Raw genomic sequence first — 69984 nt, forward strand, 5'->3', positions numbered from 1 at the left:
ATATTGGTTGAGAAGGGAATTTTTGGGTTGTGTATCATAGATTACATCCAAAATTTGGAAAAAAAAAAATCAGTTGATATAGTAGTTGTTATTGAGTACAACCTTTCACTTAATTTTTCATCCTGGTGGTTTGATATGCGTTGCTAGTTTTTTTCCATTTAGGCCCAATTTATTGCATGTCATTATGAAAACTGAGTGATGTTTGTCACCAGTTATCCAAATTTTTATTGATTATTATAGGTTCTCTGTCACCCGTTTGGGGTAGCTTTAGCGAATGTGTCAACTCTGTTACTGCAATGGATGCTGAAGAATTACGGACTGCTTTGAATGATGTTGCTTCTTCTAGTAGGGAAACTACTAGCCCATCTGGCTGGTCATCATCAGAGGATGAGGCAGATCCTATAGAACAAGAGGATGAAGGTTTTTCCTCATTTATTGTTGGATTTTAATTTAACCTAATTCTTTAGCATATTGAGCATTGATTTTGATTTTATTAGGTAATTGCTGTGAATGACTTCCTTTTTTATTTTCATAGTTTCATATATAAGATTAATCTTCTAAAATAACATAGGTGAAGATAACGACAGCAGAATGATGTCATTACATTTAGCTGCTCTCATGTGTTTTAGTTTGATTATAGAAGTAAATTCCATGTCCAAGGTATAAAAAAATTGGCAGTTGGCTGATATCAGTTATTTTAGGGGAGAAGTTATATATGGCTAAAATAAATTAGTTTGGTTGAGGTTCCTATATTTGTTTGTATTTTATTTGTTAGGAAGACATCTAGTGTTGAACACTCGTGAATGTTTATAGATCTACGAAGCTATTTTTCCGAAAATTCCTTTAGAAATAATTGTTTTGAAATTTCTGATCAGTTTCAAGTTTGGATTTTGCAATATAAAGTTTTAATAACATTCTTTTCTCACATTCCTTTGCAACTCTTTTTAAGCTATGTCTGAGAGCTATGTTAGATTCTGAAATAGGTAGGAGTTTGAGTTTTAAAGAACACAGAAAAGCACACTATGATGAATTTCTGACAGTAAAAGAACTCTTGCGGAATGGTTCTCTGCTCGATGATGAAGACAAGGACGAGGGCGAGGAGCAAAATGATGGAAGATCTGCTTTATCGTCATCATTTAGTGGTGGTGTGAAGCGTATAGACACTGATGGGGAGACTGCTAATTCACCTGAACAATCTTCATCACTACCGGCTAATGGAGCTTAGTAGCTGTCTGGCAAGTCATGTCGGAGATGTAAAGCTGATTATTTTCGCATCTTTGCTTACAATATATCCCCGTGTATGTTAACTAACAATGAAGTACGTGAATCCTGTTTCCAATTTTGTGATTCCCTATATTTTGCTTGGAGCCGGTGTTTTCATATCATCGCAGGGTCGTGGTAAAATCCTCCACCACGGGACACTGGGTTGCATACATCAACCAAATAAACAAGATCTTGTACCAAGATTTCTCACACAGCTTTCTCAGGCCTCAAGCTCAGATTGAAAGAGTTAAGTTTTAGTCAAGGATTAGACATGTTTTCATAAATGAATTAAATTTGAGTCGATTTAAATATTCGAGTTTAAGTTACTTCAAATCAATTCTAAAGATCCAGACCAGCCCTCCGCACTGACATGTCTATAATTTTTTCTTATGTCATGCAAATCTACCCTAACTAGTATAGAAGTGTGCTTTAAATTTATAGCAAAAACGATAGGATGAATCCTCTAAGAATGAGTCACATTTGAGATGTTTCAAAAATTTAAGTTTAAGCTGGCTCAAATAAATTTAAAGTTAAATTGTTTTTAAGTAAAGTTTGAGTTGAGTCAAATTTGAGATGATTCAAACATTTAAGTTTAAACTGGTTTAAATTAATTTAAAGTTAAATTGTTTTTAAGTCTGGGTTATACTTTGTTAATCTTGAGCTAATCTTAATATGGTTTTTGTAAATTTGAATTAATCTCCAATTTAGCCTTGTTTAGATTCAGTTTGATCCAAACCAGCCCTCTCTGAAGCTATTCGTATAATTGTTTTGTCACGCAGGTCTACTGTAAATTGTTTTTAGATTATGCTTTAAATTTATAGCAAAAACAGCAGGATGGATCCTCTAAGCATGAGACCATGAGACTTCTGTGTAAAGTAAATCATCCGGTTTGAGATTTCTGGTTGTGGGTCAAGGATAAATTGTGAACGATAAGCCCGCAATTTCACACTCAGGATAAGGCCGTAGATATAAATTAAACTACAAGCAGAGACCAAACTGATACCCAAAACACGAACAGAGTTGGAGGGAAGACTCGGAATGGCCACTGAAAACACATCAATGTCGGCACTAGCCTCCCAAATATGTGATCAAATTGCCTCGGTCTTCTGCAAACCCACCAGCCCACACCCACCACCGCTCGACCTCATGGTGGCCGAACTCACCAACATAGCCACCCAAAATGGCCGCGTCTTCCTCTATGGGGTGGGCCGTGAAGGCCTAATGCTCAAGGCCCTGTGCATGCGCTTAGCTCATCTGGGTCTCTCCGCCCACTTCGTTTTCGACATGACTACTCCCCCTATCTCCACCACCGACCTCCTTATCGCCTCTGCCGGGCCCGGAGGATTCTCCACCGTTGATGCCATATGCTCCGTCGCAAGATCCCACGGTGCTAGAGTCTTGCTGCTGACAGCTCTGCCGGAGAGTGGATCCTGTGTGAAGCATGCTAGTGTTGTGGGTTATGTGGCAGCCCAAACAATGGCAGATGATGAAAAGGAGAAATCTCGGGCGTTGATGCCGATGGGGAGTGTGTATGAAGGAGCCATGTTTGTGTTGTTCGAGATGGTGGTGTTTAAGTTGGGCGAAGCGTTGGGACAAAGCCCAGAGACCGTCCGATCTCGCCATACCAATCTGGAATGAGCCTCTTCATCATCTTGCTGTACTGATAGTTTGATGATTATCTTTTTGTGCTTGGCTTTTTTCTGCTGCTCAAAAATCCATTATTGTAATGTCTGTGTGTATGGGATTCCAAGTTTATGCAAATAAAGACTGCAAATCCAACAAGAGATAACCCGCAGTTTGCCCTTTATTTTCGACATGCTAGCCCCATATGTCTACGAATGCTCTTGAGATGAGTAGTTAACCTGTGCAGAAACTACTGTCCTAAAGTAACAGAAATTCATCAAGTTGTCCAGTTGATTGCAACACTGCGTAAAACTGCAGTCTCTACAGTTAGGACTGGTCCAAACCCAAGCAAAATTCCCCTCTCGAAAGAAGATGTGTTGGACATCATCCTATCCTGTGAGTATTGAACACTCCAGGGGTTCAGTGATGGTACTCTAGTTTTGAAAATGGGATTGATGGGCTGGGCTGATTAAACTGCCATTCCGACAGAAAAACAGTTTTGATTTATTTGAAAATTGTTTTTAAAATGTAGGGTTTGTCTAAAATAACATAAAAAAACCAATTTTTTAAAAAAAATTTATTAACCTGATTTGAAAACAAATCGCATCTAAAACATTTTCAAATTAAATTTATTTTAATATTAATATAATTCAATTAATATATTTAATAATAAAATATATAAAATTATTTTATTTATATTTTTTTAAATAATTAACCAATTCAATTGTTGGTTAAATGGTTCAATTGTTGATTGAGAATCAGACAACGCCCTTTGTTGGATTGATATCTAACCTAGTTCCAAAAACATTGGAGGGTTGGATCAAATACACAACATAAAGGCATGTCCTTACTCCTTACCCCTTCTAAGTTTTAACTAAGCAAAATTTTTCTAACTTAGGAGGCGTTTGGTTTGGGTTATATTTTATTATCAAAATAGAAATATTACTTTGAAGATAAATTACTTAAAAGATTATTGGGTATAAATAATTACTATATTTGATAAAATTTAATAAATATAAATAATTATTATGTTTGATTAAAAGTAATAAAAGATTCTAGTAAATTATTTTATTTAAATGTCTTTGAATATAATTATTTTTAAATATTTTTTATATTATTTGTCATATTAATTAAAAATAAATTTATTTTTATCTCAAAAGATTAATAAATAATAATATAATTATAATAAAATTAAGATTATCTTGGTAATCTTTAAATACTTAAAATAAATATAGTAATCAAATTATCACATATATTATCTATTACGCCAGTATTAATAATAAAATATTATTATAATATTTTAAAAATAAAAAATAAATTATGCAGATTCCCAATAAATTCAGAAACCAGACGCCCCTTAGTACTTATGTGGCAGTCGCTAGTCTCTGTATCAGAACCCGCGAAACGTTGACTTCAACATCCCGTCTAACTCTTAGCAACATTTACACAAACAGAACATGTTTACAATCTTTCAAACCTACGACAATTTAATTCTACAGGCTACATTTCTCTTTCCCTTTCTGTACTTCTTACTTACTTCAAAATCCCCGCTCTTTTCCTGCAAGGTCTTTCACCTATGTTCACCCTGATAATGTTGGCAACAATAATTCTCAACACGGTGTTAAAGCTGCTATTCGAAGACCCTCTAGCTCCGATTCAGGCTCTGGCCTTGATGGGTACCAGACTTTATCGTCTAAAACAAGTGCTGAGCTCAAGAAGAGGAATAAAGCCAAAGAAAAGTTTGGATTTATTTTAAGGATTGTAGTAATTTGTTCATTTATTCGTTTGTTGCATTCTCTTGTTTGTTGCTTTACTTATAATTGAACGGAAGTCAAGATTCTGGGGCTTTGACTGATGGCGTTTTAGTTGTTATTTTCTGGGGTTTGTTACTTTCTTCAAGGCGTTGTATCATTAGTAAAGTTGTCGTTCGATAAATCTGCATCAAAGAGGTTAGATAGGCAACTGAGTTTGATTGTTGGGTTTCTGGGGTTTGTTTTAGGTCTCATGATTTGTTCTGGAATTGTTCCTAAAGTACTGGATTTTGAGATTGATTCCATTGATGGGTTTGGGAAGATCTTTTGTGCCGTTTTAATGGGCTGCATTGCGGGTTGTCTTTATATGCCTGCAGGAAAGAGTGCCAGGTCATTTTGGCTTGGAACCGATCAGCTTCGATGCAGCTTGGCTATAATTTATTGTGGATGGTTTGCTAGAATAATTCTATATGCTAACTATTTGCTAATTGTTTCTACGGCTTTGTTTGGATTAATCCATTAGCCGAAATTCTTATCATGAAGAGGATTAATGATAGTAAAGGATTACAGGCAGTTACTAGTGTTGGAGATGCTGAGAATTTGGTTGGGAATATAGGTTTTGCGCAGGAAGATTTTAACATGCTTAGACATTGGTTCTTGTTGCTTTCGGGTATCATTCAAATTGTGGCTCTACGTCCTAACTTGCAGATGTATTTGAATGAAGCAGTTTTGTCTTGGTACCAAAGACTGCATGCTAGCAAGTTCCCAGATTTGGATTTCAGTAGGGCTAAGGTTTTCCTGCACAATCACTACTTGTGTCTTGTGGTTCTGCAGTTTTTTGCTCCAGCAATCCTGGTACTTCTCTTTCTTGGCATGTCTCAAATTGATGATAGCTCATTAGAAAATTTCAGATGGGTTTGTGATTTAATTTCTTGCTCTGCTTTTGTCAAAGAAGTAAATTTATTTATGGCTTGGTTGGTTGTCTTTGTTTGGGGTCTTTGCACTTCAGTAAGCCTTTTGTTGTATCGTCATGGCATTTTATATGTATCTTAACAAATTTGACTTTTTGTATTTGCCTACATATTTGGCCATTGTAATTTTTTTGGTAGATTTTGAGCATGAGTGTTTGTGCTTCTAAATTCTTACGGAACCTATATTTTTAATTATGCACTGCAAGGAGCAGGGCAACACAATTTATTTTTGGATATGATGGCCTTCCTACATTTAGTTTATTGTACTTTATTCTTAGATCAGAATCAACAATGAAGTTCACTTGCTTGTTAAATATTTTGTTGTAACATCATTAACTTGGTTAGGACTTAAATTGAAGTTTCATGCTTAGCATTACTGAATTATGTTTCTTCTGTCGTTTGACTTGTGTACTTTTACGTGATTTGGAGATGAAAGATCATTAAACTTTTGCAAGATATGAGGCTTTACCATTTTATCATGATATGAAGCTTCAGAAAAGTTAGTTTCCGTCTATCTTGAAAAATTATTTTATCATGATACGAAGTTTCAGAGAATTTCTCTTGATTCGCAGGATGTATACCCCTATCAGATATAGTGTAGCCATGCAGGGGCTTAGGATAAGTTCTCAGTTACATCATAAAGAGTCATTGCACTCCAGGCACTACACTTAGGGGCCTGCTAGAGTTTTGTTAGTCGATCTTGTTTGGAGTAGAAATATGTGTAAGTGAACATTAAGAATCTCCTTATTGTTTCTCTAGTGTCTGCGGGCCATACTCCCCTAGCCTATTAGTAAATTTTTTCTATATGCTATATTGTTTGAAATTTTTGCTAGAATCATTTCTAATTTCCACTCTTTGGTTTCTAAGAAAAATTAGTAACTGATCTCCACTTCGGAGATAGCTTTAGTCCATGTAACTGGAGATAAGCTGAAAGAACAGAATGAAATATCCTGATCTCCACTTGCATTCTATGTTTGTGTGGGGGTTCCATAGCTTGTTTCTTTTCCCATTTCTCTTCTTGCGTAAGATCTTTTTCAATTTCCAATTTGCCACCAGATTCTTACATTCTGTCCGATTTTCTTGGATAAGTAGTTTCATTCTAGTGGATCTAAGAACCATTTTTTAATTCAACATAAATTTGTCATTCCAAATGACATGAGTTGTGATATTTATCCTCTTTAGATTCTTGAAAGCGTCTTCAACGAGATCTTACTAAAGAGAAAAGCTTACATAAAGATGGCAGTGAGCCAGGCCGATCCTGGTGCAACCCACCTGGTCCACGTGTCAAGCCATGTCAAAGCCTGCCACTTGGTGGGTTTTTTGTGTCAGCAAAATCTCAAGGCCAGGGCCATGACCCAGGTCCTCCGGGCCAACTTGCAAGTCAATCCTAAAAATGGATTTTTTTATAATTATTTTGATCTATTATAATAGTGGGTTTTATCATATGGCCGGACTCATTTAAAAATTTGTTAACAAATTAACAACTACAATATCAGATCGGTCTGACAGCCCACTTGTTTCTATGCCAGGCCAAGATAAGTCATGCCAACATGTATGAGATCGGTCTGACTCATTTAACACCTTTAAGCTGACACTTAGCTCAGCTCTATGACCAATCCAAGCCCAACTGCCATAACCATTTATTCATGCAGTTGAGGTTGCACAACAGATGAGTACTAAACTTACGTTTCATAAGAATGTCCGTCCGTAATGGAGTTTTGCAAATAGCACCGGAAAGTAACTGCATGGTTGCTGTAGAGCGATCATGTCTGGCTGTGAAAAATTCATGAAATATCTGGTCCATTATTGGATCAGGAAACACTTTCTATTTAAATTCACAAGAAAACCAGGTAATGAAAACACTTACTCTGATATAAGTCACCCTAATTAAGTAATAATAAAATTATATGAACATATTTTGAGTATATAAAATATATATATATATATATATATATATATATATATATATATATATATATATATTATCATATGATTAAGTATTATTTATTTTTAATTTAAAATTATTTAATTATATAATAATATATATAAGGTACAAATAGAATTGCTTATTTAAGAAATTAAAATGTTAAAAGCCTGACAAAGTCAGCCCAGCTCATATTATTAATGTAAAATGTCAGGAATAGAAGAGTTGAAGAAATTTGGGGGGTGAGAGCCCAAGGCCATGACAAAATAAGCCATTTACCATAGAAATTTCATTTGATTATATGTTTGAGTATTAAATCTATTTCAAGTGAAGGATTTTCTTTTTTTTTAATTTTTTTTGGGTTTTACCCATGTTAGGGCATGAATCCATCATTTTCCAATTGAAAAGGTACTTTTTTTACTACTAGGGCATATTCGAATTTGATTGAATTTAACTCATTTAATATTTGATAATTAAATAAAAAAATGTTGAATATCATTTTTAGAGTAATATTATATATACAAGTAATAAATATAACTTTATATATAAACGATGATATTTCATCATGTGATCAAATATTATTTTATCTCTAATTTAAAATCATCAATCACATAGTGAGATATCATTATTTATATATATAAGTTTATTGTTATTTTTAATACTTATTTGAACAATAATTTGTTTAACAATCGGTCAATCAATTTGACTATCAATTAGCTTGAATCAACCCCTTCGAGGGGTTAATGTTTTTTCTGAGTCTGAAAACATTGGTTGCAGGTTTGTTACAACATGTGCTCTTAAAACCTTTTGATTAGTCAATGTTAAGGAAGTTAAAGGGTGACACTAACACAACTTTGGCTGAGAAGAAAGCCTTACGAGAGCTAAGAAGTTGACCTAATTTTAGTGGCGGAAACATCATTAAAGAGTACCACCGAAGAAAATGATAGTACAAATCTTTAGAAGCTTTTAATCAATAAAAGTATTTAACGATATTTTAATATCAAATTTTTTACTATATAATTAAATAATTATAGAATTAATCATTAAATTTAGAGTTTTATCTATTTTATATGGTTAAATTAATTTGAAAAAATATATAATTTAAGTGGAATTCCGCGTTACAAAAATGAAAATTTAAGCTTAGTTGTATTAAGTAGAATGAATTCGGTCATTGAAAGAATTGTCAAAAAAGTGTGCAGGAAAATACGGACTCTTTTTAATTGGAAGCAACAATAGTATTATGACGAGTCAAAATCAAATTCAAACTAAAGCTTGTGGTGTCTTATCCGAAGGAGTTGAGAGAAGAAAAAGAGGGAAAGAGATAAGAAAAGAAAATTGGAAGAGAGAAAAAGAAGAAGCTAAAGGGGAAAAAAAAATTAAAAGGTATTTTAATAAATTAAATGTGATTGATAGTCAAGGGTTTTTCCATAATTCCAAAAAATTTTAAAAAAATTCAATAGAATAAATGTTTAAAATAGTTTCATAATTTTATTAAATATGATAATAAATTATAGATTGACTAATAAACTTTACACATTTATGTATAAGCAACTGCCTCTTATACAGATGGTATAGTAATTTATTATAAATATAAGATATTCGATTTTGCTAAATCACTACATTTATTCGAGTGGTTTATAAATGACGAAAAACTTTTTTCTTTTTTTCCTCGTCTCTATCATGTCTCTATCATGTTTTTAAATTAAGATAATATAATATAATAAAATTATACGTTATTATATAATTAAATGATTTTAAATTAAAAATAAAATAATATTTAATTTTATAATAATATATATAAATATATAAATATAATTATATATCTAAAATAAATATATATAATATTATTTTTAAAAATATATATTTGAATAATTAAAAATCAATACCGGACAAAATAAACCGATAAAATTGAGGAGTACTGAAAGTTTGTCTTCATCAACCGCAATGTTTATTATACCATTGAGAAGACAAAGTTCTCATAACAGGATAAAAAAGGTCGTTTTCTTTCGTTGGAATATCATTCTTGTTGTTGTTTTTGTAAAATAAAACTACATAAAAAATTCTCAATCTCTCTGGAAAAATTTGGACCGATATGAAGAACAGTTACACTGAAATAAAATTAAAAATTGATATAAAAAATTAACAAAATTGATAAAATATTAAAATTTTTAAAATAAAAATATAAATCTCGATTTATTTAATATAATAATTATAGGTCTAAAGTTTATCTGTTCAAACAATATAAACCAAATTTCTGGATAACAAAAAATAATAAAAAAAATAAAACTGTCGTTAAATGCAGACTGAATCAAACATTATTTTTTGTTCTGCCATGGGTAAAGCTCTAGATTAGGGAGAAAGTCAAGAGGAAGATGGCTCGAAAATGACATTTTCTTGCTAGGACCGTTGAGTCTAAATTGGAAAATATACAAACAAATAAATATATACAGCTGTTCGTTGGCTGACCTAAAACTATACATAATATAATATAATTTAAGGTTTACAATTTTCAATACTATTCAGATTATATTCTATGTTGAATATTCTACAAAATAGAATTAGTGATAATTTTATTTAAAAGTCAAAAGAAAAGCGAAATACATGCGGTAATACACGTAGAAAATGTCCTCCAAGCGTAATTATTTGACATCATAACGCAACACTTGTCAAATGAAATTATTCAAAAACAAGACCAAAAAAGTCTTGCAACTATGTTTGACGTGGGTACAATCAAAATCAAACCTAAATATCTTTTAATTTAAATGTGATTTAAATAAAAAATAATTTAATTTAAATTTGATTTAAATTTATTAAATTAAAATTATAAATGATTTAAGTTTAATTTAAATTTAAATTGAATTTAACTAGGGTTTACAATTTAAATTTATGAGTCATTGATAAAAATTATATTATTTTATTTAATAATAAGTAAAATAATATTATTTTAATAATTATTTAACATAATTTAAATCAAATTATGAGTTAAATTTAAACTAAATAGAATCATATACCTAACTCATAAACTAGATTGAATCAAAAACTCTTTAACTAAAATTCAATTTAATTTTAAAATAATTTAAATTTCTTAACTCAAACTCAATCTGTATTTAAACCAAAATAATTTAAACTGAGTCAGCTTTTAATCTCCAGCCACTGGGTTCCAGTGCCATTATTTATCCCTTTTTTATGGAGAACAATAAATTATTTATTTAACTTTTCATTTAGGAATAATATTATATATATAAATAATATATATAATTTTATAAATAAATAATAATATATTACATAAAATTAAATATTATTTTTATAATAATACATTATTATTTATATAAAAATTATATATATTATTTATACATATAATATTATTCTCTATTCACATGGGTTAAATCTACATTTTCTCTGACTAAATTTCATAAAAATTAATATAATTGGAATAGATAAAGACAAAGTGAATTAGAAACAGTAACATATTCACAGGGAGCTGAACCATCGGTTGCCACGTGGATTGGAAATAGAAAGAAGAAACAACTAAACGAGGAAGTTTCTCGAAAAGACTTGCCGATTTTCCTCGCTACTTCCACTCAAATTTCTCTTCTCTTCTCTCTCTCATACTAAAAATATAATTAATTCTTTTTTTTTTTTAAACCGCATCGTTTTCGTCGCCTTGTCCTCTTCAGTCTTCTTTTCTTACCTTCTTCGCTTCTCCATAAATAATCCTCCCGTTACGAACTTTCTAGAATTACCCCAAACCCAGCCTATTCCATCCCAGCAAAATATCTCCCATTTTTGTTGGATTGTAGTAAATGCTATGGCTCCCCCACACGTGGTGCAAAATGGGGACACCACCACCGTCGGAGACTCTCAAAGATCTATTCCGACACCCTTTTTGACCAAAACTTATCAGTTGGTTGATGATCACTCTATTGATAATGTTATTTCTTGGAACGACGATGGATCTACCTTCGTCGTTTGGAATCCTACCGTTTTTGCTAGAGATTTGCTTCCTAAGTACTTTAAGCATAATAATTTTTCTAGTTTTGTCCGTCAACTCAACACCTACGTAAGTTATCGTTCAATTTTTGTTTTCGTTTAATTCGATAAAGCTTTCGGTTTAAGATTTATTTATCTGTTTGTTTTTTGTTTTCCAAATGATAGGGATTCAAAAAAGTCGTACCTGATCGGTGGGAGTTTACGAACGAATGCTTTCGCAGAGGCGAGAAACAGCTTTTACGTGAAATTCAGCGACGGAAGAATTCAACGGCAACGACAACAACGCCACCAGTAAAAGCAACGGCGGTTCCGGTGGTGAAACCGATGGTATCGCCGTCGAATTCGGCGGAAGAACAAGTTAATTCGTCGAACTCATTGCCAGCACGAACTGCGGACACGTGTGAAAAAGCGTATGCTGAAATAATTGAAGAAAATGAGAAATTAAAGAAGGAAAATGTACAGTTAAATAAGCAGTTGACCGAGATGAAGAATCTCTGCAATAATATATTTACTATGATGTTGAATTACGGCAGTGCTCAATCGGAAAACATTTTTCCGGCGATGGATTCTTTACCGATAAAACGGTTTTCCGGCGAGGAGGTGAGTCCGAGGTTGTTCGGTGTGCCGATCGGCGTAAAACGCGCGAGACAAGGAGAAGGTGCGGGAATGAAGGAGGATGACACGCTGTTGAAGTTACAGCTGCTCCAGGGGCTCAGGTGGTGAAATCTGAGCCCTTGGATTGTCAACGAAGTGGTGGTGATCACCTTAATCATCAAGACACGCCGTGGCTTTGGCAGAGTCACCGACCTAATCAGAGGGTCTGTAACTGATAATCAGACGGTGATCAGTGAATCACTGTATTCTGATAAAGGTGCTGTGCCTATATAGGAACAGTCACGTGTCTACCGTGTCACGTGATTTGTGGAATTTTTTTTGAAATTTTGCATTTTAAGCAAGTTAAAAATGAATACGGAATCTTAAGTTGATTCACGTGTTCTAAATTAACGAAGAGTATGAAAATCACTCCTCTTTGTTAGTTTGATCTTTCATTTGTCCTTTTTTTTTTTTTTCATAGGCTTGCAAAGTAAAATATAATGTATATATATTATTTTTATATATAATTCACCTATATAAATAATATATTATTATATAATTAAATATTATTTTATTTTTATTATAAAATTATTTAATTATAAAATAATATATTATTTATGTATTTAAATTATATATTAAAAAAATATATATTTAACTTTATTGAAAATTAAATTAGAGGAAAGTTAGGGTTGTTATCTTGAATGGAAATCAATATATGAAGGACAAGAAGCGTAGTTGGGTGAAATTTAAGGGCTTTTCAAATCTATGAATTAACTTGGACCTTTCCTTTCACACGTTCAACGTTTAAGTGGGTATTTATTTCATTTTAAATGTGTGAAAATGGGTATAAGCAACGCAGCTTCCAAATGGGATTCCATCGAGTCATGAAACTGATGATTAAATTAGGCAATTGTCATGGTAGCATTAAGCTTGGAAAATGTCAAGCTAAACTAAAGTATTTTTTTTTTTTCAAAGATTTAGTATTTCATCAATTTTATTAATTTTTATACTCTAACATTCTATGATAATTTGGCGTTATTATTAGAGAAATGTTGAAACAATAGAACACAAAGTGAACCTAGACAAAAAATACAATACAATGCAAAACAATATTAATAAAGAAAGATTTTGAAAGTGATTTGATTGTTGAAATGAAATTTCTATGGATTGTTATGTGCAAGAATAATTACATAGTGTTTTAATTTGCTATTAGTTATTGTTCATCTTTCGATCATTGAATGAGTTATAAAGATCATGAGAGGTCCCAATTGGGGATTCTCAGAAGAACCTTTATAAAATGTTTGTTTATTGCAAGTTTACATGTGTTAAGTTGCTAGTTAGTGTGTCTGGACACAAATAATAAGCTTCTCTCAACTAGCATGTCCTCGTTTTCTTCTATAATTCTATGGTAGAAATTGGACGACTATGTTTTTACTATGCAACCGTCCATTCATATGGCAAAGAGGGAAGGCCACTATTATAATTTGTTAAGATGTTGGGAGTTTGGATCTTTGTTAGTATGGATAGCACATGTGCAATAGATTGTTGGTAGCTCAACATTTAATAAGAGGTAGAGAGAGGTAGATCAACCATTTGTCATAGTGATAATTTTCCCTTTATATATGTTTTAACGACAACTCATATACTTTATTTAATGGAAGGATGTGTGGTTTTAATAAAATTAAATTTTCTTTTCATTTGAGATAGATTTGCTCTATACCCATAATTCAATGTAGGGTGATTCTTTCTCTATACCCTTTAATTCCGATGATATAGAATCGCTTTGGTTAGATTCTTTTTTAGTTAATATTAAACTTATACAGAACACAATAAATAATTAAAAGTGGTGTCATCACTCCGTATTTAATGTGATATAAATCGCTTCATCATCATGGTGAAGTTTTCCCTCTATATGTGTTTGGATGGAACTCATGCATCTTCTTATGATATTAGTTGAATATCTAAACTTCTTTTCATTTGAGACAAATTAGCTCTACTAGTTATAAATTGATTGGAAGTCGCTCATTTGTATTTTAGGTTAATATATGTCTAAGCACTAGTTGCTTAACGGAGTATCCTATGGCTAGACACTATACACCATACAATTCTCAGAAGGATAAACTTTATGGCATAACAACAACATATAATAATCTATGTAAGTTGAACTGTCGCTATAAAGTGAGGTTAGAGATGATGTATCAGAGCAAACTAGTCGCTCATCATTCCACTTTGAAGTTGCGTTGCTTGAATAAAATGTGTTAAGAGGTCAAGATTTGCGGCTGGAATCTGAACTGAATGCAGGTTGATTTTGGGTAATTTCGTCTGCTTTGCTCAGCTCAGGTTTACTTGAAAAATGGCACTCTCATGTGGCGTCTGTCTTTGTGTGGCAGCCTATAAAGAACAGGATATTCGTTTCTATCTGTTAAGAAATTGGTAAAGTTGATCTATTAAGTTAATTCAAATTAAACATAAATCAAGCCATAGTGGTCAAATCAAGGTGATTTGTAATCTTCGAACACCTATAACACAAAGAAACTCTATTCAGTGAGGACAGTAGGATCAAGAACATCTGCCCGCCCATATTAGGGTCTACCGACAACATCGGACAGGTAAAATCATGGTCCAATGAATTCAAAAGTCTTGTCTTGTTTTGAACGCTAACGGGTTTCAAACCTAAGCCCTCCTGTGACTACATCAAGCTACCCCTAAGGGTTAACCAAATGTTGATGTTGGTGCTGACTTTGAGTTTCACTGCACTATTATCAATCTTGCTAGTCCGAAGTTAGCCACTTTTGCCTCAAAGTCTTCATCAAGCAAGATGTTGCTGGCTTTGATATCCCTGTGGATGATGTGGGGGATGAAACCATGGTGAAGAAAAGCTAACCGTTGAGCAGCCAATGATCTAAGCTCCCATTTACCATGGATTCATAAACAAGGACCTTGTCCTGGCCATATGAGCAGTATCCTAGCAACGGCACAAGATTTTGGTGTTTCACTTTGCCCAGGGTTTCCATTTCAGCAATGAATTCTCGGTTACTCTATGTTTTAGCCTGGCTTAACTTCTTAACTGCAACATTTTTGTCATCAAGCAAGATGGCTTTGTATTTAAGTTCTGAAGCCGCCGTCTCCGATTATGTTTGTCTTGCAGAAGTTGTTGGTGGCTTCAAGAATGTTAACCAAGGTTAATAACAGGAGAGACTGCTCAAACGTAGCAATATTAATGCTCAAAGGTAAACTTACCAAACTCTGGAATCTGCCCAGATAGTTTGTTCCTTGAAACATCAAAGTATTCTAGCTGCATCAGATTACCAAGCTCAGGAGGAATCTCTCCTGTGAACTTATTTTCATGAAGATCCAGATTTGTTAGGTCGGAAATGTTGCCCGTAGATTGTGGCAAGGCACCATCAAAGACATTATTACTCAAGTCGTCAAGTTCGTTGTTTCAATCCTCCAAGCCATTATTGCATTTGAGAAGAGCCCATCAAGTGGACCAGAAAGACTATTCTGCTGAACATAAAGCCCCACAAGGTTCAGCATCTGTGAAACAGATGAAGCTCACCATCAAGTTTATTGTGACTTAATTCCAAGTGAGTAAGCCCTGTCAAATTGCCAAAATCAGTTGGAACTGAATGATAACGTATTGCCAGTAAAATTCAGTTTTACCAAACTACCAAATCAACCGAAGTTGGCACTCACATTGGTTGGCTATGTCGCATGATTGCGGTTAAGAGATGTTGTGATGGTTCTATATCAAATTATATGAATATTGAGAGAATCACACTTCAAAAACTAACTATTGAGATTAGAGAGTCTGAAACCATGTAAATTTTATACTAAAAGCACACAATTTCCAATGAAGGATTCAAGTCCTATACCAATTCTAATAATTTTTTATTAGAGAAAAAGAGCACATTTTTATAACTATATAAATTTTATATTAAAAGCACATAATTTCCGATGGAGGATCCGAGTCCTATATCAATTCTAACAATTTTTTAATAGAGAAATAGAGTACATTTTTATCGTGCAGAGGATCCACCACCACCACGCAATTCTCTAGCCCTTGAGGAATTAAACCAGACAGCCTATTATACGTCAGGCCAAATGCTCCATGGTGCTGAAGGAAGCTCAAATCAGGCATGTTAGGCTGACGAAAATATGAAGAGGCCTTTGATGGAATTGAGCCAGAGAGACTATTGTGAGCAAGAACTAATCACTGTAACTGAGCCAAGTCCACAGTCCCGTGTAGCAAAGAATCGGAAAGGCAGAAACGCGGAAACGGAATCACTAAAACTAACTGGGTAAGGTTAGTACACCTGAAAATTACATCTTCTATTGTTTTTGAAAGTAAATTTTCACCCAGATCGGTTTCCACAAGTGACTCCGAATTACACAATTCTCTGGTTATTGAACAAGACAAAAAATTATACTTAAAACTATGGTGCTTCAGCATGGAACAGTTTCCAATCTCAGGTGGGATTTTGCCTATGAGCCAGTCACTAGAAGGTAAAAGAGAATCCATTTCTTTCCACTTCCCAAGCCAAGGCGGCAATATCCCAGAGAGCTCATTTTCTTCAGCAGAAAATATTCAGATTGGTAGCTCTGAGAGCTCCTGGGGCAATGTCCCGGTTAATGAATTGAAAGAAAGCATCAATGTCTTCAAGTTCTTGCACTTTCCAATCTCGGCTGTTATGGAACCGTTAAGCTCAGTGTAAACTAGGTTGAGAGTAGACAAATTCTGCAATTTCCCAATAGAATTTGGGATTGGAATTTGGTATTTCAATGGGTTATATGTAAGATCAAGTTTGCTTAGAGATTTCAACTTGGATGGTTCTTCAGGTAAAGGTCCTATTATTGAGCAATAAGGTGAAAAGAAGTTTTCCAGATGTGAGAGTTCCTTATACTTTGGGTTAGGATTGTATTTAGCCGAACTTGACTTTGAGCTCAATCTGAACTTATTTGAGTTTGAGCTCAAGCTTAGTTCGAATGAGCTAAGCTCAAGTGAACTTGAGTTCAATTTTGAGTTTAAAAGTTAAATATTTTTATGTTCGAGCTTAAACTTTAAGGGTATTTGACTTGTTAAGTTTTCAAACTTCAAAAAATTCAATTTGAATTAACCAAAATGATATCATTTTGATCAATATGCATTAAAAAAAATCGTTTTACTCATTTTTAATCAGTTATAGTATCAAACTGAGCTTAAAACTTGGTTTAAACTCTAACTCTAACTTGACTACTCTTGAATATCTTTAAAGTGAACTCAGCAAGCTTAAGCTTAGCTGATTAAATGAGCTAAACTCTAGTTTAGATAAGCTCAAACGGCTCGAATTCAACCCTATATTGGGTGGCATCCCTTTAGTCAATGGGCTGGAAGCCCACTCAATCAACATGTTTCTTATATAACTTTAGGCACTGGGCTGGAAACCACCAATTTTGTTTTTATATGCTCTACAACCACCTCATTTGAACTAAATTGTTCCCTAATTTTCAAGTATTTGATGTGGATATACTTAGACTGACTTTCACTTTATTGTTCTTAGCCAAGAAACAATTGCAAAATTTTCACAATGAATCCTTATGGGAGTGGAAATATAGTCAACCATCTTTAGACCTAATGAAACTTTGTAGCCCAATTGCTTGTGACATTCCTTCAAGACACAACACAAACTTTGCCTCTATAGTTGAAGTTGCTAATAAGGTTTGTTTGACACTCTTCCAAGAAATGGATCCTCCTCCAAGGAAGAAAATGAATCTTGACATAGATTTTCTATTATCATGCATTTTTATCAAATCTAAACCAAGTGTTGAATCAATCAAAGTTTAAATCTTGATTTATCTAATCAATTTATTAGAATGATGACATCAATATAACATTACTGATATAATAAAAATTATATATATACTAAATTAACCCAACATAAAATGAATTTGTCTTCACGACAGATTTGCCATCATACAAACAAACTCAAGTTCAAGGTCTCACAACTAATATTTTCCTTGTAAAATCCAATTGAGTGAAAACACATTAAGTAAAAGTTCGAAGATTATAAAAATTTAACAATTTTTATTAACAAATGTATCCTACTAGCGAACCTTACAAGGTGGGCAATCTATGCTTCATCACATGGGAAATAGTCATTCGGCCCCTTTTTATATTATAAATAATAAGGGCTACTTATGAATGAGAACATTGTATGTAAACATAATTTTTCTATAGCACCTAGTTTAGAGTAATACTAATTTGGAATTAAATTTAGGGTATAATTATGTAACTAAATAATTTTAAATTAAATTAAATTAAAAATAAAGTGTGATGAAACGTATTATGCTAATCCTGGTAAAACATATTATAATAGTTTTTATTATGTAATTTATTATTCATAACTAAGTTATAACATGTGTCTAATCATACAATAAAACTATGTGTATCTATTTTAAGTATATAAATAAATACACTTTTGATGTGTGATCAATTGATTTAATCATTTTGAATTAGAAATAAAGTAATGTAATCTTATTCTTAGTCAATTAATCCACCAAAACCAAGTCAAACCCTAGTTTATTGTAAACAAAGCCTATTAATAATAAACTAAATAAACACATTAAGCAAAGCACAGCAGGACGTCGAAACATCCATATTCGATTCAAAACCCTAAAAACATGAACAAGAGGAAAATGCAGCCAACTTCAAGTTGAAGTCGAGCAGTTTTCTTTTATTTCTCGGGAATTAGTATCAAACTGATATCTCTACTATGTCTTCGTCTTCATCTTCTTCTGGCAGCCGTTTCTCTCTGGGCATTGAAGTAGACTGCAGCCACTGGCAGGCCGAGGCCGTTGTCTTGTGCGAACCGCCTTGTGTTAAAATAGTCCCTTGAAGTTGGTGTCTTCACAGTTTGTCTTCCTCTTTGCTTGAACAATATGAATACGTACCTGTGGATGCCCACCACCGGCTTTGGAATCTCATAACTTACCACTTCTTTTCCTGTTTACATTCATCATATAAATCAAAACCCATTTCAGTACATCGCATCACTTCAGTTAAAACAAACTGAATCAAATAAATATCAATTTCAAGTATCAAAAACTCACCAAAGGAAACATCAGTGGTACCAGGAATGTCCGTAACCATCCTAAAATGAAAGGTTTTGTTAGAAAATTACAACGAAATTAATGTAAAATGAGAAGTTAATTAAACATAATATAATATCTGATGATAAAACTTTGCGAACCTACTTTGAGTATATATTTGATGTGTATTATCAAGTGATTGAGTGATTTAAATTAACGATAGAGTAATATATATCAAATGTGTACTCAAACTGAATATACATATCATTGCTGAATATACAAACCAGTGGAGATGTTCTCTCAGGTATGGATCACTAGGGCTTGGAGCATCAGGGTCAGTCATGATCTATTCAATAAAAAAGAGGACAGAAGGAAAAGCAAAGATTTGTAAGTACAAGAATTAGCATTATATATATGCAGTCAAAGTATGGCACAATATAAAAAATTAAGATTTGAATACCAATGTGTAGGCAGCTCTCATATCTTCTCCACCAATCTCAACCCTGGGTTTAGCAGCAATGACAGCAGGAGTAAGCTCATAACCATTGGCAACTTGCTTATTGGGGTTATAAGTTACAGTCATCTTCACACTTGGGGTGAAAATGTCCACCACATCACCAACCACTCTCCCCACCGCAAGTGGCTCCGACATTCTTGACATTAAGGCAAATATAAATGAACTTTTATTAGAGAAGTGAGATGATTAAGTTTGTGTGACAATGAAGAGCTTTTATAGACACAAAATAAGAAAGAAGCACAAGTTATAGAGAAAGAGAAAAACTTGGGTTAGAAGCTGAAAGATTCGAAAATTCTTCACGTATCTATTTATGGAAATGACATGTGTGTGAGAAGTTTTAAAAGGGGGTTGCCTTTTTCCAAATATAAACGTTGAAAGAATATGGGTTTTGCTGACTCAACGCCAATTTGAGTGATAATAAAAGATTTTATATATAAGAAAATATGAGACTAATAAATATAGTTCTCATCATTAAATCAAGATTTTACTTTCGGCGTGGTTGTTTATTGGGTGTTGCTGAGTTTGTGTTTAAGAGATCCCTCTAAAATGCTTAAAGCATTAAAAAGATGCACAAATCTCCTTCTGTAATCCCACGAGTCTTCACATTACTGGCAGAATGAGAATGAAGAATTCAACTTTTTCTGCTTTTATTTATAATATCCTTCGACAAATGGAATTCAGCTTTTAAAGTGCTCCTCTCCATACACATGCTTTCTTGCATTTGAAAAGGATTTGAAAAATAAAAATCTTATCACTAAGCTTAGAAACCTGTACTTATTAATTCATAAGAGGCAAAAAGGAATCGAAATCGTGTTATCTTATTGGTGTATGGGCTGTAAATGGTATCGTCCAGCATACTTTTAAGGCTTAGATTTGTTTTATTTATGTCCATAGTTAATCGTGAGGGCATGACTGAAACTTTCTGGTAAAAACTAAGGAATTTATGTAAGATTTTGAAGAAAACCTATAAAAGGACGACATGCGCTAGCAAGCAATAAAGCCACCCATTCTATTGGCAAAGCAGTAATCAGTGCATGCATTCGTTTATTGGCTGGTAGATCGTAGAGTTGGATTGGAAGAGTCAAACTCCTGGATCGACTTATACTACCGAAATTGCCAGAAATTAATTAGTTAATATATTGATTAATACTTTGTATATAAATAAATTGTATAAATTTATTTATACAAAATAAAGTAATAATATCAAATTTAGTGACTTTGACATCAACTCTAGTAATTTTGAAATGAGAAAAAAAGGTAATCAGTCACATTACCCAATCACGAATGGCTACCTTTATAAATAAGTTTGTACCTATAGTTTTATTTATCAATATTATTGACTTTCGCAAGTAAACAAAAAACAAATTTCGATCTAGAGATTCTTAAGTGGGCAAAATAAAGATATGTTCCCAAATTTAACTGGTAATTTTTGTTTATAACGGGGAAATGTTATTTGATTTTTTTTAATAAAAAATCTTATTTTAATCAAACTAATAATTCATTATTGAATTAATCACATCAAATAAGTATCAAATAGGTAAAAAAAAAAAAAAACAAAAAGCAAATTCAAATCTAGAGATTCCTAAGTGGGCAAAATAAAGATAGGTTACCATATTTTACTATTAATTTGTATTTGAGTTTTTTTTTCTCTGATCACACTAAATAAATAAAACATCAGATTTAGTGATCCATCTCACAACAAATACCGAAAGATGTCACAGCTGTAGTGAAACTCAAACCCAAAAATTCTTCACAGGAATTATAATATTCTACCAGTTTTACGGAGAAACATTTACATGGTATAAAATGTAAGACTTTTGTTCAAAGAAGTTATCATCAGAAACGCTGCCACGCAGGGAACTTCTCTTGAAAAGACTGAGGTAATTAACGTTCAATGTATTCCATTATTCTTCATAAATCGATCCTTCGAGATCATAGTATATATTTTATACCTCCTTCATTCAACTGATCGACGTGTCCAATATTGTTCTAGAGTAGAAACTTTTACTGTTGGAAAAATAAGAAATGCACATTCTCTCTAGATCTTGAGCGAATAAGCCCGATTACAGTCATTCCTTCCACTTGGTATAGCCATATTCATGCCCAAAAAAGAGAAAGAGAAAGTACTGCCTCTCAATTCCTCCGAAAAAATAAAAAGAAGAAAAAGTTGAGTATTAAATTACCGTGCCTCTTGGAAGGTTAAAAAATGGGAATAAATTTGTATGCATGGCTGGATGACTTAGATTCTACCAGAACAAAATTCTCCGTTGAACCTTAAAATATAGGCCAAAGGACTATGTCCCACCCAACTTTTGGTTAAAAGACAAATATATATCTGTGACAATTAAAAAACTCAAACATCTATCCAAAATTTAGTCTATTGTCACACACCCAAGAATTTTTTGTTAGCATTAATTGTAAAATCATCATTTTACTAGTAACATTAAAATGATTAAAATTATATCTCATTTTTTCTTTTTAGTTTGAAAAACTAACAATTTTTCTTAGAATTAAGATTCGAAAATTTCACTTCCCCCCTAGGGTTTGAATCCCAAAATTCAGTCATTTCCTCCAGCAAACGACGACCCTCCTCTTCGGCATTTCTCTCCAAACGACGCTTTCTCTCGATGATGTTTCTCTCTCAAAGGATACAACTTTCATATGGACTACAAACATCATTTTTTATCACCATTCATCATCTCTAGGGGAAGAGAGAGACTGTGACGGAGATGGTGGTCTAGTGTAGGTTGGAAAATGGTGGTTATCGGTGGCTGAAGAGATGAAGAAAAAATCTTAAGAATTTAAAAAAATTGAGGTCTAGGATGAAAAGTCAATAGTCAAAACGGGAGGAAAAAATAAGATTAAATTATATATTTTTTAATATTATTATTAAAATAACTATTTTACCTTTATATTTAATGATAATTTTAATGAAAATTTAGAGATAAATGAGTGTTTGAGAATTTAAACTGCTATATATATGTTTTTGAAATTTTGTTAAAACTTAGGTGGGCAATGGTTCTTTAGCCTAAAATATACTAAAAGATGTCAGCCTACTTAGAGGAATCATTGGCTGCCACATAAATAATGAAAGTCGTGAGCATCTTCAACAGCCAATGGCATTAGTTGTACACAAATAATGAAGCCATGGACGACAGATTTTAAAAGCACTAAAGGAAGTTAGGGCAATGTGGCCAATTGTGTAATGGTCAATAGTAGAATTAACACTGGAAAGTTGACACGCACGTACTTGACAGTGAAAGAATAAAATGAGTCAATTACAGACAGAAATTCTTTCGATATTCTTTGATAGATATATATAACTGAATTTTTTCCCTGGCTTCTTTTTTCTTCCACCATCGGCACATATAAATTTCCATTCATTTCTGCAGTCAACACGTTTCATGATTCTTTGGAAGAAGCTCCAAGTTTTCAGCCAGTTTTAGCCAAGTGTCCTTAATACAACCTTATATTCAATTTGGCATCTTCAATCATTATTCCCATTTCACTGCTTATTTGCCAACTGATATGAACTTTGACTGTGCTGATCAGTAAGGTGAATGCATGCATTCACTGCTTATTTGTTTGGTATAAATTCCTGAATGGACTGAGCCAATTAGGCTCTTTATTCTTAGAAGATGTAAATGAGCTTGAACTTATCTCTATTAAAGCTTATTAAATTTAATTTTAGACTTAAACTCGACTCTTATAAGCTAAGTTGAACTCAGATTAGTTTAAGCTCAAGTTTAATTCGATTTAAATCCACTTTATATGAAAGACATGAGAGAAATAATATTATGTTATAAACATAAAGATCTAAAAAAAACGATAATGATAAAATCATCTTAGCTATATCATAAAAAGTTTATAACAATAGAGTCTTAGATAAATTTCTCATGAAAAAGTAATCAACGAGTATAGCATTGATTGTGAAAAGGGATAAGTTCGGTTAGTTTCAATGCCCAAGAAATAAGAAACAAATAAAAATTATACCATATGGTTTTCACTTATGAAAGTCTGTCTCTGCATAAGACCTAACTTAGCTTATGCAATTAGGATACTAGGTTTGTATCAAGGCAATCAGGAGCATTTGGATTTTGGAGTGACAAAGGTCAGGCAAATTTAGTGGGTTGTCCTGACAATAATGTTTTAATACTTTGGACCGGTAGGTCTAATCGATTCAACAAGGATTTAGTGTTTAATATAGGTTAAGTTGATGTTTAAGCTTATATTACATATTAGATCAAATCAACTTATGATTGAACCTAATGAATCATGTTGGATTATATTTATCGTCAAGACAATCCAAACAAGTTGGCATGCTGACATTAACATGATGGTCATGTTTTTTGGTTATATTTTGTATCGAGTCATGACAATTGGGAGGAATATACAACATACCACTAGAGAACAATTTTGTTTGATTATAAAATTTATAAATAATAAAATTACGTAAACATATTTTTAAAATATAATTTAGTACATAGATAATTAATCATCATGTGATTAAATAATATTGAATTAAAAAAAATTAATACTCAATTACATAATAACATATTATATGTATATCCAATTATACTCGAAAGTTTATAAACATAGCATTGTTAAAAAATAAAATTATTAAAACTAATGAAGGTCATTGGTAGGACTGTTTCTCTCCTATTGTCACTACCTTTTGCATCATCATCAATCACCTCTTTCAACTTCCCATGATTGTGTAATTAGAGCCTTTTGTTGTCATTGTGTTTCAACCTTGTGCACAACTTTCCCGCGGCATTGTCATTGCTAACCTACAACTCAATCTAGATATATACGGCATTTCTTGCCTAAATATATTATTAATGAGCTTTGTTTTGGTTAAATCTTATTGTTTCCACAACTTCCTATGACTACCGACCTTTTCAAGAGGTTTTCGATAGTCAAAAAATAATAAAGGAGAATAAATATTAAAATGAGGATAGAGAGACAAAAAATATATATATATATAAACCAAACTATAAACCATTTTTTTAAATACATATATATAATTATATTTGATAAAATTTTTTAATAAGTAATTAAATATATAATTTGTTTTTTCATATCTATTTTATCATTTTCTTTATATGTATATTATATATATATATATTATTTTTATTTTACATGTTTATAATATATTCTAGAGAATTTTAAATCAATTAATTTTAATAAATAATTTATATTTAAAAGTGAATAATTTTAATACATTCAAACTGTATTCTAAATCTGATCAAATCGTATTTTTTAAGTTTAGTTTAAAAATAATTATAAATAAATAAAAAGCATTATCTTAGTATGTTGTTGAGAGGGCTTGAATAAGTCTGATTTTAAAATGCGTCATGAGAGAAAGTGAATGTTCCTAATTGACTAATTACAAATTACAATCAATTTCTTTTCCTTTTCATCCCACATACAAACTTTACAACCCTTTTATAGATATAATCAAAACCAACCTATAAGCTAATCAAAATGCCATGATCCCATACCCAGATCCATCACCATGTACCCAGCTGAACAAAAAGCAGGAGCAAACATGGATTTGAAAACTCTACCGTGATTTGGGGCCACGTCGTCAAAAATTATGCTTGGACCACCAATTTTACAAACCATTAGAATTTATCTCTGAATTGCACTGATGCTCTCGACTGCAGTTTCTTCTGCCCCAGAACATGCTTGAACAACTTGTTCTCTCAAGTCTTGGCCCTTCCATTTTATCCTGTTCTATTGATGTTCCTTGACAGTGTCTGGGAGATTCATCTTGAGTTTCTACCCCTCTAGGTTCGAAAGATGGGCATGGTCCATCATTGCAGGTGCACAAAGTGATGGCAACAGAAGGAAAAAGGCTACAAGTGACTGGACACAAAATGCCTGAGGAAACTGAAGCTACACGATTCTTTCGAATCTCTAGGGTGCAAGCTGGTGATTGACGTTCAGCATCACAAGGGTGAAGCATGCATGGGGTGCAGAGGCTGAGGGACAGGGGTTGTTTAATTTCTTTTAAAGGGGAACCGGGCAATTTAACAAATGAGACAATTCCATGTCTACAGAGAGGGCACGGAATGGAGCCAGCCGGACCAACCATCTCTGAAGGGATGTTACTTGTAGAGCAAAGATAGAGTGCACACCTTACACAAAGTTCATGCCGACATCCTAAAAGTATAAGCAATTCTGATTAGTGAAGCATAATGTGTGCATGAAAATGATAATCAATAAATAACAATAGACTGAAATAGACCTAGAAATCTGCTAAGGGGAATTTCTTATTTCTCAATAGCTTAATATTATGATGGAATAAACTTAAAAGAGAAGAACCTTGATGATTCAACAACTATATGGTAGTTCAGGACATGCATAAGCATGTTAGCAAGCACTTGTTAGCTAAAAAAACCAAATATCTGCCAAGTACAATGTTATACGGCTGATAAACCAATAAGAGATTATGTTTTAGCATATTAAAGGATGAAGGGTTGAAAGATTAAATTTATGTAAAGAGTGGGCCTTTTAACTCCTCATTGCCATTCGGCACTTTAGAAAAACCAGAGTAAAATAATGAAATGAAAGACAATGATGGGCAAGAGACACAGGAAAATGGTCATTGTTTAGATAACATCACTAATTTATCTGAATATATGAGGCTTGCCATTAAATAATAGATATTTTGCTAAGGTAGAAATCTTTTAATGTGTTGTGCACTGAACAGACTACTGAGGAATAAAAGAAAAAGTAGACAGTCATGAAAATGACTATTAATTGGTGTTCAATGAGCTGGCACAAGGACAATGCCCATCAGATGAGAGTAGCTGTATTAAGGCTGTGAAGAAGATCCAGGAAAACAAATAGGAGTAAGAGTAGACCTTCCTATAAAGTTAAGGCAGAAAAAACTGATGACAAGATGACTGGGAAGTGCAGCTATAAGCTACCAAAACCAGTGGGTGCTGAGAATGGAAAATTGTAATATTAAGAGCCAAATTTATGGGAAATGGTGAGCTTCGATCTAAAAACAAAAGAAAAAACTCATATTATCAAAAGGTTGTATCAACAGTAAACAAGCAGCTTCATGCACAGAATCTGCTAATTCCTTTTCCTTCCCCAAAATATTACATACTAAGGGTTATCACCTAAATTCACAAACATTATTTATTTTCCACTTTGAGGTTTTGTCAGAAGTACATATCTTAGATCACTGAAAGGCTGAAACTCTAGTAGATAAGTATAGAGTTTTAGAGAACATTCCAAATATCATGTTAAATGTACACAGCACTACTATGATAAGTTGGCTATTAAAAATGCAAAAAAAAAAAAAAAAAAAGTGCAACCAAAGCATAAATTGTTCGCATATGCCCTGTCTGATTGAAGCTTCCCAATATGTGATCAAATCTAACATCTAGATCAAAATTTCTTTGGTTTTTAGCACCAGCCAACTGCTTTTTTAATGATTGGTAGAGTCACCTGGTTGTCCTAAAGTTAAATACAAGACAGGCAAATTGAAGTTTATAGTTTCTCTATATTATGCTGCTTAGAATACTTTTGTTGAGATTTCAATATAGAGTTTTCCACAAAATTATTGTTGAAGAAAAAAGCACACAGTAGTAGACACAATATGAACCAAAGGACCGGATGAAAGGATGAGGTGCTGGTTATCTAACACAAGGAATACTAGCATCAACAGCCACAAAGAAATTCGTTATGGAAGTAAATTTCCTTGTTTCAGAGATACTCAATCACAAGCTAACAAAGACTTCTTAATCAGACAATGCAGAGACCAATGTCAAACAACATTTGAAAAAATTAAAATTAAAAAAAAAGTCAGAGAATGAACCTTCAGCAGCTACAGTGCAAGCTCTCTCCAGGCAGACAGCACAGGTATCAGCATCATCTGAGGAAGTTGTTGAGGACTGCAACACACACTCTCTGCAAAGATTACTTGCAACGTGTCAAATTTGGCTTTAATCGTACAACAGGAATATGTTATTTTTTACCTACCAATCATAAGCAAAATCAACAGGCAGAACCAATATTTGAATTCTATACAGCACAAATCCCCAACCCCAAACTTTATATGAAAGAAAAGAACGCTAGCATAAAACTGAAAATTTATGACCTCATGTAACTCGTTGAAAGAGATCACTGTCACTGACACATCCTGAAAAGTTACGGGTACAAAAGATTGAATTGCTCCAACCACAATTGACTGCATATTCATTCACCAAGAAAATTATAATATCGTTTCATCTTTCACATCACATACTCTTTTCTATCTTCCTGATAATGTTTTCCCTGAGTCTTACTTTCATGATATGAATTATAGTTTCTCCTAAGTTGTGTCAAGAAATTCAGTTTTAGTCTTGCAACTTTATCTGTCTTGATAAACCTTTCTGTCCAAGTCCAAACCAGTATAACATCAGCACATATACCTCATTTACGTGACAAAGATACCATGCAGAAGCACTAATCTGATTTATCTGTTACTATAGTGGTTGAAAAATTACCTTGCTACATTAAGTACACTCAAAAGAGGCAACGATAAGTAATTGGAAGGAGGAAATCTTGGTATGACAGAGTCAGAATTGGGTGTCAACAAAGGTTCAAGCCAATGGCGCCCCCACATTTTAGCAATATCAAGAGGCAGCCACCTGAAGAAATACACAAACTTCTTTTAGCCATGTGATATACAGGACTGCAAAACCAACAAGCCAAAGAGCAAACATGGCAAGAGAAACCATTGGCAATTAATTACCCATTGCAGTTCAAAGACATACGACTAGCACCCCTGGCAAGGAGGATCTGCAGAAATGATACAACTCTCATCTCAAACGCTTAGAGTATAAAGGTCATTTATGAAAATCTTTAAAGGCTATTAGAATTCTTACTTGACAGCATTTTAAATCTCCTCCACAAGCAGAATAATGCAAAGGAGTGCTTCCAGCTCCTAGAATGAAACATAGATAATGTTATTTCAAGCATTAACTATATAGAGATAATGCACAAAAGAGTCGAAAATCAAATACAAGAGCAAACCTATTAAATCCATTGATGTTCCATAATGAAATGTCACTGCCGATACATTTGCATGAAGATCAAGCAAAAGCTGTACACAATCAAAATATCCATTCAATGCAGCCATATGCAGAGCAGTGATCCCACCATCAGCTGCCTTATTTACAAAGTTTGACAGGGCACTGCATTACAGAATTAGCCAGATAAACAACAAGAAAAACAATGCTCAATATCTTTGGCAAATAAAAAAATGATTTCTTTTCATCAAATATCATCAAACCACATGATAAAGCAAGTAGAAACATCTCCTTTGAAGAAGAAGTCTATCAGAAATATTGAGATAATGCCACCTAGAATGAGACATAAAATGGCCATAGTTTGCAACCGACATTTACATCAAACAAAGCATTTTGCAATTAGTTGTTTAGAAAATATACAAAAAGTGAATAGACTAATCCAAGCCCTCAATATATATCCATTCCCAGCCCAATCTCAGCTAGCAACATGAGAGTTAATTGAGAAAGTAAAAACACACAAGCAACATAAACAAATTCCACACCTTTGATCATATTTGTTCTTCAAACTGGAACTGTCCCCTCTATCACCTTCAGCATCAGTATTCATAGCTTCAAAAGGAGCACTAGGAAGAAAATCAGCCACAACTAATCTAATACATCTAACATGCCCATTTATAGTCGCAAAATGTAAAGCTGTCCTCCCACTGAGGTAATCTGCTCTTATGACCTAATAGAAGAAAATAGCTATGATAACTGAAAGAAAAACAATGACATAGAAGCATCAAACTGTCTCTTCATCGAAGACATATTTTAATTATTTAATTTTCTATAATTTGAGGGGGAAAAACATTATGAATTTGCTGAAAATTGAACTTACATTGCATCTGAAGAGCAGAAGAGTTTGTACGACTTCCCAGTGCCCATATCTACATGCTTGCATCAATGCAGTCTTCAAACATAAATTAGAAAAACTGAGTAACTCAAGTAAGTTTCAAAGCAGGTTCATCAGCCTGTCGCTTATAAAGAGAATAGGTTTTAAGCTATGCTTACTAAAAAAAGATCATGTTTATTTTTTAAAACCATATCAGCGAAATTTTAATCCTATGATTCCTATGTTTCACAATCCGAATCTTTTTCAGAGTCTGCTGGAACAAGAGAATCAATTGCCGTCCCAATTTATCAGACTTCCTATTCCATACCGGGTAAATAAACCTAAAAAAATTAAAATACAAATGTGTGTGTGTGTGTGTGTGTCTATATATATATATATAAAAGAAACCGAAAAAGACCCATCACCCAATTGATCAAACCAACCTTAATTCTCCAAAATCATCACTTAAAAACAAACAAACAAACAACTTAAAAGCATAAAATCCAGAAGAAAAAAAAAAGCAACAAATCTCGTACCTGACCACAATAATTCCGGGAATTAACATCAGCTCCATTTTCAAGCAACAAAGCAACAATCTTGTATAAACCCACCGAATTAAACACAAGAAGAAAAACGAACAAAAACACCCATCGCGAGAAACGAAAAGAAAAGCTATAACCAACCTCATTGTGGCCTTTAGCGGCAGCGAAATGAAGAGGCGAATTTAAGCCACCAGAAGTGGAATATTTAGCAAGACATGAGTTAAAATCCAACAGCATCTTGGCTTCAACCAAATCACCATCTCTCGCAGCCGATACTAATCTTTCTCCAGAAGCTGAACACCCAAAAGAATTCCCCATTTTTTTTTCCTTTTTGTCTGTATGACTGGGGTATGTTTTCAATATAAATGAATATTAGGTCAACTGTGGTGGAGGAAATCCATATCATATACACAAACGAAAGAGTCTGACATATAAATTAGAGAGTCAACCCAACAAAAATGCTATTGGGTTGGTGTTGTGTTTTCATGGATATGCTGTTGAGCTTTTGCTTTTGCGACAACTGGAGCAGACAGCGGGCTGGTGTTGGCCTTCTGGGTTATGGCAACCGTATTACAAATGTCACCTGTCATCTCTATTTAAGCTACTGTATGTGCGCCATTAAGGCGTTTGTTTTAGATAAAATTTTATTATTAAAATAAAAAAAATATCTTAAAAATAAATTATTTAAAAAATTATTATATATAAATAATTATTATATTTAGTTAAAGGTAATAAAATGTTACTAATAAATCATTTTACTTAAATACTTTTGAATATTTTTTTTAAAATATATTTTATATTATTTATCATATTAATTAAAAATAAATTTATTTTTATTTTAAAAAACTAATAAATTATAATATAATTATAATAAAATCAAGATTACCTTAGTAATCTTTAAATACCTAAGGTGAAGGTGATAATTAAATTATCATTTATATTATCTGTCACGTTAATATTAATAATAGAAGAGTACTATAACTTTTTATTACTGACAAATTAAATAAGAGAATAAAAGATAGATTACTAAAGTAATTTTCAAAAACTAAAACCAAATAAGAGAATAAAAGATAGATTATCAAGACAACAAGCAGAACACACACACACACACACACACGCACAAAGAAATTCTAATCATAATAAAGCATTCACATACAACTATTAAATTGAAACCACCTAATTGCAGGGTACGTAGTTCAATCAAATAAACAAGCATACACCCAATAATCAATTAATAACTCCACAAAATTAAAAATTATCAAGACTTTTTGGTGGCGAAGAAAATTAGGCAAATTCAAAAAGCTATCTTTATGGTTAAATAAAAACAAATTTGGTATGAGTCATGATGTGAGAATGAAATCAGTAAATAAAGATTAACTATCTTTATGGTTATATAAAAACAAATTATCTTCATCTGACTTAAAGAGATGAAGACAACAAATCGTTTTAGTCTCTTTGTCCAACAAAAATGGAACAAAGATGGTTGCTTAAAAAGAACAAAAAAATCAAAAGAAAAAATTAACTTTTCAAACTTTGAATAGAGAAAATTATTAATTTTTTAAACTAAAGAGGGAAATAAAATAAAATTTAGTTTTTAAATATTTTTCACTAACAAAATGATAAATATTTGAATTTTTAAAATTTTATAGATGAAAGTTCGAAAATACACCAAACTTTGGATGAGAATAAATCTTTTGGCCAACTGAAAACTTTTTACTTATGTAACAAGGAACCTTGAGACTTTGAGAGTTCATATTTTATGAAGCCTAATTTAGATTTATGTTGTTTTCAGTGTTTTGTGGAGACCATTTGGGCGTATCCAACTTTTAAAATGAATCACGAATCCAACAGCCTTGTCTTAGATGTGGACATACATTTTTTTAATTTGATCAAGTTCAAAGTTAAACCCGCCTAACCTGAACCAACTAACCGCCTTTAGGACGGACTCATGGCTACTGAATTCTGATCTAAGCCCATAGACATGTTCGGTTACCAGAGGCCGAAGGATTACAACAAAATTTTTCATTAGGAAAAGTAAGTTCTAGGAAGTTGCAATGGTCCATTGCAAAGAATTCCAGAAAAATGCTTAATACCCAAGTAGGCTTACAAAATTTATCATGATCAAGAGCTTTCTCGGTTTACTTGTTTTATTTGTTACTACTACAGTCTAGTCATTGCTCTTCTTTAGATCCCTTGTTTCACTCTGATAGTATCATACATCATGTTGATGTAGAACAAATTAATGCATTTCTATACTATTAAGTAAATATAATTAAAAGATAATCAATCGGGGAATTTAGTTCGGTGAGTCCTGGGAATAGGTTGAAGGCAAGAGACTGAATACTTTGGTGGAATTTGGCTAAGGAGACGACCTGTTCTCTTTAGTTCTTCAATTAGTAAAAACTACAATCCAAGTGAATCAATTAACCTCGAGCTTTCAGGTGCTAAAGATAGATAAAAGTGGAGCAGTAATTAAGGCCAAATCTATCATTGTTTAGAAAGTCTACCAGCTGAATACACGCACAAGAACCAAAAGGGAATAACTTGATTATATTCAATTTAATTCCACTATGTGTGTAAATAAATAAGTAAAAATCTATTTATTTGCAGTAACTTATTAGAGATGTTTCTAAGAACATTCAAACAGCATCAAAACCTCAGAAACAGTCATCCAGCTGCAATAAATGACGGCAACATCAGCATCTTGGAGCCAAAGTTCTTGCAAATTCAACCTTCGAACTCTGAAAATTTCTTCTTCGACTAGTTGGTCAAATCAGTGCAGTGATAATGACATGGCGCAAAGTAGAATCCCTGAATTCCGTTCAACAGGGTTCAAAAAGCAAACTTTACTTTGAAGTTGAAGCATTCAACTTTAGCTAGAAAATTGCAAAATGTGCACTTCCTGTATAAAAATGTTTCCTCTCAAATATAAGTTTCTTTAGAAGCCGAATTCCAATATGAAGTGCTTCTTCAACCTTGGATGGGAAATCTGTTTCCCATGCCCATCATTCATCCTTATTAATTCACAAATTCTGATCATTTAACGATGTCTTCGATGTTTCAGCCGCTGGTGTCCAATGGATCTAAGTTCCACATCACTCACTTACACATGCACCGGGCTCTTTACCAATGATTTCATCACAATCATCATCATCATCATCATCATCATCTATACAATCTGACTCAATATCTGAGCCTAAATCTGAATTCAAGTTATCCTCCCCATTTTTTTCAATCCCATAATTCTCAACATTATTCCCTTCATAAACACTTCGAACATGCTCAATCCTGCTATCATCTCTATCTCGCCTATAGCTGACCAACTCTCTATCCATCTTCATCTTCCTAGGACTCAACAAAACCAACTCGCCCAACTTCCTCCTCGCAAAATACAAATCATTCGGCTCTATCAACTCTCCTTTCCTATATGCCTCCCTAAGAAACAGTGTATGAAGTTTCCCGTGATTCCCTCTTGTTGACATATAAAATATCCCCTGATGCTGAAGCACAAACTCCTTCAACTTCTTTGGCAAGTTCATCGCCAACCTAAAATGTGCAATCCTTTCCAATGTCAACTTCTTCTCCACAGTCAACGACAGCATTTCATGAATAGTTGCCACTGCCCTCTTCTCCATTCTCTTTTGTGCCTCAAGCGATCTCAAGTCATATCCTGATACATCCTCATAGGGGGACCAATAAGGAACACGTTGCCATTTCCACACAGCAATTCTGTAATACTTGCCAATCTTAAATCCAGGAGGAAAATTCACAATAAAAGAAAACCTAATATCTTCAGCATCAATACCTTTCTCTCTATACTCTTTTTCTCTAACTTTCTCAATAGCACAAACAGCTAAACTTTTATCTCTCTCAACAAGCTCCACATATTTATTTCTATTTTCATCAGCATCGAACAATCTGAAATACTGTGGGTTCTTAAGAATTACCGAGTACTCAAAATCCTCAGGCAACCCAAATTCAGACATCGCAATCCGAATATGTTCAAGCCGTAACCGACCCGTATTTGACATCATAAGAAGCTTCCTCAAACGGGTTACAGCATCGGGTATTTGGGCATTCAAAGCCTGTTTTTCTTGTTCAATTTGGAGAATAGCTTTTCGTGTTAAACGACAAAACAAAATTCGTTGAACTGGGTGTTCATAGATTTCAAAAACGTGCGGCAACTTGAGAACAAACTTACCAGCTTCGTGTTGTTTGAAGCCAATGCGGCGAGAGAGAATGTCCAAGCGAGAGATAGGCAGCGTTTGGTTGTGCTGCGACAAGATTAAAGACTGAAATTTTAGAACTTTGCGAGTCTTCTTCTCGATTTCCATGTAATTATCGTAAGCGTGATCGCGTACTCGCTCTTGCTTTTTAGGGATTGAAGTGCATTTCTGGGACATGCGTTTTGTGAATATGAAGTTGCAGTAGCTTGTGAATGAGATTATAGTGTTCAGTGTTGTTGTTGATGTAGATTTAGGCTTCAATAGCTTGGCACTGAAAGACAAGAAGATGGGCATTTTGTGAGTCTGCAGTGGGTCGTTGGCGTTTAGGGTTTTGCAGAGATTTTGAACCGATTGATTACTGATCAAGAAGGAAAAGACGGAAGAGTGCGCTTGGTTGGTATCGAAATTGGTAGGAATGATTAAAGAATGGGTGAATTGTTAGACGTAAAATATAGGGGGTCGTAAGGATATTAAAAAGTTTTAGCCCTGTGTAGCTTGGGCCGATATTTTAACATGTGGCTCCATATTGGGCTGCTTTAGCGGCTTCAGCCCATCAGCTAAAAAAGTATTTATCCTATTTAAAATAATAAAATTTAAAAAAAAAATCAAATTCCTTCTGATAATATTTTAAATTTAAACTTCAAAATAACAAAAAATGATATAAAAATTCTTGAAACCAAACCAATTTTGTAAAATTGCATATCAATAATTATATTAATATAAAATTAAATAATATTTTATCTTTAATTTAAAATTATTCAATTATATAATTATATTTTGACTTAAGAATTATTAATGGAATTAAATAAATATATTTAATTTAATTGCAAATGAAAAAAACCGAACCGAATATTGAGGGCATGCATGCATAATATATTATTATTAAAAGACAAAGAAAAGCCAACGGTATGATCAAAGTTCAGACACCAAACAGAATTCTAACAGTTTACTGTCTTGTTCTTCTTCCCTCTACATATCAGACCAGTCATTAACCAAAACACTTTCGATTGACTCAGCAACTTACTGGTCCACCGAGTCAATACCCGAACCACTCACCCTGCACACTGAGTTAATATCTCTCCCCATCTGCGGTTCGTTCTTGACTCGAAACCCCGATCTTCCCTTTCCATTTCTATCTCTTCCTATGCTTTCAACATGTATATGATTTGTTTTTCTTTTTTTTTTTTTTTTTTTTCCCACCATTTTATATTTCTTGGATAGCAGCTCTGATCTTCTGAATTGTGCGGGAGACTAGATTGTTAACAGTTTCAACTGATTCCAGGGTGAGTTTTGCAGTTGGAAGGCTGTTCACCAGAATCTGATATCCAACTGTGAGAAGGCATCCATTGCTTCCATTTCCATGAGACCGCCCGTCTGGAAGGATGGCAAATCCGGATGGCAGCAGCGCCACACATGCAGGATCACCACCATTCATCACCATTCCCATTGATGGTACATCGACCGGTGCATACACGATAAGCGAGCCTGATGCATCGTTCCATGTCTCTTGCAGTATCAGCATGTTGCTTTCATTCGCATTCATGGACTGAAAAACCAATGATCAGGAAAAAAAGACTTCTAATTGAATATTAATAATTGTTTATAAATTGATCGAAACTGATAGTCAATCACTTACACTAGCTCGAAGGAGAGAAACACAGTTGCCACGTCTGTGGCCATTGGCAATATGGACCATCTCTTGCATTGGTCCGCCATTGGATAAAATGTCCCATTCGCTCCTCATTCGTTCATCACGCATAAAATCAAACAACCGCTGCGTTGTTGCTGGAATCCAAACAGAAGTTGCAGCACACAACACAACACCAGGTGGCTCACCAGGATCATTAATATTTTTCCATGTCAATACCCTCACATCCTCGCTGACATTTCCAACACGGAGCTTGTCCCACCTGCGAACAGTTGAAGCACAAACCCCAGCACAAAAGTTATACGTCATGCGATGTGCCAGCTTTAGCATGCTTTTCCTTCCATTCGAATTTATCCCTGCAGTACATTGGTAAATATTAGAAACAGAATTTACCAGAAATGTCAGATATATGAAGATAGGAGTAGCCTTAAGATGAACCCGAATGATCTTGGCCAGGTATGGTGGATGACATGAGAATCACAAAGCCCTCGCATTGCCTCTGTAGGGTAGCAAGCCACCTGTGTGCACCAAAGCCCATGCCAGAACTAAGCAATGGGCGGCAAAGACTATGAATGTTACTCTCATCATACTCAGTATGCTCAATCCAAGTAACCTGCATTACCACATATTAACAGGCTAAAGCCATTGTCTAGTTTAAACATAACAATCGCACGAAAACCAACACCATTGTAGATTAGTATTACCATATAGAGATCTAAGTAAACGACAAAACAAAAAGTCAACATATCAAAGAACCATGCTTGCAAGATAGAAGAGAACTCTTGACATTCGCAATGGTAAAATGGAAGCATTCTTGTAAAATACTTTACCAACTCTTGTTCTAAGACGAACCAACTTGACATCAAAATTCAGAGAGTTCAGGTTAGCAAGATGTAGAGTCGAGTCATTCTTAAGGTTCGAAATGAATTTTTTTAACAGTTTTTTAATATATAAAAGGGCGACACACGATATGAGATCAAAGAGTTACAACATGATGACTGGATCTAGGTCATTACGTCTTGGGGGTAATAAAGAAAGCTGAAGCAAGAAGACAAGATAGGAATAGAAAGATCATATATGTAAAGTATTCGGAAAAGATTTGAGAATTCCAAAGGTAAAACTTCAGATAAATATTACCATGCAGTACATTCAAATGTGAGAACATGTGTATATTTATGCAAATTTCAAAATCCGATTACCCCAGATTTCCTCATCTCCAAGAATATGAAATGCATATACATACATACATATATATATGTGTGTGTGTGTGTGTGTGTGTATGTACAGACAATAAACAACCTTAGTGTTGAAACCAAAGTCTATTTAATATCTAAATCAAGTAAGCATCTTCTTCGATAAAATAATATGCAGCACAAGTCAAATGCAAGTATGGACTAGGACACCAGCCTGTGTAACTTTGCCTTGATTTAATCTCAACCAAACTCAATAATCGCAGATATATCTACAATAGAAATGAAAAAGCTCAATTAATCACGTCGAAAAATAAAGCATTCGAAGCAGCCATTACCTTGGTATAATTATTTGGCATATCTTGTATAACACAGCCAGAAGGAAGCCTTCGACAGGTCGAATATGGGTCCCCATTTGGACCATCTTGGTTTGTGTTGATAGACACATCGACAACAGCCCACAAGCCCTCAGAATGCTGCTTGCAGAACCGGAGGAACTTCACTTGGCGGACAGGAACTAGAGGTGAGAGTACTTGGAACTCAGCAAGCATCTACAAAGTGTGAAATTCATGCTTAGGTTAATCAAATTTAGAAGCTAAAGAATGAGAAAAGATAGCTTAGGAACAAACCAGTTGTAGAGCACCATTTTTTGTTCCAGCCACACCGCTGGAAATTGTATCAATGGTGGCAGCTCCAGAAATCATGCACGGGAACATTTCTACCCATCGATTCTAACCCAAAGAAAAGTGATAAATCAATCATCTATATATTGAACTTCAAGCTAAACAACAAATTAACAAATAGAAATGATAAACAAATATTATTTACAATGGTGCCATTAGGGGGTTTTGACAGCATACCGCATCCATTAAAGTCTCTACAAGAGCCAAGCTATTGACAATTACAATTCCGGTTTCCCTTGAAGCCTCAGTCACAAAGCCATTTGGTTTAAGGGCTGCACTAGATGAAAATGTTCTCATATACTCCTCTCGGTTCAGCACATCCCTTCCTCTATCCACACTCTTGACCCAAATGGGACCATCTGGCTGAGCCATATTAATCAATTCATCCATAGCTGCTAATGCAAGATCAACAAGCATATTTCTCTCATACGACATTTCATTTCCCATCATGCCTGCTATCGGTGGTTTCATAAAAGACCCTTCAACAAACTCATGTCCTGTTAACACCGGGGAACCTGGAATATTTGGCAAGCCACCTAAACCACTTCTTCCCATTGCAAGCTCCAAACTGGATTTTAAGATTTGAGAGGCCGGATTTGTTAAGGATGCAAGAGGCCTGCCTAGGAACTTGTTAGCCAAGATGCAAATCCGACCCAATTCGTCCTGTAATCGAGCATTCCCAATCCTAAGTTGCTGCAGCTCATAATTGGACGCATTGCTAGGCTCTGCCGGACCACCACATTTGTTGCATACTGGAGTTTTTATTGCTTCCTTCAACATATCATTTTCAGCTCTAAGCTTATCATGTTCTTGCCGAAGAATTACATTCTCATGCCTTTCCATTTGAGTCTGATTTATGAAAAAAAAAAATAATGATTATTATCAATTCATGATGAAAAAAGTTGAAATAAAAGATCAAAGAGTGAAACATCTTAATCCATTTTACTTTCATTTGGGTTCTCCTATTCTGAAACCAGAACTTGATTTGCTTGGCCTCTAAGTTAAGCCTCATACTGAGCTCCAACCTTTGTTTCTCATCGGGATGAGGACACTCCTTAAAGAAACTGAAACTCAACAAACAAAACGAAATCGAACCCAAATCATCAAATTAAACCGTCAATTAGAGAATGCAACACCATCCATCTTACCATCATACATACAGAAAATATAAACTAAGATGAAAAAAAGGACATACGCTTCAAGCTCTTGTATTTGTTGTGGAGTGTGCCTGTGATACTTCTTCTTCCTTAGAGGTCCCTCTTCATTGGCTTCTTGATCATCACCAGATGCCGCACCTTCAATATTATCACTTCCAGACCTGCTTTCTAATTCAGCCTCCCTAATCCTTCCCACAATACTAGGATCAAAATGTTCCCCCATTAGATCCATCTCACCAACACCCTCCATGTTATTTTTCTGAACCAAACCAATAAAAAACAACACGGATTTAGAAAACAAAGAAACCCAAGATAATAAAAAAAAATTAACAAACATCAATTTAAAAAAAGCATGCAATGGAGAGAGAAAGGGGAAACCGAGGAATGGCACCAGTTGTCATTTTGTGACCGTATGGAAGAATTTCAGCCACAGTCTTTGCACTCATATCATCAATACAATTAACTCTGGGACTGTTGATTAAACCCCCAAAACTCATGATAATGGAAAAGATAGATTACAACTTTTTTTATCTCGAAGGGGCTTTATTTAGGTTCTTTGAAGTTGGCCACTACTATCACTTTCACATAAAGAGAAATTAAAAAAAAAAAACGCTTAGATTTCGTTGCTCTTTCTGGTCTATCAAGTTCTGACCTTTAAGTTCTTCTTCCCAGATTGCGCAAAGAATAGAAATAGAAATATATTGTTTTTTCAGTAGCGACAAAATCAAAAAGCTGTTTCATTGTCAACGCCCATGCACAACTGAAAACACACTATCTCACTCTAGAAAACTCTATCCGACTCAGTTCAGATACAGAGAACAAAGTATGAAGAAGCTTATCAAGAAAATAGCCTTTTCAATTCACAGTTCAAACATCTCTTTCTCAATCCAGAAAGAGATAAATAAACCTCTTAAAACACCGAATAAGAAAAAAAACCCTAATCTTCCATCATCCTATTATCTAGATAGACAACAAGCTTGACCAATCGTTTGTCCGTTTTGAAAAATTGGATCCAAAAAGGAGAAAACGAAAAGGGCTTATAAAAAAGATGCATGGAAAAAGAAAGGCAAAATAAAAAGTAGAAACTTCTCTCTCTCTCTCTCTCCATTCACACTGTACACTTAAAGCCTTGTAAAATATAACACCAACTCGAATCAGCAAAAAGACCCAGTTGACCTCTCCCTCGCTTTCATTCCCCATTGAGATATCAGAGAGAAAGAAAGAGCTAACAAGAGGAAGTGGGGAAGTAAGAAAGTTGGATAGTAATAATCAACCAAAACCAAACCCGGTACGGTGAAAAGGTATACCTTTATAACTTGACAGAAAGCAAAGGTCTTACTGTATAGACACAGATTTTAAGATCGTCACTCTCACTGTTAGGACCTGTAGAAGAGTAAAAAAGGACGGTAAATATAAATATTATAATTATGTATAAATGTGTAACATCAGCTGACTTCAAACAAAAGAAAAACTAAAAAAAGAACCAGTCAAATGGGTTTCTTCATCACTTAATATATAAATATAAGTAAGTAAACCTACTGTCTCCTTCAATGGCTTCCTTCTTCTAATTCTCCATTGGCAATTGCATGTTTTTTTTTTTGTTTTGGATTTTCTTTTCTTTTCTTTTCTCTTCTCTTCTCTATCCTTTGAAATAAAGAGGGTTATATAGAGGGAGGAAAATTATATGGGGTCCACTTTCTCTCTTTCGTGAAATCCGCCCACGTGAGTATCGGCGCGTGAGGGTTTTCTCACTTAGGCATGGTATTATGCTATTGCCAGTGAGGGTACGACGCGCATTGGCTGCAGCTGGCTGACCAGCTCAGCCAGCCAATAATGGTACACGCTTGTTTTTGGTAAAGTTTAATAATTTGGGAAACAGTTTCATAAATCTGACTACTGCCAATGGGAAATTCTTAAGAAAAAAAAAAATGGGGGTAAAAAGGTAAATTGAAGTGGTTATTATAGTCTTTTAAGAGAAAGTCAAAAAGGCAAAATTATGACGTAAGTCTTTGTTCTTTTTTCTTACAAAGGGGTGGGACTGAGTTGACTCTTGAATAGAATTGAATCTTCCTTGCATCAGTTCACGTGGACTCTCTACACATGTCCAACAGTTGCGCTGCCGTTACATTACATGAGGGTCCTCTCGGTAATTTTGACACGTACACAATCTGAATTTATTTTTTTTAATATTCAGAGTCTAGAGGGTAAATTTTTTTTTTTAACTTGAAATTTTTTTTCGTAATATATAAAATATTTATATTTTTATTTAAAAACCTTATAACTATTGTTTATGAAAAACATGTTTAATATCAAGTTAATAGCATTAAAAATAATAAAGGCAAAGATTTTAGCATCATTGTATGTAAAGAGATTCATTATTTTGTAAAATTTTAATAATTTAATTGAAAAACGATAAATTCTCATATTTTGTCGTATTATATTAATGAAATTTGTTATAATTTTAGATCAAGCAATTAAACGACAAAAAAAAATTAAGTGATAAAAAGATTCTTATTAAAGGAAAAAAGAATAAATATGTCTTTTATTGTTTTCGAATCTCATCAATAATTCATTTACCATTTTGTCTTCAATCCTATTCTCTTTTACCGACAATCTTTATACGTTGCACCAATACCATCACATATCACTATTATTGCCGCCAATACTAAAGGTTGTTAAAAAAATAATAGCACAAACCAACATTACAAATTGATGATCATGGATTTTTACACTTTAAATTGAAAAACGATAAATTTTCACAATTTGTCGTGTTATATTAATGAAAATGTTACATTTTTTAAACAAACAATTAAGCAACAAAAAGAAACAATTAAACGACAAAAAAAATTCTTATTGAAGGAAAAAAATAAAAATGACATCATCTGCTATTTTTGTATCTCATTAATAATTTATTCACTATTTTGTCTTCAATCCTCTTCTTTTTTATTGACAACCCTAACACATTGTCACATACCATCAGACATCACTGTTGTTGTTGTCAATACTAAAGTCTGATAAAGAAACAACAACACAAACTAACGGTGCAAACCTACATCATAGAATGATGTTTGTGGCAATTTGAAAGAGAGAGTTAGGTTTATTTAACATCAATGTCGTATCATAAACCTAACCCGTCCAATAATTGAAACTTTGATAGGCCTCATCAAATACGCAAAATTTACAAAATCCAATAATTTGATAATCCATTAACAAATAAATTTGATAATATGACCACTCTAACTCATTTACAAAATTTGATAATCCATCATAGAAATAATCAAATTTAGAAACTTCAACACATTTCGTCAAATACCTTCCTCTCTTTCAATTGCTAATATGACTTCTTCATTAAGATAGTTTGCATAAAAATGCAATGACAACAAAAGTCAAAGTAAAATCCCACAACTTTTACCTTGATTTTTATCCAAAAACCTATCTCTTATTCTTCTCATTTTCTTTAGTTTTATTGTTGAAGAACACCGTTATTATCAATCACCAATAACGCCATTATCACCCTTGCCACCATTGCCAACACCGTCTTACTACAATGCAATAAATAAATTTTCAAGTCAATCAAACAATACCCATATGACAAATCATCAATAGAATCGCAATTGCAAATGTCACCATCATACTACAAACATAAAGGAATATGGGTGTTGGTGGTGGACTAGGGAGAGTTTGTAGCTTTGGTGGAGGTTTAACAATTGATTGTGCCTTTGGTATCGTGGGTGTTGAAGGCGGTGGTGATGGTGTTTGTTAGTGTTGGTGACAATATATGGATGTTGTTGGCTTTAGTGGTAGTGATAAAATTTGTGTTGATGAGAAAGAAAAACTCGAGCTAAAATATGGAGAAAGGGAAAATGATGGAGCTAAAATATGGAGAAAGGGAAAATGATGAAGCCGGTGAAAGAATAAAATTATAAAAAAAAATGAAGATAAAAATCAAACAATTATAATGAAATATACAATTAGATAAAGGAAAAAAAATTAATGAATACCCGTCAAATACAAGCATCTCCTACAAAGGTTCTTCAATTTCCATTTTTTATTTTCTTAATTTATTCATAGGGCAATTATGGAATCTCTTAATCAATTTTCATGTTATTTTGAAATTATCTAAACTATTTATTCTTTGGCTATTTTTTTTTTCTTAGTCAATGGGTGTAAATATATTTTTGTAAAACTTTTTGGAGGTAAAAGTAATTGGCATTTTCTTATATTATTTCATTCAATGAAGAAATTATTTTTCTTATACAAAAATTGAAATAATATTGTTATGTAATTGCCCATCACTTTAGAGACAAAGATGTCAAAGGAAAGGTCACTAGGGGAGAAAGTTACCGAAGGGAGAGGCGTCGGAGAAATGAAAACCTAATAAAAGAGAAAATATAACATTTTAAAATTCGATTAAAAAAGAAAATTATTAATTTTTTAAATAACTAGAAAAAATGAATAAAGTTATATCATTTTTAATATGTTACTAGTTAAATAACAATTTTACCCTTAAAACTAATTAATTCTTTAATTTTAACTACTTACGAATAAGAATTTAAGTTTTCAATATTTAGCAAATACCTATTTAAAGATTTAACAAACGACGGGTGAGAATAAACCTTTTGCCTTTGAAATAATATTATAGTGTGATTTGATTAACATAATTTCCTTGGCAGAGCTCAGTGTAACTCATATAATTAATACACATAAAAAAATATTATTTTAACTAGTTAAATGTATTAATCTTATTACTTGGAAATTTTTTTAAGAATTTGTGCGAAAAATAAATAATGCTGCAACCATATAAAACTGCCTCATTTATATTTCAAAATGAAAAATAAATACAAGTAGATGATTTTCTTTTTTCTTAGAACAATTGGTTAAGCAAAGATAATCAATCATTTGAGTTAATTAATTACATAATGTTTTTGGATTAGGATAATTATATCTAATAATTACCCAAGTAGCTTATTGAATGATATTGATTTCATATTTATGTGGGCTTCCAAAGCATTACATGAATTGATATCTATAGTATGTTTAAAGCGTATTTTTGACCATGCCAAAACTGGGCCGTTTTGGGCCATTTGCCCTTTTATGAAGATGGCCAGTATTAACATTATATAAGAAGGCCTAAGACCATTTTTCACTTACGTTTTAATATAAACAAATATCAATGAGTTAATTTTTGTTAAAAATAACGATAAAATTAATATTTTATTATTAAATTTTATAAATTTATATTATTTTTTTAGTTTAAAAAAATAATAATTTTCCTATAATATTAAGTTATGAAAAATTTTCTTTTTTTGTTAAGTTTTTTTTTGTAAAACTTAATTTTAAAGAGAATTTATTACTTTTTTAAAATAAAAAAAATAATATAAATTTTTAATATTTTAAAATTTAATAATAAAATAACGAATTTATTCTTACTTCTAATAAAAGTTACTAGTGTTTGGGATATTGAACTTCTGGGTATATGTATTTGCCTTTTCATTGACAGTTGGGTGGGAAACAATCCTTTGGGCTGTAAGAAAAAAAAAGAGTCAGAAATTAGGGTTATCTCTTTTGCTTGAAATTTTGAAAGATTGCTGCTCTCAAAGTATGCACCTCACCAGTTCTTAAATCTTTCATTATTTTGCATTTTTGTACTCGTTTTATATTCTTATGCAGCTTCTAAGTCTCTTGGTTCGTGGTTATAGTTGTAATGATATGTACATTTTGAACTCATGATTTCGTTCTTTTTTTCATCACGCATTTGGTAGCCTATCAATCAAATCGGAATATGGTTTTGGTTCTGATTTAATTTACTGACTGCAGCAGCCCACTTGGGTTCCAGTTTTGGTTCTGGGTTTAGTTGTGGAAAATTGGTGTTGTTGGGGCCAATGGCTGTGCCTTCATATAGTGTTATGACAATCTCGGAGAGAACTTTTGTAGTGCAGCTATAAAGACCTTAAGCATGGATTGTGCTACTACAACTCTTGTGTTTTCCAATCATTTGAAGAAAAAGATGAAATGTGTCAATGGTGATGGCTTTAAACTTGTGCTGTTGGTTGAAGATTTATCATAATATATAATAGCTTTGGTTTCTGAAATTACATGCAAAACTGTAGTTGGTGTACTGGAAATTGGAAAGCTGCCACTATCATGAAACTGGGATTGTTTTTTTAAGTATGGATGAATAAACCAGGCCATATATCATTTTCTGAAAATTTGGGGGAAATGAATCATCTAGATGTGCTTATTATACTATGTTAGATTTCAGTTTCAGTTGAATAACACTCAGTTCTGTTTTAAATCCAATGCAAATTTGCATTCATTTTGTGGAGACTTATCATTTTTGTTTGAACTTCAGGATTGCAAAACTGAACCATGCTGCCTTGGTGAGGTAAAAGTTTACCCAGGTAACAGTATTTGTTTGCTCTTATTCCCCAGTAATGTGTAGCCGAGTAATACTACATTTTTTAACAAATTGTATAAACTGTAGCGGTAACATCTGATAGAATAATTTTAAAATGAGATAAAAAATAAATAATTATATCACCTAATCATTAATCATTACCAAGTTTGTTTATATAAATTTGTATAATTTTTTTATTTGAAGTAGAGATGCAAATTGTCAGTTAAAGTTTTGTTTTTTATTTGTTTTGAACAGTAACAAGTTTAATACCACCAATTAGGGTGGATATGAATCGAATCGAACTGAACCTGAATACCCCTTGGCTTGAATAAAAAATAGCCTAACTCAAGTTCGTCAAGCCAATATTAAAGGTGATTTGAGTTCGATTTGAATAAAAATTATTCGGTTCAAGTTTAACTTGAATTTATGACTAGAATATGTTATTCAAATTTTTTGTTTGAATTCGTTATTCATTAATAAAATGACATCGTTTAATAATTATTTAATAAAATTTGAATCGAGTCATGAGTTAAGTTCAAACTGAATCAAGCTATTTATTTAATTTGTTAGCCAAATCGACTGAAACTCTATATAGCTCAAATTTGGTTCAGTTTTAAAATAAGCCGAACCTGTTAATTTGAGCTCAATTTATATTTGAAATAAACAAATTCGAACCGAATTGAATTGAGTTGAGCTAACTTTCGAGTTTAAGTCAATTTGGTTCGGATTCAGTCCTACGACCTATTAACTTAACGGATTAACCAATAATATTGGATCAATCAATCCAATTTTTGGTTTTTTAACCAATAAAAGTTATTTCAAATTTCAGTCAAATTATCTTCTTATACATAAAAATTTTCAAATAACTAATGCACTTGATCATCAACATTTGTGAAAGAATAATATTCAATCACGCTACAAGACAGCAAAAAATAAGTACAAAGAGAAAATTGTTCATTTGTGAATGGACAAGAAAAATAAAATATTTTAAGTAATGAACCTACTTAAATCAACAACTTCTTCTTGTTCTATGTTTTATTCAATAAAAATTGGGCTATTCGAAGAAGCTCGCAACCAATCTTGCCTAAAAATGGAAAGCCTTCAGAATTCTAGGGCTAGACAATTTTAAAATGAATCAAGGCTTCATATTCAAACAAGAACAACATCATTTTTCACTGCTTCATCTTCTTTTTGCCAAGATTGAAGCAGACTTGGTCTTGGAGTTTCATGAAGGAACACCCGTTCTTGGAAAAATTGAATGCCCATTCCGACAATGTCTTTAAGCTAAACTAATCTGAAATAACAATCGAAAACAAATTTCCAAACGCCTCGTCCGACTCTCTCTCGCATTTCCCCTTCCCTATTTTTCTCCTCCCTCTTTATCGACTCTTTGTTTCCACTTTCAAGTCATTTCCCTTACTATCGTAGATCATGTTTCAGGTGCAAAAAAATATCCATGTAAAATAGATAAGAGTCAAAGAACCCTAGCTTTCCAACCTCTAACAAATGTCAATGATAGAGGCACTACATAATCCCGTATACCTTGGAAATTTGATCCATAAGAATGTAGAAAATTTTTTGCTAGAACGATCATTATTGATGGGTTGCCTTTCAGGTATGTTGAACATGAGGGATTTCTTAATTTTTGTCATGTAATGCAACCGCTGTTTCAAAACAAGGGTGACTTGCAGGGTGGTGCATTGAAGGAAGGGAAGCTTGGGGCTGGTGGAATGCGTTAAAATCTGTTCTCCCCGTTAGAGATTTTCTTCCCTTACACATTCGGATATCAGGTTTAATCTTGACTTGCATTTGATTTTCCATGTACTAACTAAGGAATATTGGTATTGTTTAGATGAAAATTGTTGATTTTTTATATGCACAATGCTTGGGTATAAGTAGAGGTGTCAAAAGGGTTGGATTAACCTATATAATTTGACATGGGCTACCACAAAGAAAAATGGGTTGTGTTAGATCCGTAAGATAAAACTTGTGTGTTGGTTTGTTAAAAAATATTTAAAATGTATAATTTAACATGTTGATTTGCAAAATTACGCAAATTAGCTTATTAAAAGCGTATGAGAACACATCTCTAAAAACCTTGAATTGTCCTTTGGACCCTAAGTTTTTATGAGGCCAATTCGGTACGAAAATCTGTCAAGCAATGAGTCTTGACCCAACATTTGGGTCTAATGGGTCGTATTGGGATTAGTCTAGCATGGGACGGTCCAACTTATTATCATCTCTAGGTACAAGTGATGTAGAATGAAGAGGGCCTCCTAATCAAAATTCTTAACATCACACCGACGAGGTTTTATCATGAAGAGAAATTCTTAGTCAAAATTTGTGGCCAATAGATAATGGCAAGAAATCGTGGTTGTGAAGCAAACAACCAACACGAAGGTGCAAGAAGTGAGAGCACTTTGGAAGTGACAACAACAGTTCAACAGTTTCATTCAACTACTCCACCACAACAATAATGGTGGCAACCAAAATAGAAGACAAAGATGAGGCAGAGGCACCCACCGTTTATGAGGCTATTTTAGCCAACCATGGTGTGTCACTGTCAATTTTTGTTTAGTTTTTCTGATAAACTTATGTGTACTTAATTTTGAATATTTAATTAGTTACTCAACTAATGTATCATCAAATTCAATTATATAATGACCCATTTAAATAACTAATTAAATATTTAAAATTGGATATATATAGTATTGTTTTTATATTTATTTCTTTATTTAGGTCATTCTATATGACAACAATATGACTATGGAAGTAGGATTTTGAACCCTCAAAGGATTAACTTAAGTGGTAAAAGAGAAAACTGTATGTATAAAAAAACACGAGTTAAAGTCTATTTTGATAATATATCAAAAATCAAATTTTTAACTTATTTGGTTGGATTTATCATGTTTGATGTGATTGATTTTTATCTAATATAATAATTCAATTTGAATAAGATTCCTTGCTCGAAGAAAAAAGAAAAAAAAAAGAATGAGTGATTTTGAATCACTCGATCATTATTCCAAACTTACTAGTAAAGTAGTTGCAAGGAAGAATGGAAAGAGTACATAGTTCTACTGCTTTTTGAGTGAGAAGAGAGGTTTTCTGTTGAGGAATGGCTGGTGAATCACATTCTGCCTGCAGCCAGCTCATTATACTTGGGTACATTGCATGGAATAAAGATGGGATGCGAGGTGAATAAAAGATTTTTGCAGCATGTAATCAAACTTCCCGTAAACATAAAGGGTTACAGTATAAAAAAACAAAAGAAAAACTAATTCATGGATGTTAAGGTAGGGCAAGGATGAGCGTAATCCGACTCAGTTTGTTAAATTGGACTTAATTTTGTTTTGTTTATAAACCGTTCAATCTGAGTTGATAAATTATGGATTAATAGCTTACACTTTAGGCAAAATGATTGGTTTTGACCCAAGTTTTGATGAGATGACAATGCCACCCAAGGTTTAACAACATGAACGTTAAGTAAGATATAGTCATTTATATGGGGTGGATTAGTTTTAGAAAATGTGAGGAGTATTAATGAATTTTTTAGAGGTTTTAGAAATTTGAAAAAGTTAAAGGATGTTTTAAATTTTTAAAATTTTGCCCCCTGATAGTTTTAAATACAATTTACACCCCCCTTAGAAACTAAACATAACATAAGATACAATGCATTTTTTGTCTGGTCTATTTTTAAGGGCTAATGGTATAAGTCTTGGAAGCAACAGAAATTGATATACTCTCTATTTTGTATGTGAGATTATTTGAAATAGAAGTTATCGTATGTTTATTGTATATATATTTAATATATATTTAATATTTTTTTATTTCATATTTTAAACAACTATAAATAAATTCTTATTCATTAAATTAAAATATCTGAGATTAAATTAATATTGATAGGTTTAAATCATAACCGAAAAACGAATCAAATTATATTTTTTGGTTTGATTTGAAATTTAAAATAGTTTAATTTTGTTTAAAAATTTTCTAAATCAATTTTTTAATTTAGTTTGAAAAAAAGCCAAAGAAGTTTCTCCCACCCAAGGTTTAGTCAAATCTCAAACTCTCATCTATTAAGTTTCAAAAATTCAAATATCCACCTATGAATTATTAAATTTAACAAAATCCAATTATTATAAAAAGTAAAATTATCATTTAATCAATATTATTAAAAATAAAATAAAATTTTATTTCATTTTTTTCTTATACTATAAAAAGTAATAATTTTTTCTTATAATTAAAATTTTAAAAAGTTAGATCTTTATCTCTATTAGGTTTTCAATTCTCGGATAATCTCTCGGTGATCTCTCTCTCTCTCTTCAACATGTCTCTTTTTTTCAATCATTTCTTTTTGGTGCCGTTATCAACAACCGTCTCTAACATCTTTGTCGCTAATGAAAAATAATTTGTCTTAAATCAATTTTTTAATTTGGGTCAAAAAAATTTTCAAATAATATCAAACCCAACTTATGCCTAACCCTAAAGTGTAGAATAAAGCTCCCCAAATCACAGAGTGATTGAGGATTGAGTTGGGTGCGTGTATGCTGCGTGTGCGTGGGCATGGACCTCCAGAAAAAGACATGAAAATAAAAGAGAGTGGATTTCACTTTCTCATTTTTTGAAATTTTCGTCGGCATATTATTCTTTTCTAGTTCTATTATTGCGTTTTGTTTCAGTGGGAGAGAGAGGGAGACTCCAGAAAGAAAAGGCATGGTCAATTCAATTCAGTGACCTTAAAATATGTTTATATTTGGAATATTTTTGGCCTGTCTAAGTACAGATAATACTTAAAAAACAGGAACTTCATCAAAAATATATTTATTTATTTATTATCATCACTCTTATGAAAGTTTGAACCCATCTTCTCTTTAATAATTAAAATTATAAAACATCTGAATTTATCCGAATATGGGTATGACATGTAAAGTGGGAAGTAGTCCGTTGGCCTATTCCTAACGAACAATTTTTCCTCCCTGGGGTAGACTGGTCACTTGGATTTCTTGATAAAGATTTTAAAAAAGAGTTGATTTTAGATTTTGTAATGATGCAAGTTAAGTCTCCTAGACTGTGCTTTCCCCGTCCAATCATTTACGCCGGGTGGAGTTTGATCGTCCTCTTGCCTTGTTGTAGGTTGGCTGTCTTCTGTTAATATAATTTTACTTACAAAAGGAAAACAAATTTAAAAGTAGCAGAGTCAGTGCCAGTTTGATAACCGCCAAATGTAAAAGCTCGCTGTTGCCGAGTTGAGTCGGTGGAAAACAACTGAAAGTAGAAGAAAACAAATCCCCTGCTCCAATCTTTACACTTTTTACTCACCATGGCAGAAGAAAGAAATATCCCGTATAGCACTTGATCACCATTACGTGACTACTGAAACAAACCCCGAAACTTTCTTTCACTTTCCTTCTTTAAAAAGCTCCACATAAACCTTTCGCCAACTCAATCTCAAAAATCCTCAGTACTTGCCATAATTTTGAGGTTGCTTTTAGAAAAAAAACCAGACACTGAACAAAGCAACCATGTCGGCGGAAGACATGGAGAGAGGAAGAGTGAACAAGAGCAGAATAGGTAATAGCAGCAGCAACAACAACAGTTACGCAACATCATCAGCGTATCTGATCGAAGACATGGAGTCTGAGTGGACTTCTTGGTTGGTCCCCATGTTCGTGGTGGCTAATGTTGTTGTTTTTATCATTGTCATGTACATCAACGACTGTCCTAAGCACAAAGATTCGAACTTTGGTGACAAGTGTGTGGCCAGGTTTCTCGGGAGGTTTTCTTTTGAGCCTTTGAGAGAAAATCCTCTCTTTGGTCCCTCTTCTCATACGTAATCTCTGATTCTCTCATAATCTTCCTCCTTTTTTCTTCAAATGTTAATTTTTTTTGGGAGATTTGATTGGTGAGATATTGTGAATGGTTTTTGTTGCTGAGCCTTGTTAAATTTAGCCTCAGTTTGCTCGTTTCTATCATGTGGGTTTTCTTACTTGTGATTCCTCTTTGTGTTAATTTCATGGATCCTCAAGTAATTCTGCTGTATATACATATATGGGTTTATGATTTTTCAGATAAGCCTCTGTTTTTATTGTTCTTGTGGTTGATTTCCAGTGGATTCTTCTATTAATTAGATTGAAAACTAAACTTAGGTAATCATTTTAATATAAACTTGAGGTAATTAGCTTCATAGATTAGGAAGCTTTAGACTTTATGATTTGGGTGTGATATATGGTGGATCTGGTGAAAATTGGAAATTTCAGATGTTTTGATGTTGTTGTTCTTTTGATGAATTTGAAGATTGAAGAAATTGGGTGCACTTGAACGGAAAACAGTGGTGAAACATCAAGGATGGAGACTTATCACTTGCGTCTGGTTACATGCCGGTGTCATTCATCTTCTTACAAATATGTTGTGCCTTGTTTTCATCGGTATTCGCCTGGAACAGCAGTTCGGATTCGGTATGTTGCTCTTACATGTTTCTGATGTTGAATATGTATACTTCTTGTTTTGAGCTAGACTTGATTTAAACATCTTAAGTCACTTAAGCTGTATGATTTATTTGCTACCCTTTGGCAGTGCGAATCGGAGTAATCTATCTGTTGGCTGGTTTTGGTGGGAGTGTTCTTTCCTCCTTATTTCTCCATAATAACATTTCTGTCGGTGCTTCTGGCGCACTTTTTGGACTTCTTGGAGCAATGCTTTCCGAGTTAATTACAAACTGGTCTCTTTATACCAACAAGGTGAGCAATGGTATAAGAGTTAGTTGAAAATTTTCTCTTGGTTGAATGCAAGAAGATGGTTAACTCCTCTGCTAGTTGGTTTTTCAGGCTGCAGCGCTGGTAACTCTTCTGGTCATCATCGCCATTAATCTTGCTATAGGAATTCTGCCACATGTGGATAATTTTGCTCACTTTGGTGGGTTTCTTACTGGCTTCTTCCTCGGCTTCATTTTGCTGCCTCGTCCTCGGTTTGGGTGGCTAGATCGCAGGAATCTTCCTGCCAGTGCTCCTGTCAGATCCAAATACAAGACATATCAATACGTTCTATGGTTGGTCTCTCTGGTTCTTCTACTTGCAGGGTAAGTAACTGCAGCAATCCAAAACCATTACTTAGTGATGTTAAATCGAATGGTTATCGATTTCTTATCTTGGTAAATTGCTTCCATTAGACTGTAGTCACATGAAAATCTACATCATGGGCCCATTTTCATTGTTGTGATAAAGGCAAACAGAAGGAATTGCCTCATTTTCGTCTTTGTTGTAGAATCAATAATGTGGGGTATGAATATATGTTTTCGTTGGTCGCAATTGGAGACAGTGCATGTAATGATATCATTTCATTCCATTGACTTTTTCGGATCACATTACCAAACAATCTAAGAACCAAAAAAAAAAAAAAATGATGTCATTGGGATGGAAGTTGCATTGAATTATAAGTGTTTGATGAATAAAGACTAATGTGAATTATTGATATGGTTGAATGCAGATTCACAGTTGGGTTGGTGATGCTGTTTCGAGGAGGCAATGTTTATGATCAGTGCCATTGGTGTCAATACCTGAGCTGTGTTCGAACCTCTCGATGGAATTGTGATGGAAATGAGTAGTTTTCAGATGTAAATGCTTTAGAAACCGGATGGCTTTTGTGGTAATGCTTCAGCGATGGGTAATGGGTCTGTATTTAATCTTGGCTTTCCACCATACAATTATTAATTCTTGTTTGTATGTTTACCTGTTACTGATCAGCCTTCCTTCAATGATTTACCCTTTAACAAAAACTAAAAGAGATGCGAGCTTGATTCTATCTCTCTTACAAATAAGAAAAAGTTCAATTTTAGGATAAAATGTTAAAAATACATTGGCATCACCCGGACCGGCGTGATAACCAACTACACCACGATACCTTCTAATGTCCAAAACCATATTTAGATACTAATATAGGCCAATATGCAAAAAAATTTCATCCTGAAGGAGTTATCCTTATTTTGAAAGATGGTGAGTCCATGATTTTCTGAGAAATATTGTCTATTCCTTTAACCCTTGAAGTTTATTATTTACCCTTCCGATCGTAGACTGCACTACCTTGACGACATTGATCTCCTCCTTTTCCGCCTTCATTACCTAGGTTCACCTGACCCCTTTCCTTGCTCGCTGTGCTGTGATGCCATGACCAGCATCAACTTAATTGCTGAAGTTGATTCTCCAGACTATAGGCCATTGGTTTATACTATAGATGTTTGATGGGCCTTATCACCCCTTACAATCCTAATGCGCCAGCCCTATCTGCTGTCCTCGGCTTCTGTGGTGTCTATTTGGACTTCACCATTGGGCCCACACTGCCTGCATCTCCTTAGCCCGATATCAATGGTTATGTTTGAGCATATTTGAGTTTGCCAAAAATTCTTGGATAAGACATGGCTTCTTTAGAGATGGTAACGGAACAGGAAAGGGTTCAATATCTTAATTTCTGTCCAGTAGGAGAAACATTATCTTGTCCTGTCTCTCTGATACGGAGATGATGGGATATCGATGTCTCTTCCCTGCAGGGAAAATTTATCTCCCCATCCTAAAGAAAATTCTTATGTTTTTTCTTTTTCATCCACGCAAACAAAAAAAAAAATTATTAGGTGTTAGTATATTTATAATAATTCAAAAATTTTAAGTATAATTCAATATACAAGGGTTTAAAAATATATTGATGAAATGATAAATTGGAAAGGGAATAAATCAGAGAGGAGATGAGTCAGAAATATATTTATTTCATCATCGACTACGAGAATTTTAACAATTCTCGTCTCTATCGTTATCAAGAATCCCGATTATGTTTAATCTTTCAGTTCTCCTTTTTTCACATTTGTCTGAGACAATAAATTTTTGTATATGTGATAATGATACGAAGAGCTAATATGCAAGAAAGTCATAAAATGGTGAAACAACCACGCACAAGTTGGGACTTTGGATGCCATATTTCATTTAATTAATTCTCAAGAGATTTGATATCATGTGCTGCAATTTCTACATTCATGGACCAGGACCATCAACCATGCAAACTCTCTATTAATTTAATAGCTAGCCTTTTACCAATATTGGATTCCAAACTAGACAATACAAGAAGACAATTATGCAATCATCCCATGTTTCTGATCAGACAAGCCCAGAATCTCAGTTGGATTTTCTTTTTCACTTACTGCTGCAAATCACTATGTCTCTTATCATTGACTAATGTTCTTCTCCTTTTCTATCATCAGTATTCTTTAATCACTGCATCATTAACTGTCAACTTGTGGGTATCCAAAGTTGGATTTGTTTTCTTGTTACTACTAAAGTAACTATTCTCTTTTATCCCATTCTGTTTTGTAGCCACTTCAGACAACACCATCGATGGCTGGCAGAGGGCCACTGCTGGAGAGATCGAGGATCTACATTTACCCCCGTGAATCCACAGTGCATTAAAAAAATTAACAAGAGGTTAATGACAGGTTAAGCTACCACAATTCAGTTAAACTTTTCAAGCATGTAACAGTGTTATATATGCATTGCTGACCAAATGAACATATATCTTGTATGCAGAAATGTTGTAGCAGAATTATGGCTGTGGTAGTTCAGTTTTTGTGCTGAGAAATAATAGGAAACTTGCATAACATCATTTTCCCCTAAGGTTTGATATAAGTTTGGCTCTGATCCTATTGAAGCTGTTAACGAACACATGGGCACATTAGCAAATTATTCTTTCAATAATTGAAGTGCTCATGATTTGAGAAAACTATTTCTATTTGCGACATTGATAACATTAAGTTCAGTGGTATGAGGACTAACACACAAGTACAACAGTAGCAAGCTGCTAGACACGTGCACTCTGCAAGCGATGGAAAAGAAGAACATAAAAATGAAACTGAAATTGAGAACATACAGTGACAAATCATCATCGAAGATATGCATTCCTAAGTCTATTCAAGTGATCAGTTGATGGATAATTTTCATTCCTGAAGTCAGGTTTTTGAGGAAAACCTCTCTCTGAATTGGATCCCCCTTCCCAAAAACCCTGAACTGACCTCCTGGTTGAATCACATCTCTCAAATCCAAGCCGCTGCCTTGGGGCACTCTGTGACCGAACCTTAGCCCGCGATGATTCTGTGTTAGCCATATAATTAGGGTAACCTGGGTATCCACCAAAGAAACCCCGGGAGCATTCACTTCGAGTGGGTGTGAATGGACCTCTTCTTGCACTAGTTCCTGGTCTATAAGATGCAGAAGATGCATGGGGGCTGTTCTCAGCAGTCCTTGAACTTTCTTTGCCTTTTCCAGCTGGAAACTTTCTGGCGCTTAATGATAAAACATCACCAGAAGTTACACTTGGGACCAGGTTCACAGTTTTTGTTGATAATTTCGATGGAGAGTCTATTGTCATAAAGCTGTGATTGTTGTAATCCGAAGTGCAACCATACTGTGAGTTCCTGAAGGCTCTATTGTGCTGATGGGGGGTCAAGTGAGGCTTCCAAGTATCTACTTCCAAAATCTTAGCACTCTTCTCGTCATCTGCGTGTCCATTTCTAAGTGAATTGACTCTGTGGTTGTATAATAAACTTTCTTCCATCCAATGATCTAACCAATTTGAACCAAGTCGTGCTTTCTCTAGGCTGATGATATCCCTCAAGTTTGAATTAGAACCACATCTCTGCATTCAATGAAACAGAAGAATGCAGTTAAATTACCTAGCACATTTTAACATTTTGACGGCATTAGGAAAGTATTCAGAACCAAATTACAAAATCACTTGAACTTGAAAAGTGAGACTGACTTCTTTCATCATAGCACAATTTCTATATCTGTTATTTAACTTTTTTTACTAACACTCTCAAGGTTCGAACTTCATTTGAATCCTAAATGAAAGAGTACAAGTATCTTTGTCTAGGAAGAAGCCATATAAAACCATTCTACTAATTTACAAAGTAGTAATCTTGAAGGAGAAATTTCACCACTTTATCTTATAAAATAAAATTAGACAAATAAAAAAGGAAAAAAATTCACAATGCATCACATAGAGTTGCAAATATGTAATGTAAGATTTCATTGAAGCAATCAAGTAGTACCTTCAGGATTGAGGGCCCATCAAATTTAGTACTATGAACATGAAGTTGATGTTCTCTTTTGTCCTGACTCAGTGGTAGCTGCAAGTGAAAGACCGTTCAATCAGAGAATTCTTGTATATTTTGATAACTTAACCATACCTTTTACTACAAAGTTGAATTATATACTACTTAAAAATACTACATGAATTTTGGTAGAGTCATTTTATCGAATTGACAGCAGATGCACATTTTGCTTTGATGATGAACCTAGAAGTCTACTTGTCCCCTTTGCATTCCAGAATCCAGTCATATGGAAATAAAATTCAAATTTTGAGTAGGTAAAATAAGACCTCACCAACCCCTCACATTTTTTAAATGCACATGCCAGAAAAAATTCAAAGAGACTACAGCTAGCTCACATAACTGGGGCTTCAAATGTTTTTTACATTGACATGAAGCAAATTATTATTATTAAATGCAGCCTAACTCAAATTATTATTAAAGCTTTCGGTATGAGCACAGGTACTAACAACTAAGCCCAGCTGGAAAAAACAAAAAAACAAGGAAGTATATGGTTTTCCTTACGGGATTACGAGAAACGGAGGGCTTGCTACTAGAATGCAAAGATTCTGACACATGAGATGCACGACTAGCACGGGCTCTTGCCTGCAGTTTTACTAATGTTTGCATGCGCTTATGCATATCTGCTGCTTGCTTCCTCACAATGTTACCTCTCACCAGTGCTTGAAGCTTCACTAACGCTTTCAGTGCCTTCAATGCCCTCCTAGCCTTCAGAATTAATACCAAACATAAATAAATCAGATGCCCATAAACATTTCCATTTCAGATTTAAGTAGTTGATTGCCATACTATAAATTTATATGATAAAAAATGGCACCAGTTACCATAACATTAGTTAAGTCTAAAAGTTGCAGTGGTGCAGGAGCCCAGGGATTTTAAAACAATTTGTCAGATTGGCATGAAATTCATCACAAGGCAGAGAAATATGGGTGCAATAATTATCTCCCTCACATGCCTAACAAAAAACAAGGGCAGGAAAAAGAGAAAACAATGAACTTTAGCCTAGTCATAGTTCAAAATCATCATTGAAAATGTTAATTGGAAGGTGGGCTAAGCCGGCGTCGACCAAAGTTAAACCAGAAAGACAAAGCATTAAGGTATTTATTTTATTTTGCACATTAACCACAATGATGAGATTTTGAGAACCCATAAAGACTAACTATTCTGAACTCAATTCAAACATCACAATCAAGATTTTCTTGCCCACCTAAAGAAGGCAACAGAGTCAAATCAACCCAATAACTTTGATAGCTGTTACAAAAGCTTAATTTAGGCAAAAGTGGAAAGTCCGCTGATAAAGTTGACATCAAAAGGCAAACCCAGGTCACCTCCTAAGCAGGTTGGTCTATCAGCCTGGATGTAACCGCCATGGTCCACTAAATGTTTTTTTTGTAACACCGAACCCCACCTAAATCAGATTATCTTAAACTGTATCAATTATAGTGAATAGATAAAAACTCATATCTTAATAATTATTAATTATTAGACTAAATAATTCAAGAGTGCCGTCTTGATCTAACGTCAACAAATCATGAACACAAACCCTCCTGCAACTCTAACTGGGGGTTTCACTATTTAACCTCTCAATCTACCTAAGGGGCGGTCGACTATTTTTATATCTAACTTGTTTTTAAGTTGCATGTTCCTGTTTTGCGGAGACACTAAATTGAAGGCAAAGATAAATCCAAATACCCAAAAACACCTTAAAAAATCACTGATACGCAATTATATGCAGCCACGTCACTTAATTACGGACTAACAACCCATTCATCCTAATACTGCAGCACTAATAAAGTTGCAAAAACTAATAAAACACTGTCACGCGCCTACACATACGGTGGGGGAGTTATGTTGAGAATGACTTGAGCTCGTTTGTACAAGAGAAGAGACGTGCGAACACGTGACATGCAAAAAGTGAAGAAATCTGAAATAAAACAAGTCCAAATAACCACAGTAAGACGCCGTGGATGACAGGGAATCAGTTCTTCTCCGATGTAGACATGGATATGGATTTGAGTCAAATTTATTTGAATTTAAAAAATAAGTTTAATTTTAAAATATTCAACTTGTTAACGATGTAAAACGAAAAATTTTGCACATAGATAAATAATATCGTTTAATTTTTGTAGGTTCCATAATTTGGAATCAAACTCGAACTCGGTCTCTTTCAACTTTCGAACTGAGATGTACTTAAACTCGGTTTGAATCTCACACCATTCACTACTGTGTCGGCGGACCCGAACTGCCTATCAAACACATCTTTTGTCTTGTTTTGTTCGCTCTTCTGTTTCTTTCTTATTTCTGGGACCATTTGCCCTTCCAACTTGAAAACAAATACACACTACCGCTCTATTTTAACCAGTTAATTTTTTTACCCAGAGAAAAAGAGTAAAATGATTTTTGAAAACACAGTGAAACGAAGAATTATATCATGGTGGATGGAAAATAGTGATATAGTAATTACTAACCAGATAACCTCGAAAAGCGGCTTGTATTTTGACGGCGGCGAGTTCCTCGGCCCAGCGTTGGTGGCTAACATGAGAGGAGGCGGATACGCCGCTCCGGCCATCAGACGCGGTCAATCTGACAACCTCCGCGGCAGCGTGAGCAGCCGCGAGAGCGGCCTCGGCGACAGCCGCAGTGGCGGCGGCAACGGCTATGGCATGCTTGTTAGCATCCAAATTAGTATCGAATGAAGTCACGGAAGGTTCAAGCTTGGTGAAGTAAGAGGGCTCGGAGTTGGAGGAGCTAGTGAAACTCCGTCTTCTCTTGTCTTTTTTAGACGTGGGAGAGTTACTGGGCTTTTTGGCGCCAAAAAGTCGGCTTAAAAAGCCCATAGTTCATCGCCGGAAAGGGCAGAGAGAAAAGGACGCCTTAGAGAGAGGATTTAAGAGTATGTCTGCATGTGAAAGGGAAGAAGCAGAGAGACTAATCTAGCAAGGAACTTAAAAGATGTGATATTGAGCATTGCATGTAGACGCGTACTTGAGGAGTTTGTTTAACACGCGTCGGATTGTCTCCTATTCTTTCACTCCATTTCCTGATGCTTACGCCATGGTTGGACAGAAAATTTGGGTGGAAATGGATAGAAGGTTAGGATGACAACAGGAGGGGATTGATATCCTGGTCTCCGTTCCGTAAGGGATATCAATTATTATCTCAGGTATAATAAGAATTTTTTATTTTTTCTCACAAAATGAAATTCTCTTTCCATCCTCTCTATGTTCCTGTAAGAAACAATCTTTTTTTTGTTTTCATATAAATTTTTTTCTTATACCTATTAATTATAATATAAATATATTAAATAATAAAATAAAATAAAATTAAAATTAATATATTATTTCAAATATCACAAATATTATATATTAACTACATAATAATAACATAAATAAATTTAAAAAATATAATTAAATAAATTATAAAAATATATAATTATTTTAAACGAAGGCGTTACTATTAAGAGGCTGGAATGAAGATGAGAATGAGATTGTGGCAGGGCGGGATTGGGATAGGACATAATGGGAAGAGACATATATCTTTCTCTCTCGTTATAAGAATTTATTTTATCTCTATTCCTTTTCTGTTAAGGTTGAAAACTTTAAAATCAGATCGAAATTCTCATCTCTAATAAAAGCAAATGAGATAAAGAGAGAAATAGTATTTGAAAGATTATTTCCCTCCTTAAGGTATTTATAATAACTACAAATTTAGTATTAAATATTATAAAATTAGTATAATATTAAAATTTTTATAAAAAATTTTAAATTTAATTATATTATATTTATAAAATTCTAACTTATCATATTATAATCCTAAATTCAGTTGTTACGTCTTAAATTTCCTCGATCAAACCAAGACGAACCTGATCAATAAGTCAACTGGGAGATTCAGTTTTCTATCTATCTCCCTGCGTCACTGCATAAAACCAGGCCCCCAAGGCTTGTTTAAATACCAAATGTCATCCTTGAGTTTGAAATAGTTATATTCTCATCCGCAGTTTATATTTTATAGCTGAATTATATTAAATGAAAGGATAAAAATATTATTTAATATATAATTTTTATTTTTAAAATTAAGCATAATTGAAGAGTAAACTTTATTTTTTTTAAATATCAAGGTTGCTCATGAAAATTTTGAAGGGATTTTAGAAATTAATAAAAGTACGAGGCGTTTTTAAATTTTTAAAATTTTAAAATACTCTTTAATAGTTTCAAAATTGATAATTCTTTTTCAAAATATAGTAGTTAAATTGTGTATTATATTATATATCAAAAATCAAATTTTTTGTATTGTATAATACCTTTTTTATAAAATAATATAAAAAAATAGTAAAAAAAATCTAATTAATATATCATTATTTTAAAAAATATTAAAAACACCCTAAAATTTTTAAAATTTTTCATATACATTTTTATTATATTTTTATTTTTAAAAAAATATATTGATCAATATTAGTAATATATATAGTATTATATAACATGTCTATTATATAATATTAATTGGATATACTTTATTACATATATAATTTTTATATATTTATATCATCTTATAAGATACATATTATATATTATAAAATATTATTGATTATACTCACAAATTGAACAAAATATAAAATTTTAATATTAGATAAAATTTTAATATTTTTAATGGTCTGTTTAATATAATTTTAAATTAGTCAAAATAATTTAATATTTATATTAAATATCAACAATAATTTTATATTTTTTATATATATATACAGAGAGAGAGAGAGAGAGAGCAAAATCAAAATCTTTAGTTGGAGTTTAAATTTTCTGACACCTTCACTGTATGATTCTTCTTTTGACTTGCACTGCCAACTGACATAAACTCAACCCAATTAAAGTTTCAAAGTCGAGTGGTGCGTTGCTGATTGGTTTTTGACTCAGACTCCCGAGACACTTTTCCAGGCCTCTTTTCTCCAGCACTGATTAGCCATCTCTGGTCATTCGTTTTGAAATAGGCCAAACGACTATTTCCCACCTAAGGTTCGTTGTTTTCTCAAATATCTCCTTTTAATTATAAAAATATCAAATATTCACCTATGATCGGTTAAATTTAACATAATCCTAATGTCTAAAAATTTTATCTCTTTTTGCCCCTCTAAACTTTAAAAACTAAAATTTTTCCCCAGCTTAAGTTTTAAAAAATGATAGTTTCACCCTAGGGTTTCGTTTTGAAATCTCTGATGATATCTTCAACTCTATTGCCGACGACTTCTCCCTCCCGAAGCATCCTCTCCTTCCAGCAATCTCTTTCCTCCTATTTGGAGGCCCGATCAACATCGAAGAAACCTTGGGAGACGAAGACGAAGACGAAGTCGTCGTCTTCGTCTGGGAAGACTGAGGTCTTCTTTTGGGAAGAAGATCGTCTTCCCAGACGAAGACGACGGCTTCGTCTTCATCTGGGAAGATAAAAAACTTTGTCTTCCTCGACGAAGTTCTTCATCTCCCAAAGTGTCTCCGACGTCGATCAGGCCTCCAAATAGGAGGAAAAAAATTGCCAGAAGGAGAGGATGTCTCGGGAAGGAGAGGCCGTTGGCAATGGAGTCACAGATTTCAAAACGAAACCCTAGGGTGAAACTGCCATTTTTTAAAACTTAGGCTGAAGAAAAATTTTAGTTTTCAAAGTTTAGAGGGGTAAAATAGATTATATTTTAGTTTATTTTTTAATATTATAGAGAAAATGATTATTTTACCCTTACCACCGTTAATTTTAATTATTCATGGGTGGATGTTTGGTGTTTCCATAATTAAAGAGGGGATATTTGAGAAAACATCAAACCTTGGGTGGGAAGTCTTGTGGGAATCTCACGGGAAAACATTTGACTATTCTGGAAGTCTTTTAAAGAATTTTGTCATAGATTGTATGACAGAATAGTAAAATTATAAGTAGGAAAAATATAAATTTAAATCTTTACGAGATAATAGAATCTAGATCTTTTTAGAGATAATAAACTGGGTTCTAAATTTTTTGTGGGTTGATAAATTATTAGTCAATGTTTAATTTTATCGGTATAAGTTGGTAAATGTACCTAAAATTAAATTATAGGTTACCACAAGGAGAAATTATTAATTTATTCCATAAAACCAAGTTAACTTTCTCAACGTTTTCTGCAGGAAGGATTGCTCATTGCTCCATCACAGATCAGAATACATTATTTTTGTTTCTTGATGCATTGATTCTTCATGTCAATCAATTAGCACAGCCGAGGGGCGGGAGATTGCATTGCGAAGGCAGGCGAGCCGAAATCCTGATGGTGTTGCACAAGCAGTCGTGGTCAACCGATTGTAGTGCACTGCAGCAATCGGCGCTAGGACTGGCGCTGTTGGCGCTTGGCATCACAAACGGTGCGCAGCTCTGTGCGGCAGCCTTCTGGGTCTGCGCGGCGAGAAAATTAACAAGATAAAGCAATGCAGCTTTGGAGCTGAGATACACCGGAGACTTGAGGCCTGCCATTCTTGTGTAAGTTGCTTTTGTTTCACTTGTATTTATAGTGGTTTTGGAGATGGCAAAAGGCATGCTTTTGCATGAGTTAATTAACTACAAGCTATGAGCCCATCAGAATAGTGCTGTGATTCCAGAATAGCAGAAAAAGGCACATACTGAAGCTATGATTTTATCATTTAAAAGAAAAAATAAGCCAATCTGTTCATCACGGATTGGCAGATTAAACCCAGATATGGTTGCTAATGGACTAATCCGAAAAAATCATTAAAAAAGAAGTATGAAAAAGCCTCTACAAACAGAGGAAGAAACAAACTTCATGAAGATTTCACAGCATCAGCTGCCCAATACAATTTCACAGCAAAAAGAAGCTTTTCCCTTTCAAGAGGCCCATCTTCATGATCAACAATTTGACTATCCCAATTCATAGCATCTGTAACCTTCTTTATCTTCACTAGAACATCGACATCATCGCGAAATATTACACTTCCTTCAGGTCTTAGAATCCGATCCATCTCCAAAAGAATATCTTCCATTTCACATCTAAAACACAAATGCCCACATTAAAATTCAGGAGGATAAATGTTTTTTTATCCTGAAATTACCTTCATAGTGATAAAAATTACCTGTTTTTGTAGAGAGTAAACACAGAGTCAGCATGAATAAGGTCATAAGTTCTAGGATAAGTTGACATTGCCTCACACCTGCAATACAAAATGTGTTAACCCAGTGCATTTTCTAATTATACATGTGAATTCAGCCAAATTGAAGGCAATTAAAGTTTACCAATTCTGGTACGTTCCTATTAATCCCCTTTCATATATGACTCCAAGGGTATTTAGCTTAGCCTCGACTGGAACCACATTCATTACCCAAACTGGTTGATCAATGAGAGCAGCTGCAAATCCTCCCAAATTGGCATTCATGTCTAAAAGGTTGCGGTACCTCCCCGCTTGTCCTAATTGATTGTTCACTTTTTTATAATATGACACCCTCCTCTTCCAGAGTTCCGAATTTTCTTTGAAAATCTCAGGTGTTAGTCCTTTCAGGGTTCCTCTGCTAATCCTTGGTGGAATTGCATTTAGTCTCTCAGGCCATTTTGCCAGTTCACCCCCAGCAACCTCTTGATTACTTGAAACTTCAGGCAAATGAGTCAAACAAGTCTCCATTTCTGTATACCTGAAGCAAAATAAAGGTGCATCAAGCACAATCAAAAGTAATAAAAACAAATTGCAAATACTAGAAATGCAGGTTCAATTTGGTGCAAACCAGGCTTTGTCATGATCCTGAGCGGGGCAGAAAGGCGGGTTCTGGTTAAGTTTGCGGTTGCCTTTACAATTCAAATGATTAACAGGTTTTTGCCAAATAGCGATATCATCTTTATCAAATAACTTTTTCCAGCAAAGGCTCTTGGCTACATTCTCAATTGCGGTCTGCTCAGCATTCAAATCCTCCTTTGTTCTTTCCCAACCTTTCCAATATTTCTTCCAGTTGATCGGCGGGCCAGACAGTATCCAGTACCCACCAGGCCGTAGAACTCGATCAACTTCAATCAAATAAATGCCACCTACAAACCCACCAAGAAAACTTTCATATCAAAGCCACATGGGCACATTAAATGAAATTTTGTTTAAGGGGATTACCAAACTTATCCCATGGAATGAGGCAGCGAGAGCAGTGAGCCATGTCAAATGCTCTTGATGGGTATGGAAGTCTTTTAGAAGCAAGAACTCCGATCAAAGCAGGCACCCCCCGCTCAAGAGCAAATTGAACTTGAGCCTCGTGGGTGTCTCTTGGGGCAAACGACATCGTCAGGATGTTGCGAGACAGAAGATAGGCCCCCCAACTGGCCACCTGAGTAGTCAGGCTTCAGTTTGTGCACAAATTTTCATGGTGAACTCAGCATTTGGATTGGATAATTGAATGGAAAAGAGAAATCCCAGATAGGAAATATTTGTGGGTTCCAATATATATTTGCTTTTCAATGTACATTATCAACAAAAATATTAATTTCTACTTCAAACCATGCCTTGGTAGAGTGAAATGAACAGATGCCAGAAGTGAAAACACTGGATCAATTAAAATTACAGTATGCAGTTTCAAATATCGAAGAGACTCGTTGACCAAAGTACTGTCTCGAACTAAACAGTATAATTAAATAAAACAGACTGATAACATATGAGTAATAAAAAATTAGAATAAAAATATAATAATAAGAGAAAATAAAAATAAAAATATAATAATAAGAGAAGAAGCAAATACAGGTTCATGCGGTCTGATTTGGTGTGGTCGGGAGTTCTTTTAACAAAAAAAAATTGATTACAAAATTTTTAAACCTACGTAAACTATTTTATATTTCAAATTAAACTAAAAAAATATAATTTAATAGATTTAAATTATGATTAATTTGAATCTATTAAAATTATTTATTTTTAAATATGTATTATATGATAAAATTAATTAAATTATAATTTTATAGAATATAATATAATCATATAAAATATATATACAGTTAATGTACACATAAAAATATGCTTTATAGTTTGGTTAGATTTCAAAATCACCCACATTGTAAAATTGTTTTTAAAAAATTATTAATCTAAATTAAAATATTTTAAATAATTTAATACATTTTATAGTTTGACCCTATGGACACCACTAGAAGCATGAGCACTTACCCCACACCCTGTATCAATTGCGGTACGTATTGAGCCATCTTTGAGGTTGATCAACTTCCCAATATCATCAATATACGCATCAGCTCCATTAGGGAACATGGTTCCTCCGCCGGGGAATCTAAATCGGTCTCCTTCATATCTGATCCAATTTTGCACCGCCTTCTCCACCGTCAACTCCTTGTGTGGAACATTAGCGTACCACACAAGATCCCTACTCGTCGGCCACTTAAACGGGTTCATGTAACCGGGCGGTGCTGGCACTCGACATTTCAATAACTCATGCTTCTCCGGACAGTGTCGCTCTCTATATATCAACCTGCTTCGCTTAAATTTCAGCGATCTTTTTGCGTCCTCACAAGGCGTATACTCAGTGTAGGAGACGTTGCAAGGCGGGTAGGCTTTGACATTGGTTGATTCGGCGACAGAAGATTTAGCGAAATGGTGAGATGAGAAATCAAGAGCTTTGGCTGGGTTGGTGTTGGTTCTATTTGAGGCGCAAGCGAAATCGACGATGGTGGTGGTGGTGGAAGAAAGGGCTGATGACGTTGGACCGCTGTGTCGCCAAAAGCCTAAGAGATAAGAGAGAACGCAAAGGAAGAAAACAAGTGCAATAGAATAGAGGTTGGTTAGTTTCTTGAAGAGAAATATAGTGCCAAAAGTGGTGTTTTTCGAAGGCTTAAATGTGGGATTGTATGGTTGGTGAGGAGAACCCGCCATGGCTGCTTGCTTAAGCGAGTAAGAGTAAATGGCTGCTGCTTCTGCTGCGTATTTATGGTAAAGAGAAGAAGAGAAATAGGTTGACGATGAAGTTAATCATGTGGATTATGAGTTTGAGCAAAGATTAAATTATTCATAAAAGCTTTTAAAATTTCAACAAGGAGAGAGTAGAGAACATGTAGGTTGTGGGAAGATGGAGAGCAATGGCAAATGACAAAGGGAGACTCATCGTTTACTGGTTTAGGAAATTGAAAACTAATATTAATTTAATTAGGTGTGTTAATTAATGTGAGATTTGGAAGGTTTAGGCTAGTTAATCCTGTCCAGTTGAGGTTTTAAAAGCAATTAAATTGTAAATACAAACAGTGGTGGATTCCAGCGGCGACGGAAAATGTTAATCCCAAATCTTTCTCATATTGTAGTCTCGTAATTAATATCCTATGTTGCAATTTCATATAAATAAAAATACTACGGGTATTTAAAGATATATTTAATTAATATAATAAATAATATTATATATATAAATAAATTATTTAAACTTTTATTTATAATTTGATATACATGTAATTTTATTTTAATACGATATAATATATATCATATGATATAATACGTACTTTATGATATAATGTATATTACTAATATAAATCGATAAATATTTTTTTAAAAAAATAAATATCTAATATAGATGTATGTGAGAAATTTCAAATTTACAGGGATGTTCCTACGATACGATAAGATACATTATACACAAAATTTTGTTTTTTATACATGATTCGGCTACCAAAGTGGTGATGGCATGATATTATGTAATAAAACTATATATCCACACTTTTGAGTTTTTATTTGAGTGTATACATAATGTGTCATAATATAATTTAATGGGTTTAAATTAAAAATAAAGTATCATTCAATCATATAAAAATACATTTTTTGTATACCTAATTATATACTCAAAATTATATACAAATACATCTTTTATCATGTTGTTTATTATTTGCGTGTATCCATTAATTAAAAATAAATACAAAAATCTGAAACATATTGGATATAAATGAAGTTGCTTTTATTAATAAAATTATATGTACCCGTTTTGAATACATAAATATGTATACACTTATATATGTTATCATTAGATAATTTTAAATTAAATATTAAACAATACCTAATTATGTGATAACATATATAAATATGTATATATTTATATACCCAAAATAGTTCTGCATGGCAAGAATGTTGTTTCTAGGTTATCTTAGGTGATTCTCCAACAACAACAATTTTCGATCTAAGAGAACTTTTTTCTAAAAGAGATTTTGAAACTATATTTATAAAAATATTATGCAAATATAAGTGAGGCCAATGGAAATTTTATGAATTCAAATTCATTTTATGAATATCGATACGTGGGTATATCAAATGATTATTTTGAAAGGATCAAATTTTGTTTTTTTTATTGAAATTATTAAATTTTTATATTTTCTTATTAAATAAATCAAATTTTCAAATTTGTCTATATAAGGTACCAAACCTTTAGTATTTTTTATTAAGAATATTGAACATAAAATTGTTGATTTTGTTTTATTTTAGAAATAAGATAATTAGTTTGGTATTTTCAATGAAAAATAGTAAAAGTTTAATAAATACCAAATTTTTAATATTTTCTATAAAGAATGTGGAACAAATATAATTAAAAATTGTTAAATTTATTTTACTTTGGAAGTAAAATAATTAATTTGGTAATTTCATTAAGAAATAGTGAAAGTTTATAAAGTACCAAATTTTTAACATTTCCTATTAAGAATTCCAAACAAATATAATTAAAATTATAAATTTTATTTTATTTGGAAGGAAGGTGAGCAATTTGGTGCCCTTATTAAGAAATAATAAAGTTTAATAGGCATCAAACTTTTAATATTTCTTATTAAGAATATCGAATAAATACAATTATAATTATTAGTTTTATTTCATTTTAGAATAAGGTAATTAATTTAATACCTTCTTTAATAAATAGTAAAAGTTTAATAGATACTAAACTTTTAGTATTTTTTATTAAGATTATCAATCAAACACAATTAAAATTGTTTATTTTATTTTATAAATCAAATAATTAATTTGGTATTTTCATTAGAAATAGTGGAAGTTTAACAAATTAAAAAAAATTTGAAAGTTTTTTTTTATATTTTTTATATTGTGTATTATATTTGTATATTGAATTATAAGATACGTCTTTTAAAAAATAAAATAATTAAAAATTCAAATTAACACGTTATAATTTTGAAAAATATCACAAATGCTCATAAAAAATTAAAAATTTTCATATACACATCTATTATATAATTATCTTCTTTAAAAAAAATATATCGATACATCTTAGTAATATCTATAATATTATATAATATATTTATTATATTATATTAATTAAATATATTTTATAATATATATTATCATTTACCTATATTATATAATAACTGTTTTTATTCAATGGGATAAATGAAGCCCACAATAATCAGAAGCCCTTTTTTATAGTTAGCCCAAAATACATTTGAAAAAAAGTCATCTCGTGTTTTGGGCCGAAGGAAGTCCAAACATTGTGTTCCGTATTGCTTTTGGTGAAAGTAATTGAATTATAAATTAATATTATAATGAGAATAAATTAATATATATAAATAAATTATACAAACTTATATATATAAACAGATATAATAATTTATAATTAGATAATATAATTATTTATTTTTAATTTAAAATAATATAATCAAATATTATCTTATAAAATTATATAAATAAATTTATATAATTTATTTATATAAATAATATTACTCTTTTAATATTATTTAAGTGACCATCATTAACAAAAGTCTCAAATATTTGAAATATACAAATTAAAGATACTCAATTTTTTGCTGGCTGACATATCATAAGTGACATTTCTGAGCAACTGGCTGACCTGAAAGGACTAATGATAAAGAGTACATGTTACACATATGACATTTTTGGGCAACTTGAGCCAACCAGCTGACCTGAAAGGACATATGATGAGGAGTACATGTTTTATATAGGCTAAAACACTTAGGGTGCATTTGGTTGGCAGTAGGTAATCTATCTTTTATTTTCTTGTTTGGTTTATCAGTAATAAAATATTACAGTAATCTTCTATTACCAATGCTGACGTGGTAGGTAATATAGGTGATAATTTGATTACCACATTTACCTTAGGTATTTAAAGATTACTGGGGTAATCTTGAGTTTATTATAGAAAAATTATTATTTATTAATTTTTTGAGATAAAAATAAATTTATTTTTAATTAATATGATAAAAAATATTTAAAAATAATTATATTCAAAGACATTTAAATAAAATAATTTACTAGTAATCTTTTATTACCTTTAACCAAACACAATAATTATTTATATCTATCAAATTTTATCAAACATAGTAATCATTTATACCCAGTAATCTTCTAAGTAATCTATCTTCAAGGTAATCTTTCTATTTTAGTAATCAAACATTACCCAAACCAAACGCCCCCTTATTC

The 69984-nt window shown here is 33.0% G+C and overlaps 11 protein-coding genes across 19 annotated transcripts in view; 5 read left to right on the forward strand and 6 right to left on the reverse strand.

Annotated features, from left to right (window-relative positions):
- The window catches only part of LOC123197874 (protein phosphatase inhibitor 2-like), a 3903-nt gene extending 2564 nt beyond the window's left edge, over positions 1-1339 (forward strand). For 2 of the 4 annotated variants that reach the window (XM_044612359.1, XM_044612360.1), the window contains 2 exons: positions 241-420; positions 972-1339. In XM_044612359.1, coding sequence (XP_044468294.1) covers positions 241-420; positions 972-1225 — 434 coding nt within the window. In that variant the 3' untranslated portion in view covers positions 1226-1339. The remainder of the gene's footprint in view (positions 1-240; positions 421-971) is intronic. The other 2 variants (XM_044612362.1, XM_044612361.1) reach the window with 2 other exon arrangements.
- A 792-nt stretch (positions 1340-2131) lies between these two features.
- On the forward strand, positions 2132-3042 carry LOC123197873 (3-hexulose-6-phosphate isomerase). The gene has a single exon (XM_044612358.1). It carries the CDS (start codon positions 2302-2304, stop codon positions 2899-2901), a length of 600 nt encoding a protein of 199 aa, XP_044468293.1. The 5' UTR covers positions 2132-2301; the 3' UTR covers positions 2902-3042.
- A 1239-nt stretch (positions 3043-4281) lies between these two features.
- LOC123197635 (transmembrane protein 161B-like) lies at positions 4282-6581 on the forward strand. Its single transcript, XM_044611967.1, has 2 exons — positions 4282-5492; positions 6181-6581. The coding sequence occupies exons 1-2, from the start codon at positions 5175-5177 to the stop codon at positions 6202-6204; spliced, it is 342 nt and encodes a 113-aa protein (XP_044467902.1). The 5' UTR covers positions 4282-5174; the 3' UTR covers positions 6205-6581.
- Positions 6582-11137: 4556 nt separating this feature from the next.
- On the forward strand, positions 11138-12558 carry LOC123198412 (heat stress transcription factor B-2a-like). The gene is given in 3 exon segments (XM_044613120.1): positions 11138-11592; positions 11688-12219; positions 12222-12558. Coding segments are annotated over 3 exon segments (915 nt in total). The 5' UTR covers positions 11138-11340; the 3' UTR covers positions 12353-12558.
- Positions 12559-18608: 6050 nt separating this feature from the next.
- Positions 18609-19898, reverse strand: LOC123198140 (CEN-like protein 1). Its single transcript, XM_044612767.1, has 4 exons — positions 19645-19898; positions 19469-19530; positions 19206-19246; positions 18609-19098 (listed from the first exon to the last, which is right to left on the reverse strand). Exons 1-4 carry the CDS (start codon positions 19843-19845, stop codon positions 18881-18883), a joined length of 522 nt encoding a protein of 173 aa, XP_044468702.1. The 5' UTR covers positions 19846-19898; the 3' UTR covers positions 18609-18880.
- Positions 19899-25030: 5132 nt separating this feature from the next.
- LOC123197133 (E3 ubiquitin-protein ligase XBAT33-like) lies at positions 25031-30737 on the reverse strand. Of its 3 annotated transcripts, none has more exons than XM_044611283.1 (11): positions 30596-30737; positions 30288-30489; positions 30141-30200; positions 29611-29682; positions 29276-29460; positions 28738-28898; positions 28590-28648; positions 28457-28503; positions 28209-28352; positions 27539-27630; positions 25031-25869 (listed from the first exon to the last, which is right to left on the reverse strand). In XM_044611283.1, exons 1-11 carry the CDS (start codon positions 30631-30633, stop codon positions 25319-25321), a joined length of 1611 nt encoding a protein of 536 aa, XP_044467218.1. In that variant the 5' UTR covers positions 30634-30737; the 3' UTR covers positions 25031-25318. The 3 variants fall into 3 exon arrangements, with proteins under 3 accessions (XP_044467218.1, XP_044467220.1, XP_044467219.1); XM_044611285.1 differs by having other exon boundaries at positions 30576-30733; XM_044611284.1 differs by lacking the exon at positions 30141-30200.
- A 1870-nt stretch (positions 30738-32607) lies between these two features.
- On the reverse strand, positions 32608-34797 carry LOC123197370 (protein ROOT PRIMORDIUM DEFECTIVE 1). The gene has a single exon (XM_044611635.1). The coding sequence runs from the start codon at positions 34664-34666 to the stop codon at positions 33242-33244; it is 1425 nt and encodes a 474-aa protein (XP_044467570.1). The 5' UTR covers positions 34667-34797; the 3' UTR covers positions 32608-33241.
- Positions 34798-35224: 427 nt separating this feature from the next.
- On the reverse strand, positions 35225-40672 carry LOC123197592 (homeobox-leucine zipper protein ANTHOCYANINLESS 2). Of its 4 annotated transcripts, none has more exons than XM_044611910.1 (10): positions 40590-40672; positions 40358-40433; positions 39089-39309; positions 38840-38957; positions 38071-38742; positions 37840-37941; positions 37549-37761; positions 36459-36633; positions 36009-36376; positions 35225-35918 (listed from the first exon to the last, which is right to left on the reverse strand). In XM_044611910.1, exons 3-10 carry the CDS (start codon positions 39298-39300, stop codon positions 35577-35579), a joined length of 2202 nt encoding a protein of 733 aa, XP_044467845.1. In that variant the 5' UTR covers positions 39301-39309; positions 40358-40433; positions 40590-40672; the 3' UTR covers positions 35225-35576. The 4 variants fall into 4 exon arrangements, with proteins under 4 accessions (XP_044467845.1, XP_044467847.1, XP_044467848.1 ...); XM_044611912.1 differs by having other exon boundaries at positions 40586-40643; XM_044611913.1 differs by lacking the exons at positions 40358-40433; positions 40590-40672 and adding an exon at positions 39406-40332 and having other exon boundaries at positions 39089-39344.
- Positions 40673-50484: 9812 nt separating this feature from the next.
- LOC123197936 (RHOMBOID-like protein 3) lies at positions 50485-53197 on the forward strand. The gene is made up of 5 exons (XM_044612463.1): positions 50485-51277; positions 51742-51902; positions 52021-52184; positions 52272-52522; positions 52930-53197. Exons 1-5 carry the CDS (start codon positions 50970-50972, stop codon positions 53045-53047), a joined length of 1002 nt encoding a protein of 333 aa, XP_044468398.1. The 5' UTR covers positions 50485-50969; the 3' UTR covers positions 53048-53197.
- A 1996-nt stretch (positions 53198-55193) lies between these two features.
- LOC123197937 (protein IQ-DOMAIN 23-like) lies at positions 55194-59560 on the reverse strand. The gene is made up of 4 exons (XM_044612464.1): positions 59059-59560; positions 57095-57298; positions 56531-56608; positions 55194-56115 (listed from the first exon to the last, which is right to left on the reverse strand). The coding sequence occupies exons 1-4, from the start codon at positions 59425-59427 to the stop codon at positions 55363-55365; spliced, it is 1404 nt and encodes a 467-aa protein (XP_044468399.1). The 5' UTR covers positions 59428-59560; the 3' UTR covers positions 55194-55362.
- A 3614-nt stretch (positions 59561-63174) lies between these two features.
- LOC123197938 (probable methyltransferase PMT15) lies at positions 63175-66640 on the reverse strand. Its single transcript, XM_044612465.1, has 6 exons — positions 65734-66640; positions 64699-64909; positions 64325-64622; positions 63842-64234; positions 63682-63759; positions 63175-63598 (listed from the first exon to the last, which is right to left on the reverse strand). Exons 1-6 carry the CDS (start codon positions 66448-66450, stop codon positions 63373-63375), a joined length of 1923 nt encoding a protein of 640 aa, XP_044468400.1. The 5' UTR covers positions 66451-66640; the 3' UTR covers positions 63175-63372.
- Positions 66641-69984: the final 3344 nt, after the last annotated feature.

The sequence above is a fragment of the Mangifera indica genome, chromosome 15 (genome assembly GCF_011075055.1).
Source record: "Mangifera indica cultivar Alphonso chromosome 15, CATAS_Mindica_2.1, whole genome shotgun sequence".
Taxonomy (NCBI): Eukaryota; Viridiplantae; Streptophyta; class Magnoliopsida; order Sapindales; family Anacardiaceae; genus Mangifera; species Mangifera indica.

Bases quoted from the DNA above. Each gene is read 5' to 3' on its own strand.
- LOC123197635 (XM_044611967.1), top strand. From the start codon at position 5,175: ATGAAGAGGATTAATGATAGTAAAGGATTACAGGCAGTTACTAGTGTT. The intron at 5,493-6,180 runs GTACTTCTCTTT...CTTGATTCGCAG, and splicing joins TTTTTGCTCCAGCAATCCTG to GATGTATACCCCTATCAGAT.
- LOC123197873 (XM_044612358.1), top strand. From the start codon at position 2,302: ATGGCCACTGAAAACACATCAATGTCGGCACTAGCCTCCCAAATATGT.
- LOC123198140 (XM_044612767.1), bottom strand. From the start codon at position 19,845: ATGTCAAGAATGTCGGAGCCACTTGCGGTGGGGAGAGTGGTTGGTGAT. The intron at 19,531-19,644 runs GTATTCAAATCT...TTTATTGAATAG, and splicing joins TGAGAGCTGCCTACACATTG to ATCATGACTGACCCTGATGC. The intron at 19,247-19,468 runs GTTTGTATATTC...CTTTCATTTTAG, and splicing joins CTGAGAGAACATCTCCACTG to GATGGTTACGGACATTCCTG.
- LOC123197370 (XM_044611635.1), bottom strand. From the start codon at position 34,666: ATGCCCATCTTCTTGTCTTTCAGTGCCAAGCTATTGAAGCCTAAATCT.
- LOC123197937 (XM_044612464.1), bottom strand. From the start codon at position 59,427: ATGGGCTTTTTAAGCCGACTTTTTGGCGCCAAAAAGCCCAGTAACTCT. The intron at 57,299-59,058 runs GTTAGTAATTAC...TTAATTCTGAAG, and splicing joins CCGCTTTTCGAGGTTATCTG to GCTAGGAGGGCATTGAAGGC. The intron at 56,609-57,094 runs GTAAGGAAAACC...TTTCACTTGCAG, and splicing joins CCTCCGTTTCTCGTAATCCC to CTACCACTGAGTCAGGACAA.
- LOC123197592 (XM_044611913.1), bottom strand. From the start codon at position 39,547: ATGAGTTTTGGGGGTTTAATCAACAGTCCCAGAGTTAATTGTATTGAT. The intron at 38,958-39,088 runs GTATGTCCTTTT...GTTGAGTTTCAG, and splicing joins CAAATACAAGAGCTTGAAGC to TTTCTTTAAGGAGTGTCCTC. The intron at 35,919-36,008 runs GTAAGTGATTGA...TTGGTTTTTCAG, and splicing joins TTTCTCTCCTTCGAGCTAGT to TCCATGAATGCGAATGAAAG.
- LOC123197133 (XM_044611283.1), bottom strand. From the start codon at position 30,633: ATGAAAACACAACACCAACCCAATAGCATTTTTGTTGG. The intron at 28,649-28,737 runs GTTTGCTCTTGT...GTTTCATTCTAG, and splicing joins AACATCAATGGATTTAATAG to GAGCTGGAAGCACTCCTTTG. The intron at 25,870-27,538 runs GTTCATTCTCTG...TTATACTTTTAG, and splicing joins TTGCACTGTAGCTGCTGAAG to GATGTCGGCATGAACTTTGT.
- LOC123197936 (XM_044612463.1), top strand. From the start codon at position 50,970: ATGTCGGCGGAAGACATGGAGAGAGGAAGAGTGAACAAGAGCAGAATA. The intron at 51,278-51,741 runs GTAATCTCTGAT...ATGAATTTGAAG, and splicing joins TTTGGTCCCTCTTCTCATAC to ATTGAAGAAATTGGGTGCAC. The intron at 52,523-52,929 runs GTAAGTAACTGC...GGTTGAATGCAG, and splicing joins CTGGTTCTTCTACTTGCAGG to ATTCACAGTTGGGTTGGTGA.
- LOC123197938 (XM_044612465.1), bottom strand. From the start codon at position 66,450: ATGGCGGGTTCTCCTCACCAACCATACAATCCCACATTTAAGCCTTCG. The intron at 64,623-64,698 runs GTAATCCCCTTA...GTGGGTTTGTAG, and splicing joins CATTCCATGGGATAAGTTTG to GTGGCATTTATTTGATTGAA. The intron at 63,599-63,681 runs GTAATTTTTATC...TTTGTGTTTTAG, and splicing joins TTTACTCTCTACAAAAACAG to ATGTGAAATGGAAGATATTC.